The following is a 72,089-nucleotide window of genomic DNA, read 5'->3' as shown; positions in this document are numbered from 1 at the left end:
ACTACCGAGAGTTGAACAAACTTACCATCAAGAACCGCTACCCACTACCGAGAATCGACGACTTATTTGATCAACTACAAGGCTCGTCTGTTTATTCAAAGATTGACTTACGTTCCGGGTATCATCAAATGCGGGTGAAAGAAGATGATATTCCAAAGACTGCTTTCAGAACACGTTACGGTCATTACGAGTTTATGGTCATGCCGTTTGGTTTAACTAATGCACCAGCTGTGTTCATGGACCTTATGAACCGAGTGTGTGGACCATACCTTGACAATTTTGTCATTGTTTTCATTGATGACATACTTATTTACTCAAAGAATGACCAAGAACACGGTGAACATTTGAGAAAGGTGTTAGAAGTATTGAGGAAGGAAGAATTGTACGCTAAGTTTTCAAAGTGTGCATTTTGGTTGGAAGAAGTTCAATTCCTCGGTCACATAGTGAACAAAGAAGGTATTAAGGTGGATCCGGCAAAGATAGAAACTGTTGAAAAGTGGGAAACCCCAAAAACTCCGAAACACATACGCCAGTTTTTAGGACTAGCTGGTTACTACAGAAGGTTCATCCAAGACTTTTCCAGAATAGCAAAACCCTTGACTGCATTAACGCATAAAGGAAAGAAATTTGAATGGAATGATGAACAAGAGAGAGCGTTTCAGTTATTGAAGAAAAAGCTAACTACGGCACCTATATTGTCATTGCCTGAAGGGAATGATGATTTTGTGATTTATTGTGACGCATCAAAGCAAGGTCTCGGTTGTGTATTAATGCAACGAACGAAGGTGATTGCTTATGCGTCTAGACAATTGAAGATTCACGAACAAAATTATACGACGCATGATTTGGAATTAGGCGCGGTTGTTTTTGCATTAAAGACTTGGAGGCACTACTTATATGGGGTCAAAAGTATTATATATACCGACCACAAAAGTCTTCAACACATATTTAATCAGAAACAACTGAATATGAGGCAGCGTAGGTGGATTGAATTATTGAATGATTACGACTTTGAGATTCGTTACCACCCGGGGAAGGCAAATGTGGTAGCCGATGCCTTGAGCAGGAAGGACAGAGAACCCATTCGAGTAAAATCTATGAATATAATGATTCATAATAACATTACTACTCAAATAAAGGAGGCGCAACAAGGAGTTTTAAAAGAGGGAAATTTAAAGGATGAAATACCCAAAGGATCGGAGAAGCATCTTAATATTCGGGAAGACGGAACCCGGTATAGGGCTGAAAGGATTTGGGTACAAAAATTTGGAGATATGAGAGAAATGGTACTTAGAGAAGCTCATAAAACCAGATACTCAATACATCCTGGAACGGGGAAGATGTATAAGGATCTCAAGAAACATTTTTGGTGGCCGGGTATGAAAGCCGATGTTGCTAAATACGTAGGAGAATGTTTGATGTGTTCTAAGGTCAAAGCTGAGCATCAGAAACCATCAGGTCTACTTCAACAACCCGAAATCCCGGAATGGAAATGGGAAAAAATTACCATAGATTTCATCACTAAATTGCCAAGGACTGCAAGTGGTTTTGATACTATTTGGGTAATAGTTGATCGTCTCACCAAATCAGCACATTTCCTGCCAATAAGAGAAGATGACAAGATGGAGAAGTTAGCACGACTGTATTTGAAGGAAGTCGTCTCCAGACATGGAATACCAATCTCTATTATTTCTGATAGGGATGGTAGATTTATTTCAAGATTCTGGCAGACATTACAGCAAGCATTAGGAACTCGTCTAGACATGAGTACTGCCTATCATCCACAAACTGATGGGCAGAGCGAAAGGACGATACAAACGCTTGAAGACATGCTACGAGCATGTGTTATTGATTTCGGAAACAGTTGGGATCGACATCTACCATTAGCGGAATTTTCCTACAACAACAGCTACCATTCAAGCATTGAGATGGCGCCGTTTGAAGCACTTTATGGTAGAAAGTGCAGGTCTCCGATTTGTTGGAGTGAAGTGGGGGATAGACAGATTACGGGTCCGGAGATTATACAAGAAACTACCGAGAAGATCATCCAAATTCAACAACGGTTGAAAACCGCCCAAAGTCGACAAAAGAGCTACGCTGACATTAAAAGAAAAGATATAGAATTTGAAATTGGAGAGATGGTCATGCTTAAAGTTGCACCTTGGAAAGGCGTTGTTCGATTTGGTAAATGAGGGAAATTAAATCCAAGGTATATTGGACCATTCAAGATTATTGATCGTGTCGGACCAGTAGCTTACCGACTTGAGTTACCTCAACAACTCGCGGCTGTACATAACACTTTCCACGTCTCGAATTTGAAGAAATGTTTTGCTAAAGAGGATCTCACTATTCCGTTAGATGAAATCCAAATCAACGAAAAACTCCAATTCATCGAAGAACCCGTCGAAATAATGGATCGTGAGGTTAAAAGACTTAAGCAAAACAAGATACCAATTGTTAAGGTTCGATGGAATGCTCGTGGAGGACCCGAGTTCACCTGGGAGCGTGAAGATCAGATGAACAAGAAATACCCGCATCTATTTCCAGAAGATTCGTCAACACCTTCAACAGCTTAAAATTTCGGGACGAAATTTATTTAACGGGTAGGTACTGTAGTGACCCGAACTTTTCCATGTTTATATATATTAATTGAGATTGATATTTACATGATTAAATGTTTCAAACATTTTAAGCAATCAAACTTGTTAAGACTTGATTAATTGAAATATGTTTCATATAGACAATTGACCACCCAAGTTGACCGGCGATTCACGAACGTTAAAACTTGTAAAAATGACATGACGATATATATATGGATATACATATGGTTAACATGAGATTATGATAAGTAAGTATCTCCATAAGTATATTAACAATGAGTTATATACATATAAACAAGACTACTAACTTAAGGATTTCGAAACGAGACATATATGTAACGATTATCGTTGTAACGACATTTAAATGTATATATATCATATTAAGATATATTAATATATCATAATATCGTGATAATATTGATGGAATTCAACATAACAACATGTTCTTAAAGTTTGCATAATCACAAAACCAATTTTATGAATATTAAAGCAAGCGGAAGCATGATAATTAAGAAAACAAGTTTATATGTTTAACCATTTAAATTGAATTCCATGTAAATATCAAGTCATGAACATATGCTTACATATAACAACAAGGAAGTAAGAGTTATACCTCCTCAAACTTGTTTGAGGGCTGTTTTAGATGAGCAAGTAGATGATGATTAATGGAGCTCCAAAAGAATGAAACCTCAAGTAGCTATACCCCAAACTTGTGCACCAACACCCTAGCTTTGGTTAGGATTTTAATTACACTTGAAATGAACTTGAAAGAACAAAATAAGAACCTCTCCTTGTACCTCAAACCCCACGGTTCTGCAGCAGAAAATTGAGAGAGATTGTTGCTTTTCTTTGATATGTTTGAATGCATGTGTGAGTGTTGAATCCTAAGTCTTGAACTTGGTTAAGCATGGGTAGTAATTAATAAACAAATGCATGCTTATTGCAACTCCCATGCCACTCACATTACGATGTTATAATATACATTTATATAAAAAAAACTGATTTTATAAAATCAGTTTTTATAAAACTTAATTTTATAAAACACATTATATAAACATGTATATTATTTGTTATGTATATTTTATAAAACCAATTTTATAAAATGTAACATAACTTAATTAATTATTTAACCTATAAACAATTAAATCCTTGTTATATAAGTTGTTCCATAACTTATATAAACATATCAAGTAATATTATTTAAGAAACCTTTTCCTTAAAATTCAAGTGTCGCGTATTTAATCAATGATCCAATCGTTAAAATAAATACATATAAAGTGTTGGTAAGCTTGTTATTGGGTATGACCCGACTTGGATCATAACATAGTGGCCACGTTAATTTAATATGTCTCTCGGGCATACGAAATACCTTCAATCTCCCACTTGCACGAGAAACATAAGAAATTAATGCAAGTGATGGATACCACCTAACGACCGTCCATCACCCCCAATGTGTTATGACTTTGTGCCATTCAATAACATCATCCCTTTCGAGTTCTTATCTCGAATATGAATAGGTGAATCTTTTCATTATATCCTTTCGTCCTAGATGTCATGTTAAATCCAAGAGACACAGAGTGATCACTCTCTTCTAGATTTAACTTTATCAGGCCTTAAACATCTGACTCTCAACGAATAAGAGGGACAAATTCCATCTTGACTACATATGTCCTAAATACATACCTTGCATTATACCTGAGCTCTTCCTTATGAACTACCATATTTTAGAATAGCGAAAGAAAGAATCAAGGCACAATACCTGATAAATATCCGAACCCAATACGTATCTCAGGTCAGAGGATACAATGATATTCGCCTTTACTCAAGATTACATGTGATCAACCACAAAGGCTCCATTTAGTAAGTCTTGAGGGCGGGTCTTCCAATATTTGTATCCCACAAATATCTATGAACCTTGGTTGCAACCTTGCACCACATTCATCCCGTGAATGTACACCAATCCGAGTTCATAATAGTCTAAACCTCACATTTGCTCCTACAAACGTGATCGACTACGAAATTTAGAATAATTACTTATTCATGGATAAAATATGCAAAATAGGAACATAACTCAAAATAAATTAATACCATAATTATATTAATGAGTTTGAACAATTTCATTCCGTTACAATACTTAAACAGATCATGACCAATCACTAGAATATCGAAGCCTTAAAGCACAAACATGTCCTGCATGTTTTGATCCATGTAAGAGCTTCGTGAGTGGATCTGCTATGTTAAGATCTGTGTGAACTTTGCGAATACATATCTTTCCCTTTTCAACTTCATCCCTTATGTAGTTGAATCTCCGCTCAATGTGACGGGTCTTTTGGTGAGCACGAGGTTCTTTGATTTGAGCAATCGCACCCTCGTTGTCACAAAAGATCTCAAGAGGGTCCTGAATGGAAGGGACTACTCCTAAGTCGTCGATGAATTTCTTCATCCATGCAGCTTCCTGAGCTGCCAATGATGCGGCGATGTACTCCGACTCTGTAGTGGATAAAGCAACAACATCCTGTTTTGAACCCTTCCAAGAGACCGCACCTCCATTTAACGTGAAGACATAACCAGATTGTGATCGAGAATCATCTCGATCAGTTTGGAAACTCGCGTCCACGTAACCTTTTACAGCGAGTTCCTCCTCACCAGACCCATATATTAGAAACATATCCTTAGTTCTCCTAAGGTATTTCAATATACTTTTGACAGCAATCCAATGACTGTTGCCTGGGTTATTCTGGTATCTACTTGTCAGGCTTAGAGTGCATGACACATCCGGTCTAGTGCATATCATTGCATACATGATTGACCCAATGGCAGAAGCATATGGGACTTTCTTCATTCTCTCCTGTTCATCTTTCGTGGTGGGGTACTGAGATGAACTGAGAAGTGTTCCCTTTTGAATAGGTACCAAACCTTTCTTAGAGTTCTCCATCTTGAACCTTTTCAAGATCTTTTCAATGTATGCACTTTGATTTAAACCTATCAGTTTCTTGGATCTATCCCTGTAGATCCCAATCCCCAAAATGTATTGTGCTTCTCCAAGATCCTTAATGGAGAAGCATTTGCTTAACCAAGTTTTAACACCTTGCATTGTCGGAATATCATTTCCAAATAACAATTTATCATCCACATATAGTACAAGGAACATGATAGTGCTCTCACTAGCTTTCTTGTATACACAAGCTTCATCACCATTTTTAATGAAGCCAAATTTCTTGGCCTCCTCATTAAAACGATGATTCCACATTCTAGATGCTTGTTTCAATCCGTAGATTGACTTCTTTAACTTGCATACCTTTTTAGGATATTTCGGATCAACAAAACCCTCAGGCTGAACCATATAGATATCTTCCTCAAGATGTCCGTTTAGGAAAGCGGTCTTGACATCCATCTGCCATATTTCATAATCATAATGAGCAGCAATGGCAAGTAATATCCTAATAGACTTTAGCATTGCCACAGGCGAAAAAGTTTCATCATAGTCAACCCCTTGAGTTTGAGTGAAACCTTTTGCTACAAGTCTAGCTTTATATGTATCCAAGTTTCCATGTATGTCGGTTTTCATTTTGAAAAGCCATTTACAATCAACTAGCCTTGAGCCAGCAGGTTGTGTAACAAGTTCCCAAACTTGGTTGTCATACATGGATTGCATCTCAGCATTCATGGCTTCCTGCCATTTATCTTTATCAATCCTTGATAAAGCATCTTGGTAGTTTATTGGTTCATCCAAATCAACCACATAGCAACCATCCATGAGAAACCCATATCTCTCAGGAGGATTACTAATCCTACCAGATCTGCGAACGTCTTGTGTATTTTGATCATCCATTTGATCATTCTCAACATTTTCATGTTGAGTGCTAGTGTCAACCAATTGTGTATCATCTACTTGATCTTGAACCTCCTCAAGATCTATCTTCCTTTCACTATTTCCTTCCATTAGGAACTTAGTTTCAAGGAATTCCGCCTTCCGAGCAACAAATACATTCTGCTCGGATGGATCATAGAAATAATATCCCATATCATCCTTGGGATATCCTATGAAGATACACTTCGTGGATCGAGCATTCAACTTATTAGGGACGTAACGCTTAGGGTAAGCTTCACATCCCTATACCTTTAAGTATGATAGAGATGGAGGTTTTCCAAACCACATCTCATTAGGTGTTCGTTCCACTTTCTTGGTTGGGGCCATATTTAAAATACGAGCCGCGGAGCATAGACAATAACCCTAAAATGATAGAGGTAACGAGCTTCTAGCCATCATAGATCGAACCATATCCATTAGGGTTCGGTTCCTTCTTTCGGAAACTCCATTCAGTTGGGGTGTTCCAGGAGGAGTGAGTTGTGAGATAATCCCACAACTTCTAAGATGATCTTGGAAAGCATCGCTTAGGTATTCACCTCCTCTATCGGTACGAAGTACCTTGATTGTCTTATTGAGTTGATTTTGTACTTCATTTTGATACTCTTTGAATGCTTCAAAAGTTTCGTCCTTATGTTTTAACAAGTAGACATATCCGAAACGGCTGAAGTCATCAATGAAAGTAATGAAGTATCTTTCACCATTCCTAGTTATGGGCTTAAAGGGTCCACATACATCCGAATGTATTAATCCCAATAAGTCCTTAGCCCTTTCATAGGTCCCTTTGAAAGGTGATTTAGTCATTTTGCCTTGTAAACAAGACTCACATACATCAGACGAGTCTAGTTCATTTGATTTCAAAAGTCCATTCTTTTGAAGTGTATGCATTCGGTTCTTGTTTATGTGACCAAGGCGACAATGCCATAAGTAGGAATCACTCAAATCCCTTTTGAGTTTCTTGGTGCTAGTATGGTATATTGAGCTACTAGATGATGTGTCATCATGAACCAATTCATAAATTCCATTTGAAGGCGAAGCCTTAAAATAGAATACATTATCTAAATAAACGTGGATATCATCATTAACAAAATTAAGATAAAAACCACATTGTTTTAAACAGGAAACTGAAATAATGTTTCGACATAAATCCGGTGCATACAAAACATTGTTTAAAATAAGTTCCAAACCACTTGGAAGTTTCAATACAAAGTCTCCTTGAGCCTTCACTTGTACTTTGGCTCCATTACCCATAAAGAGACTTGATGTTCCCATTTGCTTGCTACTTCTTTTGAACCCCTGCAAAGAATTGCAAATGTGAGTTCCACATCCAGTGTCTAATACCCATGTATTAGAAGAAGTAATACTAAGCTCTATATATACCATATATATGTTACCTGAGGTTTGCCCCGCATCCCTCTTCTCCTTCAACTCCTTAAGGTAGACCGGGCAATTGCGTTTCCAGTGACCCATTTCACCGCAACCGAAGCACTGGTCTTCCTTGGGGTTTGCTTGTCCAGCAACCTTTTGCTTCTTGTTCTTGTTTTTGGTTGGGGTAACCATCCTCCCCTTTCCCTTGCCTTGATGGGCAGATCCTTTTCTCTTAGCCGCCTTTGGCTTAGAGGTGTTGTTACCTTTGGACCCACCATCATTGATCATTAGCACGGGTGAAGCCCTCTTACCCATGCTAGTTTCGGCCGTCCTTAACATGCCATGAAGTTCACCAATGGTCTTATCCATCCCATTCATATTATAATTAATTACAAATTGGTCAAACCTCTTTGACAGGGAGTTTAGGATAAGATCAGTGGCTAGCTCATTAGATATGTTGAGATTAAGACGGTTTGCGCGATCAATAAGGCTTTTCATTTTGAGGACATAAGAGGATACGGATTGGGTGTCATCCATACGACATGCATGTAACGCTCGAACCGTTTCGAAGCGCTTAACACGTGCTTGTTGAAGGAACATCTCCTTCAATTGCGTAATCATGTCATATGCACTATGGTGTTTGAAATCCTTTTGGAGTTCGGGTATCATAGTTCCAAGCATTAGGCAAGCGACTTGCACCGAATCGGCGCAATACTTGTCATAATAAGCCATGCCCTCTAGATCTTCCTCATCCGGTTGGTCGGGAATAGGGTCCTCCAACACATACGCTTTATCCTCAAGTTTGAGGACAATTCTAAGATTACGGAACCAATCCATAAAGTTCGTATGGTTGAGTTTGTCTTTCTCGAGGAGAGACCTTAATGATAGGTTGTTTAGGTTAAGTGGTGCATTTTGCATGTTGTTGTTATTTGCGGCCATCTACAAAATTAACAAAGTTCATTTAAGTATCGATTTTAAATTTAATAAATAATACCCTTTTATATATAATTGTTTTATTAAATATTAGAATCCAACGGTAAATCAAATTTCGGTTAGGTGACCTTTATCCCATTATTTGATTTAGCTAGGTAGTCATTTATATGACGATTGCAATCCTTTTGCAACTTCTAAATTATGGGATCATGCAATCCTTTTGCATGGCATATTTATCCCATCAACGCCTATTTGTTCCTCATGCTTCGGTGACCCTAAGTTCATGATTCCCAAATCAAGTCGTCCTACTTGTGTAAACATGTAAAATTAACATACAAGTGGTTAGGTGACCTTTATCCCACAAGCATGAGAATTTTACCTTAACCATATTAGTTAGCTCATAACGGTTAGGTGACCTTTATCCCATTATGAGTTCCCTACTATGTTTAAGTGTCCCACAAAAGGATGGCGTTAAACTTGTTTACCTTGTTGATTAAGGGATTTTAAGTTTTCGTTAATTCTAGTTTAAGAAAACATTTATGCCATACACCAACATGCATTTAGTGTATGGTTCATTTGAAATCCATTTTCAAGTCTTGTAATTTGCCAATTACTTGATATAAACCATTTTATATATATGTGATCCTTTTCTTGTTCTTAATAACCATTTATTAAGGTCTTTAGTTGCTTTTAATTTAACCAATTAAATTGTCGTCGTGCATGTTATTAATACATCTAATTTAACCAATTAAATTTTCGTTTTGCTTGTTGTTATCTTGTGATTAATTGTATCAACCAAACATACAATACAATAAACAAACAAACAACCACACATGCAAAACAAGTATGTTCACAATCTAGCCATTTTGGTGGACATTTGTTTAGCCGAAAACAAATGTCACCGGGTTAAGGGGTAAAAATACAAAGTAGGAGATTTCAAATCTCCCACTTAACCTTGCATCCATATGTTCCTTGTGTTCTTCAAGTCTTCATCATCTTGTATCTTCATTTTACAAAATATGTATCCTAATACATTTTTATCTAGAAAATGAAAATACAACCTATTCTATTTTACATACCAAATATAAAATAAATTACATAACCAAAATTAATAATATTACAAACCAAATTGAATAAATATTATTACAAACCAAATGAATGAATAATCAACCAAACAAACATGCAACCATACACAAGGTCAAGGCTATGATTGTGAACATCAATATATCAACAAATATGAACCAAATGGCAAACCCAAAACCACTTTTGGAGCCCTCCCAAATTCGGCCTATATCTCATATCCACCCAAACCCGAACATTTTTACATTCTACTTTCATGCATGTTAATAGAATGCAAAGTTGGTGGGTTTTAAAGACCATATATAAGAAGCATATTTCATAGACTTCGGATCTAGATACCATTGATGGAATTCAACATAACAACATGTTCTTAAAGTTTGCATAATCACAAAACCAATTTTATGAATATTAAAGCAAGCGGAAGCATGATAATTAAGAAAACAAGTTTATATGTTTAACCATTTAAATTGAATTCCATGTAAATATCAAGTCATGAACATATGCTTACATATAACAACAAGGAAGTAAGAGTTATACCTCCTCAAACTTGTTTGAGGGCTGTTTTAGATGAGCAAGTAGATGATGATTAATGGAGCTCCAAAAGAATGAAACCTCAAGTAGCTATACCCCAAACTTGTGCACCAACACCCTAGCTTTGGTTAGGATTTTAATTACACTTGAAATGAACTTGAAAGAACAAAATAAGAACCTCTCCTTGTACCTCAAACCCCATGGTTCTGCAGCAGAAAATTGAGAGAGATTGTTGCTTTTCTTTGATATGTTTGAATGCATGTGTGAGTGTTGAATCCTAAGTCTTGAACTTGGTTAAGCATGGGTAGTAATTAATAAACAAATGCATGCTTATTGCAACTCCCATGCCACTCACATTACCATGTTATAATATACATTTATATAAAAAAATTGATTTTATAAAATCAGTTTTTATAAAACACATTATATAAACATGTATATTATTTGTTATGTATATTTTATAAAACCAATTTTATAAAATGTAACATAACTTAATTAATTATTTAACCTATAAACAATTAAATCCTTGTTATATAAGTTGTTCCATAACTTATATAAACATATCAAGTAATATTATTTAAGAAACCTTTTCCTTAAAATTCAAGTGTCGCGTATTTAATCAATGATCCAATCGTTAAAATAAATACATATAAAGTGTTGGTAAGCTTGTTATTGGGTATGACCCGACTTGGATCATAACATAGTGGCCACGTTAATTTAATATGTCTCTCGGGCATACGAAATACCTTCAAATATAATAATTTAACATCTCATTAGATATAATAAACAATGGGTTAACAACATTAATTGAGATCGTTAACTTAAAGGTTTCAAAACAACACTTACATGTAACGACTAACGATGACTTAACGACTCAGTTAAAATGTATATACATGTAGTGTATTTAGATGTATTAAAATACTTTTGGAAGACTTCAAGACATATATCAAAACACTCATACTTAACGAAAATGGTTACAGTTACTTTTCCATTCTTTTCTTTCATCAAGAATTCTAGTCGTATTCTTACCCGTATTATACATAGCTTCAAAACGTACTTACTATGAGTATATACCAATAGGAACTAGCATGGGATTCCACTCTTGATTATGTCATGTATGACTAATCAATTTTAACTTCTACCATGAGCTAGTCAACTAACTAGAACTCGTTTTAACTCCACTCACCACTCACCAATTACCACTCATCATTCACTCCATTTCACTTCCAATTCTCTTTCTAATTCTCTATCAACACACACACACTATTATGAACGTATTTTTCCAGTAGTTAATCATCATCTTCATCAAAAATCACTTCAAGAATCAAGCTATAATCATCATAGGAAGAACACTTCAAGAACACTTCAAAAATCCCTTCAAGTTTACTAATTTACTTCCAAGCTTTCTAATCCATTCCAAGTAATCATCTAAGATCAAGAAACCTTTATTATATACAGTAGGTTATCTTTCTTATTCAAGGTAATATTCATATTCAAACTTTGATTCAATTTCTATAACTATAAACTATCTTAATTCGAGTAAAAATCTTACTTGAACTTGTTTTTGTGTCATGATCCTACTTCAAGAATTTTCAAGCCATCCAAGATCCTTTGAAGCTAGATCATTTCTTGTCACTTCCAGTAGGTTTACCTACTAAACTTGAGGTAGTAATGATGTTCATAACATCATTCGATTCATATATATAAAACTATCTTATTCGAAGGTTTAAACTCGTAATCACTAGAACATAGTTTAGTTAATTCTAAACTTGTTCGCAAACAAAAGTTAATCCTTCTAACTTGACTTTTAAAATTAACTACACACCTGTTATATATCTATATGATATGCTAACTTAATTATTTAAAACCTGGAAACACGAAAAACACCGTAAAACCGGATTTACGTCGTCGTAGTAACACCGCGGGCTGTTTTGGGTTAGTTAATTAAAAACTATGATAAACTTTGATTTAAAAGTTGTTATTCTGAGAAAATGATTTTTATTATGAACATGAAACTATATCCAAAAATTATGGTTAAACTCAAAGTGGAAGTATGTTTTCTAAAATGGTCATCTAGACGTCGTTCTTTCGACTGAAATGACTACCTTTACAAAAACGACTTGTAACTTATTTTTCCGACTATAAACCTATACTTTTTCTGTTTAGATTCATAAAATAGAGTTCAATATGAAACTATAGCAATTTGATTCACTCAAAACGGATTTAAAATGAAGAAGTTATGGGTAAAACAAGATTGGATAATTTTTCTCATTTTAGCTACGTGAAAATTGGTAACAAATCTATTCCAACCATAACTTAATCAACTTGTATTGTATATTATGTAATCTTGAGATACCATAGACACGTATACAATATTTCGACCTATCATGTCGACACATCTATATATATTTCGGAACAACCATAGACACTCTATATGTGAATGTTGGAGTTAGCTATACAGGGTTGAGGTTGATTCCAAAATATATATAGTTTCAGTTGTGATCAATACTGAGATACGTATACACTGGGTCGTGGATTGATTCAAGATAATATTTATTGATTTATTTCTATACATCTAACTGTGGACAACTAGTTGTAGGTTACTAACGAGGACAGCTGACTTAATAAACTTAAAACATCAAAATATATTAAAAGTGTTGTAAATATATTTTGAACATACTTTGATATATATGTATATATTGTTATAGGTTCGTGAATCAACCAGTGGCCAAGTCTTACTTCCCGACGAAGTAAAAATCAGTGAAAGTGAGTTATAGTCCCACTTTTAAAATCTAATATTTTTGGGATGAGAATACATGCAGGTTTTATAAATGATTTACAAAATAGACACAAGTATGTGAAACTACATTCTATGGTTGAATTATCGAAATCGAATATGCCCCTTTTTATTAAGTCTGGTAATCTAAGAATTAGGGAACAGACACCCTAATTGACGCGAATCCTAAAGATAGATCTATCGGGCCCAACAAGCCCCATCCAAAGTACCGGATGCTTTAGTACTTCGAAATTTATATCATATCCGAAGGGTGTCCCGGAATGATGGGGATATTCTTATATATGCATCTTGTTAATGTCGGTTACCAGGTGTTCACCATATGAATGATTTTTATCTCTATGTATGGGATGTGTATTGAAATATGAAATCTTGTGGTCTATTATTATGATTTGATATATATAGGTTAAACCTATAACTCACCAACATTTTTGTTGACGTTTTAAGCATGTTTATTCTCAGGTGATTATTAAGAGCTTCCGCTATCGCATACTTAAATAAGGACGAGATTTGGAGTCCATGCTTGTATGATATTGTGTAAAAACTGCATTCAAGAAACTTATTTTGTTGTAACATATTTGTATTGTAAACCATTATGTAATGGTCGTGTGTAAACAGGATATTTTAGATTATCATTATTTGATAATCTACGTAAAGCTTTTTAAACCTTTATTGATGAAATAAAGGTTATGGTTTGTTTTAAAATGAATGCAGTCTTTGAAAGACGTCTCATATAGAGGTCAAAACCTCGCAACGAAATCAATTAATATGGAACGTTTTTAATCAATAAGAACGGGACATTTCACCGTAGACTCACCTTTGAATAAAGCTCAGATTGAAAAGTGGACAATTAACTTGTACGGTTTATAACCGAGTAATACAACCTAAGTATACGTATTTAGGTTGGTCAATATATGTATCTTAAATAAGTATGGTTTCATAGTGTACGTTGTCTTATTGCTCGACTCGACGCGTTTCAAAGTAAAAGTCAACTATATCATGCAAGTCAAACAAAGTCAACCGAAGTCAAACCGAAAGTCAAACTTGGTCAATGTGGTCAACTAAAGTCAAAATCAGTAGGTTCATGTCAAATATTGGTCAACATGTCAAACCTAAGTCAAACAATACGTTTTAGGTCATGAATGATCATTTTCACAATTTCAGTTTATCGTTATGCGCAAAGTTCATGAACACGTAGCATAATTAGCACATTATCTCATAGTACAAAATTCAAGTAAACATGAAAAAATTCAGATCATAAATATACTTAAAATCAATTCCAAAAAGTCTGGCCAGGGACTCATACAACAATTAAAAGTCAGGAATCAGAAGGGATACATTTGGGGTTTGCGAAGTCAGTTTTTGACCGCGCACTGATTTCATTTTGGAAATAACCGGAGTTAGAAACATGAAATTGATACAAGACCAGTGGCCATAGTTCAAATACAAATCAAAGTAACACATATCAAAAATCCAGAAACTTTTGTTTAGCCAATTTGTACAGTTTATTCGTGGAAGTTGAACATTTAGTTTTCAGCTCAAATCAGAATTCACATAAAGTATGGCTCTATTGTGTCCAATGCATAAGGTTTCAGAGATTGACATAAACTAACAATAAGTCACATATCATGTTAAGTTTCATTTTCCAGAAGCATACATGCTTAATCAATAAACACAATCCACAGAGTATAAAACAGTGAGCAATTTGCAGATTCGATTCTCATTTAGCTAGTCACATTCGCACCCGATTATCCGAAGATCTAGATACAATTAGCCTATGATATCCACATGAAAAGTGAAGTACGTTTTGTCGAAATTTCAAATATGCAAAGCTTTAATCACATAAGTTAACACATTTTATTATACAAGGTTATTTTCATGCAAGTGCTGTATAAAACTACTTTTACACTAATTCAAGCATATCTCGGGCTATACATAAGCAAACGACATGATATCCTAGTCTAAATTGAGTGTTTTTAAATTATCATTCAAGTGGTATAAGTTTCACATTCCAATTCATTGTTTAACAATTCCAGATTTCTGATCAAGCAACAAAAACACAACGATAATTCAAATTGACATAACTTAATCATACGGAAACGAAATCAAGCGAATCCAAAGCCTAAACTCAATAGTTTTTCGCAAGGAATCTGATTATAACATAATAATTAACATTTTCAAAACTTAATTTTTCTGATCATGTAAAAACAAATTCGTTTTTAAACCCTAGCGCATCAAACAATCAAACTAACGATAACGATTAACACATACGCGTGTAGACTTGAGCAATTGACAACATAACTATGAAACTCTCATAAAAATCAGATTTTTTTAAGAATTAGGGTTCATGTAAATATACCTTAGATCACAAAATTGTTTATACCAACGGATAGAGAACGAGGAGATGAACGCGATTCGTGTAGAACACTTTTCCTAATTTTGAAAGATGAAGGTGTGGTGGTGATGGTGATGGTCGATGATGGGAGGGAGCAGAGGAGGGAAAAAGTTGCGTTTTTTGTTTCTTGGTTCCAATTAAGTTAAACGCTTCTATTTATATCAACCCTAGTTCTCCCTAATTGCACATAAGTCCTCCAAGTAGTCAAAAATTAACAAAATAAGGGTGGGGAGGGGGTGGTCGGCCGAACATGGCCCATGGGGTATTCCCGGGCTCGTGTTTTGAAATTTCGTGAAATCGTGGTCCGTTTTAAGTGTCGTTTAGTCGTACCGAAGGCTCGGAACGCTAACCCGATCGTTAAACGCAACCAATCGCTTAATTTATTAAAAAACTCAATAAATTAAATATTTTAAAAAGTTAATAATTAATAAAATTAATTATTAAAATAACCCGAGCGTTTCGTTGCTCAAAAGCTATTATCGAAATCGTATCGTTTTTATCGTATTTCATTATCCGAAATATTTATTTGAATTAATATCATCCCACATTAATTATTGTAACCCTCCGAAAATCAAGTATGCATTTATTACACATAAACACATAAAAGTTAAATAATCGCCGTTAAATAAACTAACGGAAGGTTAACGGAAGTAACGAAAAAATCATGGTTGTTACATTACCCACCTGTTATTGAAAATTTCGTCCCGAAATTTTAGTGATCGTCCGCTGAAGTAGTTTCCTCGGGAAACAATTGCGGATACTTCAGCCTCATCTGGTCTTCACGCTCCCACGTGAACTCTGGTCCTCTTCTCGCGTTCCACCGAACTTTAACGATAGAAATTCTGCTTTGCTTCAACTGTTTGACCTCACGGCCCAAGATTTCAACAGGTTCCTCAATGAAATAAAGTTTGTCGTCGATACGTAGTTCCTCTAAAGGAATAATAAAATTATCATCGGCTAGGCACTTCTTTAGATTGGATAAATGGAAAACATCATGAATACCGCTGAGTGCTTGTGGCAGTTCCAATCTGTAAGCTACCGGTCTAACTCTTTCAGTTATCTCAAACGGTCCAACATATCTAGGACTCAGTTTACCTCGTTTCCCAAATCGTACAACACCCTTCCAAGGTGATACCTTAAGCATAACCTTGTCACCAACTTGGAACTCTATGTCCTTCCGTCTAACATCGATGTAACTCTTTTGACGACTTCGAGCCGTTCTCAGTCATTCCTGAATCTGTAGGACTTTCTCAGTTGTCTCCTGAATAATCTCAGGACCTGACTATCTCCCAATTCGCTCCAACAAACGGGAGATCTATACGTCCTTCCATACAACGCTTCGAAAGGTGCAGCTTTAATGCTCGCATGGTAGCTGTTATTGTATGAGAACTCAGCCAGTGGTAAATACTTATCCCATCTGTTTCCGAAATCAATGACACACGCTCTCAACATGACCTCAAAAGTCTGAATAGTTCGTTCGCTCTAACCATCCGTCTGGGGTGATATGATGTACTCATATCTAGACGGGTCTCCATTGCTTTCTGTAATGATTGCCAAAACTTGGAAGTAAATCTGCTGTCGCGGTCGGATATAATACATATAGGAACTCCATGCCTAGAGACGACTTCCTTAATGTAGATCTGAGCCAACTTCTCCATTTTATCAGTTTCCCTTATCGGTAAGAAGTATGCGGACTTAGTGAGACGATCCACAATAACCCAAATAGTATCGTGACCTCCCGCCGTTCTTGGTAGTTTCGTAATGAAGTCCATGGAAATACCTTCCCACTTCCACTGGGGAATCTCTGGTTGAGTTAATAATCCTGATGGCTTCTGATGTTCAGCCTTGACTTTAGCGCAAGTCAAGCACTTCCCGATATAGGTAGCAATGTCAGCTTTCAAATTTGGCCACCAATAAAACGCCTTCAAATCTTGGTACATTTTATCTGATCCCGGATGAATTGAGTATCTCGACTTGTGTGCTTCCTCCAACACTAGTTCTCTCAATCCACCAAATTTTGGTACCCAAATTCGGTTAGCAAAGTACCGTGTTCCGTCCTCTTTGATGTCAAATTTCTTATCCATTCCTATGAGAAATTCAACATCGACATTTTCTTGTTTCATGGCTTCTTGTTGTGCTTCGCGGATTTGTGATGTGAGATTTGTACGGACAACTATGTTAAGTGCTTTAACCCTAAGAGGTTTCTCTCGCTCCTTTCTGCTTAAGGCATCCGCCACAACATTCGCCTTGCCCGGATGGTATTGAAGTTCGCAGTTATAATCGTTAAGTAGTTCCATCCAACGTCGTTATCTCATGTTGAGCTATTTCTGATCGAATATGTGCTGTAAACTATTATGATCAGTGAAGATAGTGAACTTGGTTCCAAACAGGTAGTGTCTTCACATTTTAAGTGCAAAGACAACAGCTCCTAACTCAAGGTCGTGCGTAGTTTAGTTCTGCTCGTAAATCTTTAATTGACGCAATCCATAAGCAATAACCTTGTTTCGTTGCATAAGCACACAACCCATTCCTTGACGTGAGGCATCACAATAAACAACAAAATCTTCACTTCCCTCGGGTAGAGACAATACTGGTGCAGTTGTTAACTTCTCCTTCAACAACTGAAATGCAGTCTCTTGCGGTTCTGACCAGTCAAACTTCTTGCCCTTATGAGTTAACGCGATTAATGGTCAGGGGATCTTAGAGAATCCTTCGATGAATCTCCTGTAGTAACCAGCTAGACCCAAAAATTGCCTGATCTGCGTTGGCATCTTTAAAGTTTCCCAATTCTTAACCGACTCAATCTTTGCTAGATCGACCTGTATTCCATTGGCCCCTACAACATGGCCAAGAAATTGTACTTCTGGTAACCAAAAGTCACACTGTAATACCCCCGTCAGAATCTACTAACAGAATATTAACTCCTGGTCCCACAGTTTAGCGGTCACGCCCTCTATATGAGACGTTTTCGAAAAGTATTCGCATTAATCATGAAAACAAGTCATTTATTTAAGAAAATGTAACTGAAAACATTTGACATCAATGACTAAAGTATATGAACCCAAAACATCAGAGAAAACTGTTTAAATGCGAATATTTGTTCTTGAAATAAAAATAGAAATCATGCTGGACGCCGTCCAGTTCTAGCAGCAAACATCACATAACTTCAAATAAAGCGAAAGCACTAGCTCTATGTACCTGAGATGAAACATGCAAAATGTCAACGAAAAACGTTGAGTGAATCTACAGGTTTAGTAAATCATTTCGTAAGTTAGGCCACAAGATTTTCTTGGAAAACATCATAGGAAAAGTATACATTATCATGAGCACTTGATTATAAAACTTTAACCTTTGCGTAGGCCAAGCCCACGTCTTTCGTTTACCCTATACTGGCGATACACCGATCAAGTGTACGTGTAACAACTATATAAGCACCTGTTTAATGTTGCGGTGAGGTTTGTCAAACCTAACGGTACCGTCCCTATAAGTCGAGCTTACAAAGTAACTAATATAATCAAGCTAAGGGATTTTGGATCTAAACTCATATGTATAATCTTAGTAAGTTACTTATGCCAAACATGTAAAACATTTGTAAAAAGCATGCATCTCATCCCTGTAAAAACGTAGTAGGGACAGTAGACTCACCTTAGCAAAAGCACTCGTAAAGATCTTAGCAAACTGTACTGTAGTCGAACACTCTCGACTGAACAACGCAACCTAAATAAGTAAATCATCTTAAGTATACACTAATAGGTCAAACTTAGTTAGCCCATAGTGTACGTAAAATCCTAGTGCTCAGACTGACTCAACAAACATGTAAAAGTCAACTAATCCAAGCAAGTCAGCCAAAGTCAAACCAAAAGTCAATTCAGTCAAATAGGTCAACTAAAGTCAAACATCTCGGTAATTCATGCAAACATAGTCAACGAATCATACTTAAGTCATATAACATGTTATCGCTCGTAATTTAGTAAATCGCATTTTCCACATCTTAAAGTAAACCTTCGAAAATCATACGTCATAAAGAAATACACTCATAGCGCATAGCACATAATTCATAAAATTATGATCAACTCCAGATCTTAACTAGACTTAAAATCGATTCCAAAAAGTCTGTTCAAGGCCTCATACGATAAATAAAAGTCCAATATCAAAAAGGCTCAAGTTCAGGTTCATTACAGAAAATTCTGCTCGCGCGTCAGTTTTTAAACATTTTTCATAAAATATAGAAAATAGATTTTATTGAACGGCCAATGGGTGTCATCTTTAGACATCTCAAAATTTAAGTGATAAAATAATCAGAAGCATTGCTTTAGCCAATTCGTACAGATTTGCAAAACATTACAGACTCATCACTTTTTGACCATCAATCGAACATATCATTTGGACGAGCATTTATCTCATGGCAAATCACGTTCTCGAAAGTTTGCATACAAATAAAACATGTCAAGGAACATCTAAAGTAACATATTCCAGAAGCTCAAAGTCTAAAACAATCCCTAGTTCAGTCTAGAAATTTTTATGTAAACTTAAAAACAGATTCAGCATTCTTTACGAACCAAAACTTCGTTTAATCATATCGGAAGCATTACATAACCTTTTAACGCAAATCTTTAGTCTAAATTGCATAACTTTTCACAAGGAATACAGTAGTACAACTTTAATAAGCTAAAACACATAGCATGCAACTCATAAAATTCGGATTTCATGCAAACCCTAACGTAAACTTCGATTACGCATATCTTGAGCATACGATAACGAAATCACGCAAAATCGGAGTCTAAAATTAATAACTTTTCGATATATTTCTAATTAAACATATTAAAAAGTCAGAGTCAAAGTCAAATTCAAAGTACAATCACGATATATTCCTAGCTTAATAGGTATCACATCTATCTTAAATGACATTCCAGCCAAAGTCAAAGTACAATCACGGTAAACCTTATCCGCGCTCATTAGATTACCATTTCCTAGTTCTATAGAATATAAATTTTCTAATGACAATACAGCATTTTTAAGATTATGGAAAAAATCTCTAGACACAAAGCTTCTATCAGCTCCGGAGTCGAAAAGTACATAAACATGTTGATTATTGAGAAGAAACGTACCCGTGACTAGCTTAGGATCATCACGAGCTTCACTGGAGTTAATGTTGAAAGCCCTTCCTCTTGCAGGTTCATTAGTCTTACTAGCAGTTGGGAAATCCTTTCGGAAATGACCTTCTTTTCCGCACCCATAACACATATTCGTACCAGTCTTACACTCAGCAGCCAAATGTCCATTCCTCTTACACTTATCACACTTTTTCAAACAATCCCCCGGATGATGCCTATTACACTTAGCACACAATGGGAACTTTCCCTTATAACCAGAATTAGAATTTGGGATTGCAGCATTACTCTTAGCAGTATCTTGTTTCTTAAAGGGCTGCTGATTGTAATTCTTCCCTGAGTTATTGTTATTATTCCATTTCCTCTTGTTATCATGAGTTTTAGTCTCATTTGAGGCAGAGTCTTTCCTTACTGTTCGGCCTGATCGATTAACTCACTAGCCATCTCAACAGCTTCTTGTATAGTTCTCGGCTTCGAAGTAGTTACACCACTTTGAATCTTCTCGGTCAAACCGTTCGCATAAAGAGTGATCTTGCGACGTTCGGGAGTAACCATATGTGGACACATAAGGGCAAGTTCAAAGAATCTCTTATTGTAACTAGTCAAATCAGTACCCACTAGCTTCAGGTTTTGGAGTTCTCGCTCCATCTTAACAGTTTCGGCGTAGGGACAATACTCTGCGATCATTCGTCATTTCAAATCCTCCCATGAGGTCTCAAATGCTTGATCCATACCTACGGAGTTTGCATAGGTATTCCACCATGTCAACGCACCATCAGATAGCTTACTAGACGCAAACTTCATTTTATCCGCCCCTCTACAACCACTGATACGGAAAACTGACTCAAGCTTCTCAAACCAACGAGTCAAACCAACTGGACCTTCGGTGCCATTAAACGAGTGTGGTTCACAACTCAAGAAAGTCTTGTATGTATACCCTACTTGTCCATTGTTTTGAGTATTAGTCGTATCTTGATTTCACTGAATTGTAGCGTTCACATTGTTACTATTAGTTCCGTTTCGGAGTTCTGCCATAGCTTCGGTTATTCCTTCAGAAATCCACCGACGAACATCAGCTTGGGAAACTGGCTTGGGCGGCATTATCTTTCTGGTCAAGATAACACATTCGGTTAGTGTCAATGAAATCGACATATAAAATATACTAGCAACGGAACGATGCATAGTAACTAATATTAAATCGTAGCGATTCTAGTAGCACTAGTGATATATAATAGCGATACATAACGTTTAGTAGTAGCAGTAGTAAGAACAATGTACACTAGTAACATTATCACTAACACAAATTGCCATTAGTAAACCAACACTTAAAGAAATAAACTTCTTGTTTCAAAATTCATGCATAACCAGTAAAAGTAACATATTCCTCATGTCATAAGTAAAACCACATAAGTAAAGCCACAACTAATAATGTATGTGTGAACATCATATAATAAACAGTAATAATCAAATAATGTTTAATTGCATGGAACAATCTAGTTGAGCGATCTCTATTTGCGTTTCTGGAGTTCCTTCAACAAGTACTCAACCATTTTCTCCAAATTTTCAACTCGCACGGTGAGATCATTTGGGTTGTTATCATTAGTAGCAGCAGTGGAGGCACTAGGCTTAGGAGTAGACGTAGAAGCATCATAGGGATGAAAACGGCGACACATCTCAAGTGACTGATTATCATAACGAAAACTCTTATAAAATGGGTTATTACGCTGAGCAGGTCCTTTCGGTATCCTACGGTGGCCTCTCGGTCCATATGGGTTAACATAATCGGGTTTAACAGAACGTGTTTGGGGTGAATCGGGTACATCAGGTTCGGATTCGGATTCGGGTTCCGATTCTTCTCCGGAATCCTCTGCAGGTTCCTTTCCTTTAGGCTCATTCTCGTGCTCGGTCTCCATCTCGGGTTCCGATTCGGTATCATCCACAAACTCGAGTATCGTGTTTCCTTGCGCTTACACGGCTTCCTCGGATTCCGTGTTGGAGTCGGTAAGAATGATAGGATTAGAAGAAGTCATCTAGCACTCAAAGAAAACACAAAGTTAGTCACTTAGTAATCATATCATATTAGATACCAAGTAATCATAGCAATTTCATCTATTAGGGTTCATGCAACTTAACGAGTCTACGGTTACAGTCTAGACGCACTAGTTGTCCTAACGTTTAACTCTCTAATGCAGCCTAGTCCTAGGTAACCATCCTGGCTCTGATACCAAATGTAATACCCTGTCAGAATCCACTAATGGAATATTAACTCCTGGTCCCACAGTTTAGCGGTCACGCCCTCTATATGAGACATTTCCGAAAAGTATTCGCATTAATCATGAAAACAAGTCATTTATTTAAGAAAATGTAACTGGAAACATTTGACATCAATGACTAAAGTATATGAACCCAAAACATCAGAGAAAACTATTTAAATACGAATATTTATTCTTGAAATAAAAATAGAAATCATGCTGGACGTCGTCCAGTTCTAGCAGCAAATAGCACATAACTTCAAATAAAGCGAAAGCACTAGCTCTATGTACCTGAGATGAAACATGCAAAACGTCAATGAAAAACATTGAGTGAATCTACAGGTTTAGTAAATCATTTCGTAAGTTAGGCCACAAGATTTTCTTGGAAAACATCATAGGAAAAGTATACATTATCATGAGCACTTGATTATAAAACTTTAACCTTTGCGTAGGCCGAGCCCACGTCTTTCCTTTACCCTATACTGGCGATACACCGATCAAGTGTACGTGTAACAACTACATAAGCACATGTTTAACATTGCGGTGAGGTTTGTCAAACCTAACGGTACCGTCCCTATAAGTCGAGCTTACAAAGTAACTAATATAATCAAGCTAAGGGATTTTTGATCTGAACTCATATGTATAATCTTAGTAATTTACTTGTGCCAAACATGTAAAACATTTGTAAAAATCATGCATCTCATCCCTGTAAAAACGTAGTAGGGACTGTAGACTCACCTTAGCAAAAGCACTCTTAAAGATCTTAGCAAACTGTACTGTATTCGAACACTCTCGACTGAACAACGCAATCTAAATAAGTAAATCATCTTAAGTATACACTAATAGGTCAAACTTAGTCAGCCCATAGTATACGTAAAGTCCTAGTGCTCAGACTGACTCAACAAACATGTAAAAGTCAACTAATCCAAGCAAGTCAACCAAAGTCAAACCAAAAGTCAACTCGGTCAAATAGGTCAACTAAAGTCAAACATCTCATTAAGTCATGCAAACATAGTCAACAAATCATACTTAAGTCATATAACATGTTATCACTCGTAATTTAGTAAATCGCATTTTCCACATCTTAAAGTAAACCTTCGAAAATCATACGTCATAAAGAAATACACTCATAGCGCATAGCACATAATTCATAAAATTATGATCAACTTCAGATCTTAACTAGACTTAAAATAGATTCTAAAAAGTCCAGTCAGGGCCTCATACGATAAATAAAAGTCTAATATCATAAAGGCTCAAGTTCAGGTTCATTACAGAAAATTCTGCTCGCGCGTCAGTTTTTAAACATTTTTCATAAAATATAGAAAATATATTTTAATGAACGTCCAATTGGTGTCATCTCAAGACATCTCAAAATTTAAGTGATAAAATATTCAGAAGCATTTCTTTAGCCAATTCGTACAGATTTACAAAACATTACAGACTCATCAGTTTTTGACCATCAATCGAACATATCATTTGGACAAGCATTTATCTCATGGAAAATCACGTTCTCGCAAGTTTTCATACAAATTAAACATGTCAAGGAACATATAAAGTAACATATTCCAGAAGATCAAAGTCTAAAACAATTCCTATTTCATTCTAGCAATTTTTATGTAAACTTAAAAACAGATTCAGCATTCTTTACGAACCAAAACTTCGTTTAATCATATCGGAAGCATTACATAACCTTTTAACGCAAATATTTAGTCTAAATTGCATAAATTTTCACAAGGAATACAGTAGCACAACTTTCATAAGCTAAAACACATAGCATGCAACTCAGTAAATTCGGATTTCATGCAAACCCTAACGTAAACTTCGATTACGCATATCTTGAGCATACGATAACGAAATCATGCAAAATCGGTGTCTAAAATTAATAAATTTTTGATATATTTCTAATTAAACATATTTAAAAGTCAGATCTCATACCAATTTAATCATATAATTAATAAACAAATTCATTTTTCAATCATACAACGTTAATTTCGCAATCAATCAACAATTAGCAATACTAGACACCATTAATTGAGCACTAGACTCTAATACACTATGTAATTGATCAAAAAACTGAATTAATGAAATTAGGGTTAACAATTATACCTCAAACAATCAAATTGCTTATACTATCGCGTAAAGAACGACGATTCGAACAACGTTCGTATGCAAGCTTTCTTCTAATTTTGAGTTTTGATGGCTATGGTGGTATGGTTGGTGATCGACGACAAAGAGAGGGGAGGGGGGAAGCAATCGGCCAAAAAAATAAGAATGAGGGTTTCCTTAAGAGCTCTAACCTTTTATACCTTGAGTTTAGGGCCTAAATTAATTAAACTAATGACCCACTTAATCAAACAAGTCCACTAAGGTGTCCATGGGGGGGGGGTCGGCCGAATAGCTCTTCTAGGGGTGTTCGGGCTCGTTTTTGCTTAACTCTTGAGACACGTGTGGTTCGTTTCGAGTGCCGTTAACCGTACCGGGTCTCCAGAACGTTAACTAGTCGTTGAAACGTAATCACCGAGTTTAATTCATTAAATAAATAATAAATTAAAAATAATTTTCTTAAAGTCAATAATTATCGAAAATAATTATTGTGTCGTTTTTCTGAGTTCTGTAAACTGAAAAGTCTTCTAGACGATAAACTTAATCGTAACGTTTTCTAGTTCTTTTGTTATCCGAAATAAATTGTAAATTAATATAACATATTAATTCAAACATTTCTCTATTAAGTATGTATTTAATTTAATTAAACATACAAGTCTAAGTAACCACCGTTAAATACTTAACGGACAACTAACGATAATAAACGGAAAAAGTTGGGTTGTTACACACACTTAGAGAACTTTGCATACAACTGATCTTCTCTAAGCATAGTCCATATCGAACGTAGATGCTGGTCGTGCTCTTCTCTGTTTTTGGAGTACACCAATATATCATCAATAAACACAGTGACGAATTTATCTAAGTATGGCTTACACACACGGTTCATGAGGTCCTTGAACACTGCTGGTGCTTTCGTCAAACCAAACGACATCACTGTAAACTCATAATGTCCATAACCTGTTCTAAACGCTGTCTTCGGGACATCAGCTTCTTTGACTCTCAATTGATGATACCCGGATCTCAAATCAATCTTCGAATAACAACTGGATCCCTGAAGTTGATCAAATAAGTCATCAATCCTCGGTAGCGGATACCGATTCTTGATTGTCAACTTGTTCAATTCTCTGTAGTCGATACACAATCTCATCGACCCATCCTTCTTCTTAAAAAATAGGACCGGAGCTCCCCAAGGCGAAGAACTCGGTCGAATAAATCCCTTGTCTAACAACTCTTGCAATTGACTAGACAACTCTTGAAGCTCTGGGGGTGCGAGTCTGTACGGTGCGCGAGCCACCGGTGTCGCTCCTGGCACTAAGTCTATCTGAAACTCAATTTCTCGGTATGGTGGGAGACCAGGTAATTCCTCCGGAAAAACTTCAAGAAATTCCTTAACTATAGGAACGTCTTCGGGTCTCCTTTCTTCTGGTACAATTTGGCTTACATGAGCCAAGAACGCGATACATCCCTTTCTCACATACTTCTGGACTTTCAAGCAGTTAATGAGATGTAATTGTGAACCATTCTTTTCACCATAAATCATCATAGGTTCACCGTCAGCCATAGGAATACGAATAGCCTTTTGGTCACAGACCACCTCAGCCTTGTTATCAGCTAACCAGTCCATTCCAACCACGAGGTCAAAACTTCCCAGTTTAATAGGTATCACACCAATGCTAAAAGGCTTACCCTGTAACATCAAGGTACAATCACGATAAATCTTATCAGCTCTCATTAAGTTACCATTTCCTAGTTCTATGGAATACACGTTATCTAAGGAAGAAACAGGATTCTTAACATGGTGATAAATATCCTTAGATATAAAACTTCCATCGGCACCAGTATCAAACAAAACATAAACAGGTTGATCATCGAGTGAAAATTTACCCGTGACTAGCTTCGGATCATCACGAGCTTCCGCAGAATTGATGTTGAATGACCTGCCTCGAGCATTCCCATTGTTGTTCTTAGGACAGTCCTTCTTGAAATGACCCACCTGTCCACAACCACAACAGTTCTTACCACTATTAGCATTGTTCGCGTTGCTTGTAGTGTTGTTGTTGTTGGTGTTGCCGTTGAGATTAACCTTGCAATCTTTTGACATGTGGTCAAGCTTCTTACAACGGTCACAAACGAGAACAGTACAGTTTCCGGTATGATGCCTGCCATACTTCTGACATTGTGGCTTTTTACCCTTGTATCCAGAGTTAACCCCTATGACTCGAGTGTCGTTACGATAAGAATCTTGCTTTTTGAATGGTTGTTGGTTAGAATCTTTATCCTGACCACCGTTCCACTTCCTCTTACCATCGTTTGACTTATTCTCATTCACTATAGTGCCCTTCCCTCTCTGGGCAATCTGATCTAATAGCAAACTAGCCATGTCAATAGCTTCCTGCACATTTGCGGGTTTTGAAGTAGTGACCCCGCCATGAATATTCTCACTCAGACCTTCAATGTACAGTTCCACCTTACGCCTTTCCGGAGTAACCATTTCAGGACACATTAACGCTAGCTCAAAGAACCTCTTCTTATAGGCGGTGAGATCATTGCCTACTAACTTCAGCTCTCGGAACTCGCGTTCCATTTTCTTAATCTCGTTCCTCGAACAATACTCCTCGATCATTCTTTGCTTCAGGGTTTCCCAAGGTAGGGCATAAGCCTGATCATGACCCAGGTTTTGAGCATAGTTGTTCCACCAGGTGAGCACACTGTCTGCCAGTATGCCCGTTGCAAAGCCTACCCTATCGTTATCATTACACCCACTAATGCGGAAAACCGACTCGAGCTTCTCAAACCACCTAGTGAGACCAATTGGTCCCTCAGTTCTGTTGAAAGGATGCGGGTTGCAACTAGTGAATGTTTTGTAAGAACATCCATTACGGCCTTGAGTGCCGTTCCCATTGGTGTTGCTCGAACCACCACGATCATTACTGTTTCGAGCGTTGTTGAATTCTCTCAGTAGTTCAGCTCTTTCAGTCGCGATTCCTTCGGCGACCATTCTCCTGATTTGAGCGGCAGTTGATTCCTTCGGAGGCATCTTCAACACAGAAAAACACTAGGTCAGTGTCAAAACAATGCTATATATATGAAAATATACTAGCAACGAGTGTTGAAGACTAGTAAATAATAGTACGAAAAGATTCGTTGTGATGACCCGGGAATTTCCGACTAATTTTAAACTTAATCTTTATATTATTTCGACACGATAAGCAAAGTCTGTAATGTTGAGTCACAAAATATTTGAACTATTCCATATATTCATTTGACCTTCGACTATTCCCAACAATTCACGAACAACTATTTATAAATAGTTACATATATATTTAAATATATATATATAATAATATATATAAAAAATATATATATATAAATATTACTTGTAAATATATAATATTATATTTAGTTGTTTAAAATAATATAATTAATATATTTATTTACTTAAACTTGTTAATTAAGATATGTTATATATATATAGAATGTGTATATTGAAAATGAATGATTTTGAGCCTAATTAGTAAACGTCAGTAACATTCAGTTGACGTTTCGTTAGTTTTAATATAAATATATTACATGTTCACGAAGGACTAAAATAAAAGTTAACTGTAAATTGATTACGAAGATGTTAGACTTGTTAAAAATATTTTTACCTTTTTAAGTTTAAATATTAGTACTCCGTACATATAAATTTGGAACAGAAAATAAATAATTTTCGAACCTTTTTGATCAGGTTTCAAACAGGTAATGAGTGAAATAATTAAATTTGTTTAATCTAAAAATTTAGGATTTTTTGAAACACTTTTATACTTTAACTGTTTAGCAATAGACACGAAATAATATCCGCTTTAGACTGTCAGTAGAAATGAGTGGCGGCTAACTGATGGATATAATTCAATTGATATTACTGTAGGTTCACATGTCTCTTAACTTTTCAATTATTGTATATTATTAAGTTATTAGTATTATTTAATCCATATTAGATTTATGAAATGAATATGTATCAGCATATAGATACATACAATGACACACATATATATATATATATATATATATATATATATATCCATCTGTTATCTCCATCCGACACCACACACTTCCACCACCATCTTTCTGTCGCCACCTCCATCCTCCATCCAACCGCCTACGGCTACCATCACCAATATACACAACCACCGGCCACTCTCCATCTCCACCATCACTATACACCATCCGGAAACCACCTCGGTCACCCCATCACCATGTTGCACCACTTCATAACACCATATACAACCGCTACTTTTACCACCTTGGTTCACACTTTCTCCTTCACCATCGACCACCATCAACCGGCCACTTTTCCTTCACCCTTTTTCTCTCTCTTCCTTCTTCGTTAAAACAACATCACAACTATTATCTAGTTACTACTACTGCTACGATTTTATTTTTTATCAAGCTCCAAAACCTGAAACTTTCGGTCACCAGATTCTCTTCGAGCAAGACCATACCACCACCATTCAAAACCTGTGTTTGTTTTCCTGTTCGAATAACCAATAATACCGTCACTGCTACTGGTACTCGCTAGTTCCTGTTGTAACGAAGGTAACGAGATGGTTATGATAATACATGAAAATGGGTGATGATGTTATGACGATGGTGGGATGATATCGATGCTGGTGTTGTGATACGAATGATGATGTGGATCGTCATTAAGAATAACAATGATGATGAGGATTAGATAAGTTGATGATCAAGATGATGGAGCAAGTATGCTCGATAACGATGATGGAAGATGATATTAATGACGATGAAAAGTTACAGCAAAATTTTAATGATGAGATGAAACCGTAATAAGTAGGATTGATGATAATAATCTTACATGGTGATGTTATGATCAAGTCATGATGATGATGATGATGATGTTACGAAGAAGATGTTGATTTCGATGATAAACGAAGACGTGGAATAAGGATGTTCATGAAATGAATTTAGTGAAGAAGAAGGATATAGAGATAAGGTTAAAGATAATTAAGTGTTAATATGTTTCAGAAAAGAGCAAGCAGATCTGTTGGTTAAAGCATTGTTGGTTTAGCCAAGAGGTCACGAGATCAATCCTGATCTGTGGCGTGTTCCTTTTTCATTTTTTTTCTTCTCTTCTAAATGGGTTATCAAATTGGGATGGTAAGCATACCATTGGGCCGTGAACATTATTATAAAACTTGGGCCGTATATTTATTAATCTGTTGGGCTAAATTTCTGATTTGGGCCGAAATACTAGATATATAAAATAATAATCGGACATAGAACAGAAAAGGATGGGTGGTGGAAGGGTTCAGAGTGTTTGAGTGTGAGCGGGAGGTCACGAGTTCGAATCCTGTCTAGAGCATTTCTTTTTGGAAAGCCTTTTGAAACCTTTAAGGTAGTATTTTATTTATTATTATCATTATTATTGTTATTATTATTAGTATTAATTATAACTTTTATTATTATTATTATTATTATTATTATTATTATTATTATTATTATTATTATTATTATTATTATTATTATTTCTAATACAAATATTATGTATCGTTAATATGATTATAGTTACAACTAGGATTTTTATATGTAGTATTAACATCATTATCATTATTATTATTGTTATTAGTGTTATTGAAACTACAAAATTTTTAATATCATTACTATTATTAACCCGTAACAATTTTATTTACTTTTATTATGATTATATATTATTATTAGTATTATTATTATTATTACTAATATCAAAACTAGTATTATTATCTTTATCATTTTTAAAACTAATCATTTTCGTTATTAAGGAATACTATTATAATAACTAATATCATTACTATTATTATATTTAAACATTATGATTATTAGTATTATCATTATCATTATTATTATCATTATTATTATTATTATCACCTATATCATAAATATACTAATATTACATAATATCATTTTTTTTACTAATATAATATAATTCCTAGTAAATAAATTATATATCATGTACAGACTATGACAAATTAAAGGTACTAATATGAAAATATATATGGACATTAGTCTTAATACAATATAAACTTAGTTGATTAATATTATATGTGTTAATATATATATATATATATATATATATATATATATATATATATATATATATATATATATACAAATGATATAGGTTCGTGAATCCGAGGCCAACCTTGCATTGTTTAGTTGTTCAATGTCGTCATATGTATTTTTACTACAAAATACATTAGGTGAGTTTCATTTGCCTTTTTACCCTTTATATTTTTGGGCTGAGAATACATGCGCAATTTTTATAAACATTTTACGAAATAGACACAAGTAATCGAAACAACATTATATGGTTGAATTATCGAAATCGAATATGCCCCTTTTTAATAAGTCTGGTAATCTAAGAATTAGGGAAGAGACACCCTAATTGACGTGAATCCTAAAGATAGTTCTATGGGCCTGACGAACCCCATCCAAAGTACCGGATGCTTTAGTACTTCGATTTTGTTTTATATCATGTCCGAAGGGTTTCCCGGAATGATAGGGGATATTCTTATATGCATCTTGTTAATGTCGGTTACCATGTGTTCAATCCATATGATTATTTTTGTCTCTATGCATGGGACGTATATTTTTGAGAAATGAAAATCTTGTGGTCTATTAAAATGATGGAAATGATTATTTATGTTAAACTAATGAACTCATCAACCTTTTGGTTGACACTTTAAAGCATGTTTATTCTCAGGTATGAAAGAAATCTTCCGCTGTGCATTAGCTCATATTAGAGACATTACTTGGAGTCATTCATGGCATATTTTAAAAGACGTTGCATTCGAGCCGTTAGGTTCATCAAGATTATTATTAAGTCAATTATAGTTAGATGTATTATGAAATGGTATGCATGCTGTCAACTTTTGATGTAATGAAAGATTGTCTTTTCAAAAACGAATGCAATGTTTTTAAATGTATCATATAGAGGTCAAGTACCTCGCGATGTAATCAACTGTTGTGAATCATTTATAATCGATATAGACTTCGTCCGGATGGATTAGGACGGGTCGCTTCAGTTGGTATCAGAGCGGTAGTCTTAGCGAACTGGGTCTGCATTAGTGTGTCTAACTGATAAGTCGTTAGGATGCATTAGTGAGTCTAGACTTTGACCGTGTCTGCATGTCAAAAGTTTTACTTATCGTTTTTGTCGAAAATCATCAGCTTATCATCCTTAGGAAATTACCTGCTTATCATTCTTAGTCTAGACACATCTTACTGCAATGATTGCATGAATAGTGTATAGATAAAATTCATATCTTAGCATATCTACTAATCCATATCTTAGCGTATCTGTCACTGTAGACTTTATCTGACACGTTTCCTTAATTTTCTCCGTAATTCACGGGATCTTTGGAAGTATGTATAGATATTCTATATATAATTAGAATATCATTCGATATTCAAAAATCATTTCATATCAAAACCCTTTAACTAATCGTGAGAGATGGATCCTACACCTAGCTTGGATTCCATTAGTTCCGGAAGCGATTTCGAGATGTATATTGAAGCGGACTCCGAAGTCAATGAACCAGAAGTGCCTCAACCATTTAGTTATTTTTCTTTCTGGAGGAGATGGGGGTGGGTCCGAGACTTACTCACTCAATGGAGAAATGAAGAAGGCGAGCCCTACCGCGAATCAAACTTACCCCCTAACATCAGAGAAAATGATGTACTCACTGGTGAACCTATGCGCAATACTGTATTCACCCTTCTTGCTAAAGTTTTCCACCTCAAAGGTCGCGTTACTGCAATCTCAGAAAATATTCAACCTCTACTTCCGAATACCAATCAAAGGGGAATATTAGAAGAAGTTAGGGAACTTCGAATTAATAATCAAGATCTATCGAATCAGATGAGTGGATGGATAGAAATGATAGAGGGTAGGATAGAAAACCTGACAAGAATGGTGTCTGAGTTACAAGCTATACTTACTACACCAACATCATCACCAACCTTAGCACCAACAACACTTCTAGCACCGACAGCAACAGTACCACCATCAGCAGCACCAGCAGCATAACCAGTACCAACAACAACAACATCACCACACGTCTCAACCTCGCAATCTATACCTCAAGCATGATCATCGTTCTACGAATAGCTCTACATAAACTATCTTCGTCCTTCATGGCGATTATGTAATCTCTAATGTTTTAGATATTATGTACTCTAATTCTAGTCATAAATCTGATGAGTTTAATATCACATTGACTCATTAAATCCATAATTACGTCTGAAGAAAATATATATGTATATATGTTTTCATAAAGATTGTAATTAAAATTTTTATTGTACAAACTGTTAATGGTGAAAATATTTTAATGGATAGATAATACCCGAGGAATATTTAGATTTCGCATTAATAAGTTACACTGTACATTCATCGAATCTGATTTAACAGTCATTTACTATCCTACTTGCAACCACAGCTATACGATTCCGTTCATCACAGAATAACTGTTTTCATTCAATTTCATATTTGGATTTTGACTTCTCAGAATCCAACAAGTGGCATAATGAAGAAAACAGTGAACAAAATAAAATTTATTAGAAACAAACGAATTAACTAATTGAAATATTTTTAAGAATCCACGCTAACTGTTCCTAGCTAACTGGTTACATTGATTACATTTTTATTTACCGCAATTTAATTATCTCAATTTATATTCTCGCAATTTTATTTATCGTCATTTAATTTCTGTTATTTACTTTACGCACTTTATTTATCGTCATTTATTTTCTGTTATTCATTTTACTCACTTTAAATATCGGGACCCGTATCGAAGGTTTTGACATATCATATCGACGCATCTATATATATTATTTGGAATCACCATAGACACTGTATATGCAGTAATGATCGAGTTCTCTATACAGGGTTGATGTTGATTCTACAATAATATATATAGTTTAAGTTGTGATCGAGTCTGAGATGAATACGGGTCACTATACGTATTAATTAATTCGAATATTACATATTAAATTATATATGAATTATTGGACTATCAACTGAGGACTACCAACATTGGACAATTAAAATGAATTAAAATATTGATTATAACATATGAAACAAAACAATTCTTCAAATTTGCCACTTGATTTCATCTTAAACTTCATTTGTATTTTGACAATTACAATCTACGTTCAAACCTTTCATGATTCTTGAAAACACCTCAATCGAGAGTATGAACCAACCTCACTTCACCTACGGAAGAAGAGATTGATACATATAGTTATGCATCTGAAAAACTCTCGGAAACTGAGTAAACGTTTAACACATAGTTGTGCTAATTCCTTTAGTGTTATTATTACCCAAAATAACTTGGTAATTCCTTTCAAAGTAGCAAATTTTGTCACAGCTCCAACAAATCAACTTCGACTTTTCGTTCGAAACAACCTTATTATCGCCTTGATTTATATGTATGCTCTTTATTTGTTACCGGGGAACCTTTTATATTCCACCATATTACCGTCAGCGTTTAATCATCTAAAAACACAATTCTCTTGAAATCACCTCAGTTCGATGACCAATGATTCAGATATGGTAGCAGTAAATGTAGAGGAATCGGTAATCAATACTATGAAAACTCACAGCATATCTACAGCAACAGTTATATGTATAACATTTATCTCTTAGAATAATGATCTTCCATTCTGAAATTCTGAAAAGCACCCAGTCTGCGAACTAATACTCTGAATTTTTAAAAGTTGAATGAAGCAACAAAAACTGTAAATGACCTTAATCATCGAAAGTTTGATGATAAAGAATAGAATGTTGGAAAAGCTCAGAAAAGTTAGAACTGGAAAACGGATTGAGCTAACCACGAAGGAGACCAAGGACAAATACAAGGACAATACTCTATATTCAAAGAATCCAGGTAATTATAGATCTGTTGAAATCTTTAGAGAATATCTTGCTCCGAAGTCATGTTAAAATCTTGCAGAAAATTTTTTCTTATCAACCATCGAACTTAGAAATTCTAAAATATCATCATCAATATCTTCGATATTTCTGAGGATATTTTCATAAATATTCTCGTCCGAAATTATATACCTCTTCGTGCTTCCTGTGTATCATTATAATGGAAACATTCAATAGAAAATTTAGTATCGAAAAGCAGATTATGCGAAACTATGAAGAAAGCCGTGGACAAATCACAAAGAATAAGTTTGACTTTAAAGAATCCAAATGATTCAATGTCTGCTAAGGTCTTTAGTGAATATCTTGCTCATTACTCTAAACCCTTGCTGACAATAGTTTCTATCATCCCCTGATCTTAGATATTCCGAGATATTATGGTATCTTTCATTATAAATATCCTCCATATTTCTGAAGATATTTTTATAAATATTCTTATCTGAAATCATTAATCTCTTCGTACTATCAGTGTTACATCATATAGAAAGTGTTAGTTTCTATATTCTGTAAACTTTCGAGCTTAACATATGAAAGCCATTGAAGTAATGTTGGGAACTGATGCATGAGTTAGTATATAATAATGACACTTGATCAACGTGATTATATTACAGTAAGTCATGCTGAGTTTCTAAATGGAACATGATGATTCAAAGATTATAACGTCATCATGTGCCATGTTACATAACTCTTTCATTTTGCTTAACTTCTGAACATATCAAGAAAATATATTCTTGATAGTTCTATTCTCAGTGATTCAGGTAATTTGACAAAACAAAATGTGCTACTACCTTTCCTTTCTACCTTGTATATTATGATAATTCGAAACTCCATACCTATGAATTCTGGACCGTTACTTGCGAAAAGTAAACAAAAGCAGGAAGCTCCGAAATAGAAAGAGGGTATAAATCGCAGCAAATAAGAGAGCGCATTAACTTTGGATGATAATAATTATAAGAGACAGAAGCAGGGACATTGAAATATAAAGGAAGATATAAAACCCAATAACAACACAGAAGTTACAAACCGTGGATATTAATACGAATAGCAATATAAAGACACGGTATAATTAAGAATAGTATCCCCCCAAGGCAATAGTAGGAGTAAACAGATTTTCTGGTGGAAGATTGAAAAGAAGGATGACAGATACATAGATAGGAAAATATCAAGAATCAGAACTAGATGGAGCATTTTCACAATATTTTAGAAGTAGGAATAGAGGAAGAATGTATAGGAATGGTGAAAGTAATGGAACGGAAGGAGTTCATTTATAGTGAAAATACCAGACAAAGAAATCAAGGCAGATTTCCGCATTATTTATAGAGATCTTAATTTCCTTACTCGCCGAAGAATCAAATCTTTTAGATTTCGAAAATTTTCTTTAAATCCCTTGAATTCCGGAATTCAACCAAGATAACGTCGAAAGTTAAGACGCACCTTATTTTCTAAATTCAACCCTGACTCTGTCAAAAGTTAAGATAAATATTTACTTTCCTCATTTCACTTTTTGTGATAGCTTCATTCGTACACTTCGAGTAATCAAATTGTTTTACCCATATTACTCAATAATGATAAAACTCTTTTGATCAGCTCATATTTGTCAGGAAAACATATTTATTGTTAGCCATGACGACCTCACTCAAATTTCGGGACGAAATTTCTTTAACGGGTAGGTACTGTGATGACCCGGGAATTTCCGACTAATTTTAAACTTAATCTTTATATTATTTCGACACGATAAGCAAAGTCTGTAATGTTGAGTCACAAAATATTTGAACTATTCCATATATTCATTTGACCTTCGACTATTCCCGACGATTCACGAACAACTATTTATAAATAGTTACATATATATTTAAATATATATATAATAATATATATAAAAATATATATATAAATATTACTTGTAAATATATAATATTATATTTAGTTGTTTAAAATAATATAATTAATATATTTATTTACTTAAACTTGTTAATTAAGATATGTTATATATATATAGAATGTGTATATTGAAAATGAATTATTTCGAGCCTAATTAGTAAACGTCAGTAACATTCGGTTGACGTTTCGTTAGTTTTAATATAAATATATTATATGTTCACGAAGGACTAAAATAAAAGTTAACTGTAAATCGATTACGAAGATGTTAGACTTGTTAAAAATATTTTTACCTTTTTAAGTTTAAATATTAGTACTCCGTACATATAAATTTGGAACAGAAAATAAATAATTTTCAAACCTTTTTGATCAGGTTTCAAACAGGTAATGAGTGAAATAATTAAATTTGTTTAATCTAAAAATTTAGGATTTTTTGGAACACTTTTATACTTTAACTGTTTAGCAATAGACACGAAATAATATCCGCTTTAGACTGTCGGTAGAAATGAGTGGCGGCTAACTGATGGATATAATTCAATTGATATTACTGTAGGTTCACATGTCTCTTAACTTTTCAATTATTGTATATTATTAAGTTATTAGTATTATTTAATCCATATTAGATTTATGAAATGAATATGTATCAGCATATAGATACATACAATGACACATATATATATCCATGTGTTATCTCCATCCGACACCACACACTTCCACCACCATCTTTCCGTCACCACCTCCATCCTCCATCCAACCGCCTACGGCTACCATCACCAATATACACAACCACCGGCCACTCTCCATCTCCGCCATCACTATACACCATCCGGCAACCACCTCGGTCACCCCATCACCATGTTGCACCACTTCATAACACCATATACAACCGCCACTTTTACCACCTTGGTTCACACTTTCTCCTTCACCATCGACCACCATCAACCGGCCACTTTTCCTTCACCCTTTTTCTCTCTCTTCCTTCTTCGTTAAAACAACATCACAACTATTATCTAGTTACTACTACTGCTACGATTTTATTTTTTATCAAGCTCCAAAACCTGAAACTTTCGGTCACCAGATTCTCTTCGAGCAAGACCATACCACCACCATTCAAAACCTGTGTTTGTTTTCCTATTCGAATAACCAATAATACCGTCACTGCTACTGGTACTCGCTAGTTCCTGTTGTAACGAAGGTAACGAGAAGGTTATGATAATACATGAAAATGGGTGATGATGTTATGACGATGGTGGGATGATATCGATGCTGGTGTTGTGATACGAATGATGATGTAGATCGTCATTAAGAATAACGATGATGATGAGGATTAGATAAGTTGATGATCAAGATGATGGAGCAAGTATGCTCGATAACGATGATGGAAGATGATATTAATGACGATGAAAAGTTACAGCAAAATTTTAATGATGAGATGAAACCGTAATAAGTAGGATTGATGATAATAATCTTACATGGTGATGTTATGATCAAGTCGTGATGATGATGATGATGTTATGAAGAAGATGTTGATTTCGATGATAAACGAAGACGTGGAATAAGGATGTTCATGAAATGAATTTAGTGAAGAAGAAGGATATAGAGATAAGGTTAAAGATAATTAAGTGTTGATATGTTTCAGAAAAGAGCAAGCAGATCTGTTGGTTAAAGCATTGTTGGTTTAGCCAAGAGGTCACGAGATCAGTCCTGATCTGTGGCGTGTTCCTTTTTCATTTTTTTTCTTCTCTTCTAAATGGGTTATCAAATTGGGATGGTAAGCATACCATTGGGCCGTGAACATTATTATAAAACTTGGGCCGTATATTTATTAATCTGTTGGGCTGAATTTCTGATTTGGGCCGAAATACTAGATATATAAAATAATAATCGGACATAGAACAAAAAAGGATGGGTGGTGGAAGGGTTCAGAGTGTTTGAGTGTGAGCGGGAGGTCACGAGTTCGAATCCTGTCTAGAGCATTTCTTTTTGGAAAGCCTTTTGAAACCTTTAAGGTAGTATTTTATTTATTATTATCATTATTATTGTTATTATTATTAGTATTAATTATAACTTTTATTATTATTATTATTATTATTATTATTATTATTATTATTATTATTATTATTATTATTATTTCTAATACAAATATTATGTATCGTTAATATGATTATAGTTACAACTAGGATTTTTATATGTAGTATTAACATCATTATCATTATTATTATTGTTATTAGTGTTATTGAAACTACAAAAATTTTAATATCATTACTATTATTAACCCATAACAATTTTATTTACTTTTATTATGATTATATATTATTATTAGTATTATTATTATTATTATTATTACTAATATCAAAACTAGTATTATTATCTTTATCATTTTTAAAACTAATCATTTTCGTTATTAAGGAATACTATAATAATAACTAATATCATTACTATTATTATATTTAAACATTATGATTATTAGTATTATCATTATCATTATTATTATCATTATTATTATTATTATCACCTATATCATAAATATACTAATATTACATAATATCATTTTTTTACTAATATAATATAATTCCTAGTAAATAAATTATATATCATGTACAGACTATGACAGATTAAAGGTACTAATATGAAAATATATATGGACATTAGTCTTAATACAATATAAACTTAGTTGATTAATATTATTTGTGTTAATATATATATACAAATGATATAGGTTCGTGAATCCGAGGCCAACCTTGCATTGTTTAGTTGTTCAATGTCTTCATATGTATTTTTACTACAAAATACATTAGGTGAGTTTCATTTGCCTTTTTACCCTTTATATTTTTGGGCTGAGAATACATGCGCAATTTTTATAAACGTTTTACGAAATAGACACAAGTAATCGAAACAACATTATATAGTTGAATTATCGAAATCGAATATGCCCCTTTTTAATAAGTCTGGTAATCTAAGAATTAGGGAACAGACACCCTAATTGACGCGAATCCTAAAGATAGTTCTATGGGCCTGACGAACCCCATCCAAAGTACCGGATGCTTTAGTACTTCGATTTTGTTTTATATCATGTCCGAAGGGTTTCCCGGAATGATAGGGGATATTCTTATATGTATCTTGTTAATGTCGGTTACCAGGTGTTCAATCCATATGATTATTTTTGTCTCTATGCATGGGACATATATTTTTGAGAAATGAAAATCTTGTGGTCTATTAAAATGATGGAAATGATTATTTATGTTAAACTAATGAACTCACCAACCTTTTGGTTGACACTTTAAAGCATGTTTATTCTCAGGTATGAAAGAAATTTTCCGCTGTGCATTAGCTCATATTAGAGACATTACTTGGAGTCATTCATGGCATATTTCAAAAGACGTTGCATTCGAGTCGTTGAGTTCATCAAGATTATTATTAAGTCAATTATAGTTAGATGTATTATGAAATGGTATGCATGCCGTCAACTTTCGATGTAATGAAAGATTGTCTATTCAAAAACGAATGCAATGTTTGTAAATGTATCATATAGAGGTCAAGTACCTCGCGATGTAATCAACTATTGTGAATCGTTTATAATCGATATGGACTTCGTCCGGATGGATTAGGACGGGTCGCTTCATTCGTTAGTAGTGAGAAGTAGTGTAAGTAGTGATAGTAGTGTTAGTAGTATCACTAGTAGTAGTAGTAGTGGTACTAGTGTTATGTAGTGATAGTAGTGGTAGTAGCACTAAGTAGTAACATTAATGGCTATAGTAGTAGTATAACATAACACAAGTATTATGGTCATACAAATTTACTAAATATTGAATATTACCACATGCAATAAAAGATAATAGTTATTAATAGCATAATCCACCATTAATATAAATAAAATCAGAAAGTGATAAACCAATATCCAAAAGTAGTAACCCAATCAATAAACATAATGTACTAGTAGCCCGGTTTATAACACCCGGTAGGTCTTATATAATCAATTAAAGAAATATATAGCGGATGAAAAAGGAAAAGAAGCTCATGGTCAACGACCCTTCACTTCCTCTTCTGTCGGGTACGGAAGGCAGGTCCATCATTCCTCGGCCTATTACGTTCCGCCTCCAACGCAGCAACCCTGGCAGTCAAGGCTGCTATCAATCCCGCCATCTCAACGAACCTCGCTTCAGCCTCGTACGTATAAGTATTTATACATGTGACCCTTTCGTCCAACCTATCAAGATCATCGGGGTGCGGATATGTCCTAGCAATATCGCTCAAAGCGTTAACACGATCAACAGTATCCCTGTTACGGTTAGTATGAACCAAATCCAATACATAAAAGTTCACGGGATGGTTAGGTGTAACAACTCAAACCAAACCACGTTCGAACCCGCTTAAAGTATCACAAAAAAAAATTTGTTTGTTCAGAAACTGGCGCGGCGCGCCAGTACCCCGCGCGGCGCGCCGATCTGGTCTGTCCAAAAAGTCTTGAAACGTGAAAATGTTTGACCACTTCCCGACGTATTTAGACAAAACACTTTTCACAACATATTCATATATGAAAAACTAACACGTTCCATTCATAAAAATAAGTTTTACGAGACCGGGCCCACATCGGCCGTTTTACGACTTTCGTACAATATTCAAGTTTTCAACCACATGATTTTTAACACAAAACAAAGCCGAGCATGGCGATTGGGGATACACTACCCATTCCTAATCAAATCCAAAAGCAAGCTTTCTAAAGCAACTACGCGAGTCCACTAGTTCCCACGCTTACCCGAGCCACCGCATCCAAGCAAATCTATAAAAATGTAAACAACGAGAGGGTAAGCTAACGCTTAGTTAGTGAGAATATACTACATACATATATATGTATAAAATGGACAAGCCACACAAATATCAAATACCGCATACCGAAGCATCCATGTATAAGGCAACTACACTAAGCATACCGTACGATCTCTAAGCAACAAGCTAAAGATATCAACAAAGTATAAGTTCACCAACGACGATGTGAACAACGCCAATAAGCTACACCCGGAGGGTTAGCTACAACACAACGATACATTAATATACATAGAACAATATATAAACGAATAAGGTTAACCCCTTAACTCATTACCGAATACCAAAACTCCACCATGAAGATTGGCCGAACTACACGAGTCTTAGTAATCTGAAATCACACGAGATTACCATCTTCAAAGACAACATCGAGGTTGGCCGAACTACATGAGCCTTAGTAATCCGAAACCACACGAGATTACTACCTCAATAAGATGACCGAACTACACGCGTCATCATGAATCCGAACTACACGCGATTCACTTCCCCAATACCAAAACCCACAGTCACGGGATTATAAAATCCACCACATCGGGGTTATCCAAAACCACATCACAATACATGTGATAACGTACACACAAGTCTACACCTCGCCAAGAGGAGGTCAACCAAAACGCACAACCGTGTCAATTGGACCTATACACAAGTCCATCAAAACCACCTATATGTGAAGTGCGCTCTATAACCGAGAACCACTTCACCCGACCCGTACCCATCCTACACATACATATGCACATAGGATATTAACACTCACCTTATCGCCTTGCTGAACGCTTCCAAAATAATCCGCAACTCGCCAAAGGAATGTACCTATTCCATTATCATAAATACCACAACACAATTAGGATGGATTTACAAACCAACCCAATTCGACACTAAGTGCAATTTCGACCCAATTGCACTTTCAAGCACAAACCGTGCCCAAACTAACTAATAATCACTAATACAAGTGATAATGGTCCTAATATGCCAATTAAACCCGAACACAAGTGTTAAACGCTTATCGTTCTCAAAATCGCCGATAAACCCTAATTTTGACCCATAAAGTCAAAATCTCACCAATTACAAGTTTTGACACCAAAACATATTTAACTCGGTTTTATACTTCAACTTAATCCATTTTAAGTTTATAAACCTCATCGAATCGACATTCGGGTCATAATCATCAACAAACCCTAACTTTGACTCTAGTCAAAATTAGTCAACCACAAGAACCCTAAAGGTCTCTAATACATCAATAATTACTAATACTAGTGATTATACACCATTCTCAAGTCTTAAACATGGTTAAATCATTAACCAACCCAAAACCCGCCTTTTAACACTTATAAACCCGAATCTTGGTGTTAATCTTCAATTAACAACTAAATGGGTTCCATTTATGAATCATAAAATCACAAGCCCCAAATTTGAATGATGAACACGAAAATGAAATTCTGAGTTAGAGCTTACCACTAGTATCACCGCGTAGCTAAGAATGAGGAGAACAAACTTGTCTACTACGCCAAAGATCAAAATCCGCTTCTTCCTTTCCAAAAATTCCTTAGAATCAAATGGGGTGTTTGAGTTTTAGAGAGAAAATGAAAAGAAAAGGAAAAAGAAATGAATAAATGAAATGGGTGGATGAGGTTAAGTCCCCAAATCTGGCTCAAATGCGAAAAGACCAAAATGCCCTTTTAAAAACTCTAAAATAGCCAAAGGGGTCTGCCAGCGACATATGGCGCGGCGCGCCATAACCCCGCGCGGCGCGCGACTGGGCAGAATTAGAATTCAGGTCTTACATTAGGTATCTGATGCGGAGCAGGTGCTGGTGTTGGGGCAGGAGCATTCACCTCAGCCACACTGGAGTCGCTGCCACTGTTTCCTGAATCCTGTGACATCTAACTCATAGTACAAGAACACATACGAAACAGATTAGTCAAGTAAATAACGTTAGTCACAAAGTACTCATGTAATGACTAAGTCCCAATCGTAGTCTAGACTCATCAAGGTGTCCTAATGACCAAATCAAAAACACTAATGCAAGTCCTAGTTTCCCTACGAACCATTAGCTCTGATACCAACTATAACACCCCGCCAAATTACCATCTGACGGCGTGTTAATCCAGGTCCCACAGTTAACAGTTACACCCTCTATATGAGACGTTTAAAGCAATCACATTTAATTTTATTAAAAATTTACTTTCAAAAGCACAAGTCAATAATCCCAAAATAGAAACACTGTTGTGATCGTAACCACAAGCCAACAGTATTTAAACAGTATAAAAGTTTTAAATGCGAAAATAAATAATGTTCTTTAAAATCAAATGTTGACTCCACGGCCAGTCATGCAGCAAACACAGCGGAAGCCTACCCCTTAATGACCTTAGAATAAAAACACGCAAAAACAGGTCAATAAATAATGTTGGTGAATCAACAGGTTTAAAAGTATAACAGTATCTGAAAAGCAGTTATCAGAAAAATAATCTAATTTCCTTGACCACGAGATTTTACAAGTACAACATAAAGTCGTAAAATGTTTGCATAATATGAGCACCTGAATACTAGCAATGACCCGAGTATAGAAGCCACTATACCCGCCTTACCTCGTAAAATGTTATACACTTGTTCAAATGTATTTAATGTTCAAAGTAAATGCACCACAGTTTTTATAGTGGGTGAGGTTGTCAACCTAAGGAATCCGTCCATCTAAATTGTGCTTACACCGATGGTATTAAAAGTATTCAAGCTAGAGGCTTTTTGAACAAACTCAATAAGCATATATAGTACTCATGTCAATACAAAAGCATTTGAAAATGTAAGTATAACAGTGTGTATTCTCATCCCTGAAAACATGTAAAAAGCGAGACTGTAGACTCACCTTTGAATAAAGCTCGGATTGAAAAGTGGACAATTAACTTGTGCGGTTTATAGCCGAGTAATGCAACCTAAGTATACGTATTTAAGTTGGTCAATATATGTATCTTAAATAAGTGTGGTTTCATAGTGTACGTTGTCTTATTGCTCGACTCGACGCGTTTCAAAGTAAAAGTCAACTATATCATGCAAGTCAAACAAAGTCAACCGAAGTTAAACCGAAAGTCAAACTTGGTCAATATGGTCAACTAAATTCAACATCAGTAGGTTCATGTCAAATATTGGTCAACATGTCAAACAATACGTTTTAGGTCATGAATGATCATTTTCACAATTTCAGTTTATCGTTATGCACAAAGTTCATGAACACGTAGCATACTTAGCACATTATCTCATAGTACAAAATTAAAGTAAACATGACAAGCTCCAGATCATAAATATACTTAAAATAGATTCCAAAAAGTCCAGCCAGGGACTCATACGACAATTAAAAGTCAGGAATCAGAAGGGTTACATTTGGGGTTTGCCAAGTCAGTTTCTGACCGCGCACTGATTTCATTTTGGCTATAACCGGAGTTAGGAACATGCAATTGATACAAGACCAGTGGTCATAGTTCAAAGACAAATCAAAGTAACACATATCAAAAATTTAGAAACTTTTGTTTAGCCAATTTGTACAGTTTATTCGTGCAATTTGAACATTCAGTTTTCAGCTCAAATCAGAATTCACATAAAGTATGGCTCTATTGTGCCCAATGCATAAGGTTTCAGAGATTGACATAAACTAAAAATAAGTGACATATCATGTTAAGTTTCATTTTCCAGAAGCATACATGCTCAATAAATAAACACAATCCACAGAGCATAAAACAGTTAGCAATTTGCAGATTCGATTCTCATTTAGCTAGTCACATTCGCACGCGATTATCCGAAGATCTAGATACAATTAGCCTATTATATCCACATGAAAAGTGAATTAATTTTTGTCTAAATTTCAAATATGTAAAGCTTTAATCACAAAAGTTAACACATTTTATCATATAAGGTTATTTTCATGCAAGTGCTGTATAAAACTACTTTTACACTAATTCAAGCATATCTCGGGATATACATAAGCAAACGACATGATATCCTAGTCTAAATTGAGTGTTTTTAAATTATTTTTCCAGTGGTATAAGTTTAACATGCCAATTCGTTGTCTAAAAATTCTAGATTTCTGATCAAGCAACAAAAACACAACGATAATTCAAATTGACATAACTTAATCATACGGAAACGAAATCAAGCGAATCCAAAGCCTAAACTCAATAGTTTTTCGCAAGGAATCTAATTATAATATAATAATTAACATTTGAAAAACTTAATTTTTCTGATCATGCAAAAACAAATTCGTTTTTAAACCCTAGCGCATCAAACAATCAAAATAACGATAACGATTAACACATACGCGTATAGACTTGAGAAATTGATAACATAACTATGAAACTCTCATAAAAATCAGATTTTTTTTAAGAATTAGGGTTCATGTAAATATACCTTAGATCACAAAATTATTTATACCAACGGATAGAGAACGAGGAGATGAACGCGATTCGTGTAGAACACTTTTGCTAATTTTGAAAGATGAAGATGTGGTGGTGATGGTGATGGTCGACGATGGGAGGGAGCAGAGGAGGGAAAAAGCTGCGTTCTTTGTTTCTTGGTTCCAATTAGGTTAAACACTTCTATTTATATCAACCCTAGTTCTCCCTAATTGCACATAAGTCCTCCAAGTAGTCAAAAATTAACAAAATAAGGGTGGGGAGGGGGGTGGTCGGCCGAACATGGCCCATGGGGTATTCTCGGGCTCGTGTTTTGCAATTTCGTGAAATCGTTGTCCATTTTAAGTGTCGTTTAGTCGTACCGAAGGCCCGGAACGCTAACCCGATCGTTAAACGCAACCAATTGCTTAATTTATTAAAAAAAACCCAATAAATTAAATATTTTAAAAAGTTAATAATTAATAAAATTAATTATTAAAATAACCCGAGCGTTTCGTTGCTCAAAAAGCTATTATCAAAATCGTATCGTTTTTATCGTATTTCATTATCCGAAATATTTATTTGAATTAATATCAACCCACATTAATTATTGTAACCCTCCGAAGATCAAGTATGCATTTATTACACATAAACACATAAAAGTTAAATAATCGCCGTTAAATAAACTAACGGAAGGTTAACGAAAGTAACGGAAAAATCATGGTTGTTACAGTATACTTGTAAATGAAAACCAGTTACTTGTTTTACTCCTTCTTTCAACAACTATTACCATCTGATCTTGCTATCATCGACAATCAAACATCCCTATCTCTCTCTCGTATGTTTTCTGTCTTCCAGTTCACATGATATATGTTGCTCGATGGAACAAACACAAACGAAAATCATTTGATCACCACTTTTCAAAACCCACTTCTATACATTCTTTTCTTTCTTTTTTTGTTTTCGTTCTAACCACAAAACAAGCATCATCACCATCATAACCACCAACACCATCATTAAAACGGCCACTGTTACCGCCCAGTTGCTGCGTACCGTTTATATTCTTGTTCGAAACAAAGAAAAAACAGAAACCCACTTAGTTTATAACACATGTTTCTACCGCGGTCTTGCTTCTGACTCTGCAGCCTAGAACCACCCAAACTCACCATCCAACCAAGCCATCATCATCTTTATGTTGTTGTTTCTTTTTATTGCAAATAACCACCCAACACCCACATCCACCTTTAACCTCTATGATCACCATGCCACCACCATTGGAAAACACTACCGTTAAAACTCATCACCACCATTGAAAACCTACAGCCGCACCTGCTATTATCCTGGTCCTGCTTCTTTTTCTTTCTGTTCAATCTGACACCAAACAGCTTCTGTTGTTGTCACTTGTTTCTGTTTACTATACATGAGATGGTGAATCACTAAATTCTTCAAGCAACAAAATCATTACCATCAAAGAGTTAGTTACACAACAGACATTTGTCAAAAACTTTAAATTGTTAACTATTTGAAACCAATTCATCTTGATCCAATCGATGCAACATATATCAGTTTTGATAATTAAAATTATAATTTAAATCGAAAAGTAAGAGACCTTAATGAAATCGATCTCCATCTAATGGTGTATAGATGAAGACTTCGACTGCCTTTAATAACCCTAGATTTTTGTTGCTGGTCGATCGATGTTGAGTGTGAACCCTAAATCTTGTTTCCTGATCGAATTCATCAATCGTTTCCTTACGGTTTCAATGAAATAATCGTTGATTGCTGTTGATTGCTTGTCGATTTCCTGATGATTTCAACGAACTAATCCAAATGAGTATATGATTTCTAAAACCATCAATTATCCTGTTGCTGCTTCGTGATATTTTTTTTTTCTAACCAGGCACGTTTATACTGGGTCATCCAAACTCAGTTGGATCAGACACATGTTGGGCAAATTAGGTTTAGATGGATTAGGAGCTTGGGCCTTTTATTGGTTGGGCCTCATCCGGTTTCTTTAGAACAAAAGAGGTATATTATTATCGGTATATTTATTATTATTATTATTAATTATTAATATTAACATTATTATTATTGTTATTGTTATTAAAATTATCATTTTTATTAACAAGTATCATTATTATTAAAACTATCATTCTAAAACTATCATTTTTTTTTATTAAAATTATCATTTTATAGAAAAATTATCATTTCTAGTATTATTATTATTAGTATTATTATTACTAAGTATTATAAATATTATTGTTATTACTAATATTATCATTATCATCATCATCATTATTACATTTAACATTAAAATTATTATTTTTAACATTATTATTACTATTATCATTATTCGTATTACTAATATTACCATTAGTATTATTATTACTATTACAACAAATATTATTTATGTAAAATATAATTATTACATATAATATAACTATATTAATATTTTTTTTAATTATCTAAATTATATAAAATAAATATTGTTAATTAAATTATTAATTAAACACATAATTAAAATAATAATCAAATCACTAATAAGATATAAATTTGTTCGATTACCATTATATGTGTTAATATATATATAAATGATATAGGTTCGTGAATCCGAGGCCAACCCTACACTTGTACAATGTCGTCATATGTATTTTTACTACAAAATACAGTATAGTGAGTTCATTTGCTCCCTTTTACTCTTTACATTTTTGGGACTGAGAATACATGCGCTGTTTTTATAACTGCTTTATTAAATGCTTTTGAAATATATTTTGAACTGCGAATACATAAAATGCTTTTATAAATGTTTGACGAGATAGACACAAGCAAAACATTCCTCGAATGAATTATTATGCAGACAGAAGTTCTGCGAATTATTATTGAATTATGTGGACATGATAATTGCCATCAATTGATGTGAATATTTTTTCCCTGATTATTATTGCTTGGTAACCTAAGAATTAGAATCGGGTATGACCCTAATTCACGCAAATCCTAAAGGTAGCTACCGGGTTTAACACCCCCACCCAGAATGTTCACTAGACGGAAGAGCTAGTGGGCGTGGTGTTTAGTACTTCGAAGTTTATATATTATACAGACGAGATATTCTGTTTTGAGGATATTATTGATGCGCATTATATGTTAAGGTCGGTTACCATGTTGAGCAATGAAATCAAAATGAATGTTATGTATCGTGAGAATGATTTTTATACACAGATTATGTGTATTAGTTTTGTGCACGAGATATGTGTACGATTATTAAAAATTGTGAGGCAACCTACGAGGGAGAAAATGATACGAACCTACTCTGCCAAGCATTATGAAAAATGGTTTTGTACACGAGATAGGTATACTGTATTTAAATCTTGTGGTCTATCAAAATGATAAATTTTATTGTTTTATGATAAACCTATGAACTCACCAACCTTTTGGTTGATACTTGAAAGCATGTTTATTATCAGGTATGAAATAAATCTTCCGCTGTGCATTTGCTCATTTTAGAGATATTACTTGGAGTCATTCATGACATATTTCAAAAGACATTGCATTCGAGTCGTTGAGTTCATCAAGATTATTATTAAGTCAATTATAGTTGGATATATTATGAAATGGTATGCATGCCGTCAACTTTCGATGTAATGAAAGTTTGTCTTTTAAAAACGAATGCAATGTTTGTAAAATGTATCATATAGAGATCAAGTACCTCGCGATGTAATCAACTATTGAGAATCGTTTATAATCGATATGAACGGGTCCTTTCATTAGCGCCTTGCTAGGGAGCGTTTTCTTTTCTTATTTATATATCGTTTATTGCCGTAAAAAAAAATAAAAAAATAAAAAAACAATGTGCAGACCTTGACTCGTTAGAATTCTAGATTTGTTATCCAGCTCTACTCATGTAATAATATAATAAAGTGAAACTTTGGGGATCAAATTGAAATTTCTCTATCGTCAATTAAATTAGGGTTTCTGTTCTATCTTTGGCCTCCATCAAAATCTCAATTTTATCATCACTCCTTCACTCTCAAACGCTAAAAATGGTAGGTTTCGAAATCGGCGATGTTCCGTTCAACCCCGACGGCTGGGGCCCACCGGAATCCACCGACTCATCAATCCCAATCCTTCCGAACCACCCAGTAAACGTTCCATTCGCGCCGTTCTCCCGTTCCGATAAACTCGGCCGTATCGCCGATTGGACCAGATCTAATTACAACAACCCAAACAACCGTAACCGAAACAACAACGCCGCTGATTCTGCTTTCGATTTCACCACCGACGATTCATTCGGCGGCGGGCTTAACGCCGATGACGACACTACTTTCCGTTTAGTTGACGGCAAACCACCACCGAGACCTAAGTTTGGCCCTAAATGGAGGTTTCAAAACAACCGTAATCAGTTACCACAACGGCGAGATGAAGAAGTGGAAGCCAAAAAACGTGAAGCTGAAAAACAACGCGCGAGGCGTGATCGATTGTATCACGCGAATCGTTCCGGAGGTAATAACCCTAGGCGCGAAGCTGCTGTTTTTAAATCGTCTGTTGATATACAACCTGAATGGAACATGTTGGACCAAATTCCGTTTTCGACGTTTACGAAACTGTCGTATACTGTCCCTGAACCTGAAGATTTATTAATTTGTGGTTCGGTTGAAAGTTATGATAAGAGTTACGATAGAACTACTCCGAAAAACGAGAGGCGGTTAGAGCGGTTTAAAAATCGGAACTTTTTTAAAGTTACTACTACTGATGATCCGATTATTCGTAGACTTGCGAATGAGGATAAAGCTACCGTGTTTGCCACTGATGCTATACTTTCGACGCTAATGTGCGCGCCTAGGTCTGTTTATTCGTGGGATATCGTGATTCAACGTGTTGGTAATAAGTTGTTTTTCGATAAACGAGATGGTTCGCAGCTTGATTTGTTGTCAGTTAACGAGACTTCGCAGGAGCCGTTACCTGAAGCGAAAGATGATATTAACTCGGCTCATTCGTTGTCAGTTGAAGCTGCTTATATTAACCAGAATTTTTCGCAGCAGGTTTTGGTTAGAGATGGTAATAAGGTTAACTTTGAGGAGCCGAATCCGTTTGCTAGTGAAGGTGAGGAAGTTGCGTCGGTTGGGTATCGTTATAGGCGATGGAAGCTTGATAACGATACGAATTTGGTTGTTAGGTGCGAGGTTCAGAGTTTTATTGATGTGAATGATAAGAAATCGTTTTTGACTTTGAATGCGTTGAATGAGTTTGACCCGAAGTTTTCTGGTGTGGATTGGAGAAGGAAGTTGGATACTCAAAGGGGTGCGGTTTTAGCTACTGAATTGAAGAATAATGCTAATAAGATAGCTAAATGGACTGCACAAGCCATTTTAGCTAATGCTGATATGATGAAATTGGGATATGTAACTAGGGTTCATCCAAGAGACCATTTTAATCATGTGATATTAGCGGTTGTTGGGTATAAACCAAAGGAGTTTGCCGGGCAGATTAATTTGAATACTTCAAATATGTGGGGAATTGTGAAATCGATTGTGGATTTGTGTATGAAGTTGAATGAAGGGAAGTATGTGTTGGTTAAGGATCCACAGAAGCCGCAAGTTAGAATTTATGAGGTTCCTGCTGATGCGTTTGAGAATGATTATGTTGAAGAACCGTTACCTGAAGATGAACAGGTGCAGCCTCCTGCTGAAAATGGTGATGCTTTGGATGAAAATGGAGTTAAGGATGAGGTGGAAGTCAAGGAAGTAATTTCTGAAGCTTAGTTAGAAGGTATTTTTTTTTTTTTCTTTTCTTTTGTGCTATATGTTTTACTTTAATTGGTTTGTTGTTTTTGTTACCATATGTAATGTTTTTGTGCTAATATGTATTTAGATTTGGATGAGTAAAGCGGATAACTTAGTAAACTCACGCTTAAACTAGAGGTTGCAATTTTGGCCATTTACTTATTAGTGGGCCCTTTTTTTTGTCTCAAAAGGGTGAAATTATAGTTTCTAGTTAACAGGGGAAGTAGTCAAATGGGTCGGAATGGTTCGAGCATGTTGATAGTCACACCACGTCTATTTAGGACACAACTTCTATAAGTGTTTAATTTAAAGGCGTTATAAGAGCAGGTCATTGTTAACTTATAAATTTTATTTTTTCTTTTATAACCCATTTGACACGGGAGTAATGGGTAACGAGTTTAAGCTGGCGAACCCACTTTATTCTTTATGACTTGCCCGTTTCGTATACATCATTTTGACATGTTATAGGAGGATTCATCTTTATCGCCACTCTTCGGTTAAACTAGTCCTTACATTTGTCGGGTTTCACCAAGATTCGTGTAAGTGCTTCAAAAAAACATAAGCCTTCATAGCACATCTTTCTGTTGGCTATGTGTCTGCATTATATTGATAGAAATTTGGATTTTTCTATTTCTGTTGGCAATGTTTATTACTTTTTTGCAAGTTTGATTATGTAACTAGAGTTTATCTAGGCCGATTATAATTTAGATCTGATGTGATGACCGATGTGACCTATTTAGCTGTACCATTAGATTATGTAAGCTGATCCAGATAGTGATAAAGGTATATTTACCCATTCAAATGGGTATAATCTTGTTATGATCATAGTCATGCAAAAGCGAATTATTGTTAAATTGTATATTAGCTCACATATGTGCCAACAATGTAGTATTACAGCATTTACAGTATAAGTTGTTATGTTAAACTGGAATGTGTTTGTATTAATTTTTAAGGTTGAAGAACAATGAGGTTGACGTAGTAATATATAAGAGGATTTGTAGCTACTAGATCTATAAGCTAACTGAGGTATGCCCTACATTGGAGGCAAAAAGATGAATGTGAAACACACTTACTTTACAGTTACAATAATATCATGATCTAATTTGGCGATATTTTTTAAGTAAAAGATGATGAACATTAGAGCGCTGTGATTGTGAAAGGGCATGGTAGCTTAGTTATTGGCATGTTGAACTCACCAAGTATACAAATACAAGGTTAAAATTGTCGGATATGCTGCTTGATTATCATCAAATTTCATCCAATCACTCTGAACTTCTATTCTGTTCTGTTTTCTTTATCTATCTGTGAATATGATAATAATAATAATAATATGCTACCGCACATGGGTTTCCTTATGAATCCAAAGTTTTCAGGATTTCATTTGAATCCAAAGTTTACAGATAATCAATATAATGACTGTTTTATATAATTTTGCTTTTACAGGTACCTCATATTTACAATGGAGCCTTGCCTTGTCTAATCTTTCTTGCGCAAAAGAAAGTCGAGTTGATGGTTTTCTCTAGTTATTTGTTTTTCTATATAAGTGAGACTAATGTATGTGTCTTATTCGGATTTTGCTCATGTTTGTTTTTGTTCTGAGGACCTCTAGTTCTATGGTGTTTTGTTTTCCAAATGGAATGCCATTTTAGCATTTTTGTTATCTGATACTAGTTACCTTACAAACAATAGCTACAACTACGTTGGTCTTGGAATTGTTTTTTTACTGAAATTTAGGTACTGTTGGTTCGTAATGAGCTGATTAGAAAAGCTATTAGCCTATTACACTACTACATGCTTGGCTGGTGCCCTAATTTCCTTGCAAGAGGTCTCAGATTCGAATCTTGTCTAGGACGAATATTTAATGGTGGCTAGGGATGGGCTGGAATAGTCGGAGGCTGTGTATATCATAGTATGTGGTTGGATTACTTGCTCTCTCGGGTAGCTCGAACATGGAAAATCTTTTACCTAATTGGAGACCGGTCGGGTACTAGTGGGATGTTGACCAACTTTGAATTTGACCGTATTTGACTTAACGAAGCTTTGATTTAATAAATTTAAAGTTAACTAAATAAATTGGAAACTTTCACAACCATGACTACATGAAGTCATGAATACCCTTCACCTTTTCAAGAATATTCACTTCACACCGTGTCACCATATCATCAACCAAACTTCTTATTCAATGATCACACTTCACACTTAAACTTATAGTATAACATAAACAAGATTTGTTTGCCCGTAGCAATTATTATTACACATCATCCGCACACTTTTTGCTAGAGAAGAAAAGCTAGAATTAACAATAACTAGCTTATTATTACATGGAAATAGGAGCAATGAATAGAAGATTAATATATTCTTCAATCGTGTTCTCTGGAAATGTGAACCTGTCATTGTATCGATATACCACATCTGTCATTCGAGCAAGATTCATGATTGGAGCAAGCAGTTGGGTTGACACTTCAGTTATCTTTAAATATTCCTCATTGATAATTCTCCATTGGTCATCAATGATTTTCTTGAGTTCGAGAACCGCTATGTTTTCAGGGACCCCAAATGTCTTCATATATGCATCTATTGATGTGACTTGCTTTTGTGCTCTTTTTCTCTCAAACTTCATTTATACAGTTCATCGTGTTAATTAAGTGATCACTTAAGGCATGCATGCGCAAATTACTACGATTAGTAAAATGCTCCCTCCGTCCCACATAAGTGTTCAAAACAGAACTTGAAGAATTTTTTCCCAGCGTGTAATTAGTTATTCGACTTTTTACCCATTCATTTAGGGATTAGCAGTTTGTGAAATATGCAGATTAAACTTGGGAGTTGTTAAATTATTAGTTTTTAAGTGGATATTAAAATAGGACAACCTAAAAATAATAGGGTAAACACTTATTTTAGCACTCAGTGATCACATGGATGTAAAAGTCCTCTGAATAGGGCGACTAGTACCCGACTGATTGAGATTTTTAAATAGGCCGACTAATCTCCAAGTTGGTCTATTTATTTGGTCAAAGTTGTCTAAATTTCAATTTAGTCGTAAGCGTTGGATTTATTAGTTTAAAGTCGGATCTATTTTGTCAAAGTAGGTCAAATAGTCAAGTCATAATCGGTCGACGTCCGGCTAGTCAACAAGTTGGGCGATTAGTAAGGTCCCGACCAACTAGCCTCCTGACTAGCGGCTTTTACAACCTTAAGTGATGCTACAAGTGATGTAATATATATATTTTTTTGGTACCGATTACTGTTACATAATATAAAACCCCGTGATTATTATTCAATATTCATACACTATTTATAATACATAGTGAAACCCCAATGACCTTAAACCCTTTAACCCTAATGGATTCAAGCCCACATATTGGACTTGGGCCTAATCTAATATCTCTAACACTCCCCCGCAGTCCGAGCGGCGAAATCGCGAAAGTTCGGGAAGAAAACGCTAACAAATAAACAAAAGTAATTTTTTTCCTTTTTTTTTTTTTGCATTAAATAAACTGATATTCGTTTATAGTCGCAGATTTCTTGACGGCTTCTCCTTTTTCGTAGCGTTTTTTTTCTTTTACGCCGTGACTTGCTGTGCCTAAGGATCAAGTACCGCTTTGATATGCTTCTTTTGTCGACGATAACAGTTCTTCAACGCTGCAAAAAAATATTTTTTTTTTCTATATTCCTCTTTTTTTTCCGGGGTTTGGAACCTAGTCAAGCTAGGCGGCTCAGCCCCACGCCGATTTTATTTTTGACATAGATATCAAAGATAATTAAGAAAAAGGATAAGAGAAAATAAAATAAAATGTGACTTTTAGAGAATTATAGATACGGAGTATATAACTTCCTTTAGAAGAATAAAAGAAAAGTGGGAAGAAAACATGGGGAAGGAAATTACAAAACAGAATTTGGTTAGGTGGGAGAGATCGGATAAAGAAAAAAGCAGGCTTATAGAAGGCGGAAAACTTCTTCCTCTTTTTTTTTTTTTTTTTTTTTGAAGACGCTGATCGCCTATTATTAATAAATGCATTAAAAAGAACGATTGCGATTAGTCGGTAATGTTTGACTAAACAATAATGACGGTAGGTATGGCTTTGTCTACGTTAGCGAATGACGGAATGACAGATGCAATTAAAACAAAAACTAATACTAATAAAATAAAGATACAAGAGAGGAGCAAGGAAAAGAGGATTAGTTGTACAATGAACGGTGATATTTTGTTTTTTTTTTTAGATTGAAGAAGGATGAAAACATATTAGAGAAACGGAAGACATGGATGTTGACAGGCGGCATATAGACGACGGCTCATGGCGGCCGATTAGGTCTCAGACCTAAGCTCTGATTACCATGTTATATAATATAAAAACCCGTGATTATTATTCAATATTCATACACTATTTATAATACATAGTGAAACCCTAATGACCTTAAACCCTTTAACCCTAATAGACTCAAGCCCACATATTGGACTTGGGCCTAATCTAATATCTCTAACAATTACATGATTCTGTATGTTATTAAAATTTTGACAAATATCAGAATTGGGTAGAATACATGATATCGATACCTGAAAAGAAGAGACGTCGTTATAAAGTCTTCCAAGCAACCCTGTAGCTTCGAAGATTTTTGGATGACTGTCGTACCACGCCAAAGCCTCTTCTGTGACAATATCAGCCATACCCATCAAACAGGATTTTCTAAAAACATTGTAGGTAGAAGTAACTATCCCATTCTTCAAATACTCCTGAAATGATGGTATGCGTCTATTATGGCTCCATTCAGCCTCTTTAAGGTAACCTGTAGCTAGTTCTTGAAACTAGTTTCCGATCGTTAAGAAAAACAACGGAAAGAAGACAATTAAATAAACAGACACAAGTAATATACACGGCGTAGTAACGTACACAACACAAATAATAGAATGCAAACATACCGCTCTTTTTGAAGCGTTAACTATATTGGCTTTTCCAATTTTAGATAATTGTATTTCAAGTTGTGTATGCTCATTCAAGATAACTTTGTAAAAAGGCTTAATATATTCAGGAAGTTCCTCCATAGCACTAAGTTCCCACCTGAGTTTGCCATGAAGGATCACTAAATTAGGCCTAATTTAAACAACTTAAAGATATATGACATATGAGAGGATAGCATCATAAGATTTATGCAAACAGAGGATAGCATAAGATCAGGAAATATTTAGATTTTAAGTTTTTTGATTGCATAGAGCGGAAATAAGCATACTAATACCTGTTTATCGCATTTGTTAGAGCTTCAATCTCCTCAAAAGTAGCGTATGCATCATACGTGTCATCTAATAGACAGATTAGTTGTGCCATTTTTGAAGTTATGATTCTTGCTTGAGAGTAATGTGGCTCATCGTACATCCCTAATCCCCATAGGTACAAGTCTGGTATTCTATCTCTTGCATAAGGAGTTATGATATGAAACTCAATGTCTTTAGACCACCTAAAACAAAATAATTAGTTAATTTTCATCATCGTCACACGCCTAAGTATAGGCCGACAATCACAATATAAAGGTTGTGTTGAAAATTTAGGTTCTGTTTTTCGCAATGGTTGATGTGAACTTTTTTATGTATGATGTGGGGAACTTTTCTTTGTATCTGGCTAATGCGTAACTTACTTTGTCATAATACGAAGTTCTTCCTTTTGCATTAGTTGCAAGTAATTGAAGTGTGCATTTGCAAGTTTTCGTAATGAGTCATATCTGGAACATTCTTCTTTATAGTTGGAGAAGTAATACCTAGCCTCTACCAGTTGCATTCCTTTATGAAAAGGACTCATCAACGCATGTTTCACCTTCGTAGCAAGATTACCTTCTAGACGATCTACAACACTCATAAGTTGAGTTTGCGTGAACACCAACGCTTCATCTAAGATGCATTCATTTGTTGTCCTTAATTGTGTAGATTCATAAAAGCTTAGCATACCCTTCACATCATCCATTATATATTCTTTGAATTTATGAGAGCTATGGTCATCCTTGAACTTGCTAAACACATCTGTGAGTACAGTTCAAGGTTGTAAGTTATATGTTATATGTTCCATGTTACATATTTTAAAGAACACATGGGATTGTATGTGTAATAACAATTAAGACATGGTTTGGATTGCATACCGCAAGATAAATTATCACCGAATTGTCTAAAAACTTGGAAGTTAACTGAAATCGTATAAAGATCAGTTACATCATAATCTTTCATGTCAAGCTCCTTGAAAAGTTTGTCAAGTTGACCTTCAATTTCTTCCCTAAAAAGATATGTCAAACCAAGACGATGAACAGAATTAATCAAACTTAATTTTTCATTTGCATCCATGGATTTGTCGATTATCAATCTCCCGAGCTCTTCTTTTGGCATCTCGATGGCTTTAGCATATGCCTTATGCTCCTAGTTTTAACAAAAAAATCACCATTAGTTGAACCTTTTTTATATACAATTAAGACTATGAATATGTTTGTTTCTAATCGATCAATAATAAAGGGAACTCTTACCAAATCGTCGATATGGAATGACAAGAAGCAATCACCCCATATTGATGGAAGGAAGTTGGCTAAAGGGCGAATCGGTTGTGTGGCCGAGTTGATGTTTACCTTAGTGGTACTATTAGATTCAAGTATGGTCATTTCTTGAAGATGAAATGTTGTAGTGAAGTCTATGGTTTTAATTGAAGTTAATGACTTAATTACACGTTTGGTCACTGTGGTTTGTCAAATATTGCAACTTTAGTCACTATAGTTTTTTTTTTTTTTGCAAGTTTAGTCACTGTGGTTTCAAAAAATTACAATTTTAATCACTGAGTCTCACAGACGTGTATTTGCTCCGTTAAAACATATCATGTGCTGATCACATGAGGGGTAATATCGTCAATTCCTTTGTAACTTCAGCTTTATATCACATAAATGAAACCAAAAACCCTGCTTCGATTCAAATCAAACACCTAATACAAACACCTCTTTGATTAACACCTGCTTTGATTTAACAAAAACTTAAATCAAACCATTTCAAACTTCATCTTCATCTTCACTAACTTCATCTTCATCTTCACTTTGATCTAAAAGAAACCCAAATCAATTATATTAAACACATCGCTACGTTCGTATGGTTGGATTCCATCTTTTTGACATTTAAGTTCTAATGCACAGTTCCTTTTTATAAGTATGATTCTTGAGTGAGAGAAATATTTATATTTATATTTAATTAGTTTTGAACCCCACTTTATAAATTATAATTCCCCAAAATGATTCGAGATGCACTTATGTATACAAACGAAAATTATAATGTGAGATGTAGATCTGCAAAATCAAATCGATGTTAAAATACCTTATAACGAACAACCGTGGTAAACGTTTGTCGAGTTCCAGATCTGAAACAAAATGAAAAATGAAGATGACGGTGTTGCTGCTGCGGCGGTGTTGCTTCTACGACGATGATGATGACCAGCGGTTTATTGCAGGTGGCGGCGGTTTTTGCAGGTGGCGACAATTGTTGGCAGTTTTATAGAAGATACGATCGATCTGTGTATCGATATGTATATCAATTTCATTGTGTCCATACTTTATTAGATTCAATTGAATGATTAAGTTGTCTTTCACTTTTATTGCAGGTGAGCTTGATTTAATTGCAATTTAATTGCAGGTGAATTGAAGAACAGCTGGAAAATTAGGGTTTTAAATGGGAAAGGGGAAAAGAAACGTAGAAGAAAAGGGGATATAAACAATTTATAAGGCAGGAAATATAGTGCAAATAGACGAAAATACCCCTCACGTGATCAGCACATGATATGTTTTAACGGAGCAAATACACGTCTGTGAGACTCAGTGATTAAAATTGTAATTTTTTGAAACTACAGTGACTAAACTTGCAAAAAAAAAACTATAGTGACTAAAATTGCAATATTTGACAAACCACAGTGACCAAACGTGTAATTAAGTCGAAGTTAATTAAGTTATATGGATCATTCATGCATTATTGTTATACATATTTATGGACAAAGCATGCAAGATTGGACCTAGGGGTGGGCCACAAGTGTGATCGCACTGAGCATCAAGATTTAAGTGGCATCAAATGGAAGGTTTTGACCAATGGATCTTCGGTCTAGCGGTACCGCGGTTACACTTGTGTACTCGCAGGGCTAGAGGTCTCGGGTTCGAACCTCGTCACCCGCTCTAGGAATTGAAATATATTCCTTGAAGGTGGCCCAAAGGGAAGGTTTTACCGACCCGCTCCGGGACTAAGGTCCGGCCCGCCTGCCCCTCGGGATGGTTTAAGGGTCGGATCCTCAGAGTGTGGTTCGGGTTTCCTGCCCGAAAGCGCGTATGTGTGTGTGCAAATGATGAGAGTCGTTAAAATAAATGATACGCTGATGCAAGCTTGCCTTTCAAAAAAAAAAAAAAAAATGGAAGGTTTTGAGTTGTATTTTTTTAGTTGCAAAAGATACATGAGGAGAAGGAAAAGGAAGAAGAAAGGGATGTAGGTAAAAAATTAGAGCGAGAAAAAAATAATTTTATGGATATTTAGTTAACTTTTGTTAGTATTATACGCGCCAGGTTCATCATTGTAAGGTTCATCATTGTAGGCTTATGTGCCTTTTCTAAATATGTTAGTTTTAACTTCAAAATATGCTACATTTTTTACAACGTATTGTACAAATCATTGATCTATAATTCGTGTAAATTTTAAAATTTTGATTAAAAAGTAGGCGGCAAAATGAAAAATATGTACCGCCTGATTTTAATAATGAAGTATTGAACTTGGTTTTAAAAAATTTCTTGACTTAATTTATTTCATCAAGGAAAAAAGTCATATTCGATTTACTCCACACTTCATTTATAATACATTAATTATTTTTGTGTAATACATTCAATTAGTATTATTTTTATTATTTTATAAACTTCATCCATTAAATGTTCTATACTGCATAATGTTACTGTTTATATACCATCTTAAGTAAATAACTATATACTCACTTCGTTCCAAAACATATATTCTATTGGGTGTAACTTTAAGTAAAGTATACAAATTTCTGTTCTAAGAGGGCAAGAGCTAATGTCATTTCTAGTATCATAAACTTTTAAGTAAAAGTATAAATAATAGTAAAAAAGTAAAGTTGATTGTCTATTTGGAAGAACACAAAATTAGAAATACGCATGTATCCGGAGATGGATGAAGTAATAATATATTCTACGAAGTATTAATTTAGCAAATTTTTACATTATGGGAGTAAAAAATTAAGGTAGTTTTTTTTTTTTTTTTTTTTTTTTTTTTTTAACGGCGAATTTACATCAGCGGATCATTTTATTTCAACGACCCTCATCATTTGCACCCACACACTAAGGATGGCAAAAATACCCGTACTCGATGGGTAAACCCGAAACCCGATATTATTGGTCCGGGTTTGGTTCGGGCATATGGGTTTAGGGTCGGGTATGGGTATAGGTTTACTTTTTTCGCGGGTTCGGGTTTGGTTTCAAATAAAAACTCATATACTCGATCCGTATGCCCGACCCATATACCCGATTAGTTTATTCAATATATTACATTGAAAGTTACAAACAAATACCAATCTGGGCTTATATCCTACTAGCCCACTCCATAAGGCCAACCAAAATGGACAAGAAAAACATGCATACATTACATCCGAGTACGGACATGTAACTGAGATTAATCCTTGGATGCTACTATGAACAAGCTGCACAACAAGATTCTTTAACATTTAATTCTTTAACATTTTAATCTCAGTTAGTAATGTAGTTTGTAAATTCTTTAACATTTAATTTAATTTGATTTGAATTAAATGGTTACCCGATTATCCGTGGGGAAATCCGTTACCCGACGGTTAATTAGTTAATGGTTACCCGCCGGATATGGTACCGGGTTTGGGAGTGAGTTTCTTAATCGGGTTTGGGTTTGGTATTGCCTATACCCGACCAAACCCGACCCGATGCCATCCCTACCACACACGCTAGAAGAAAACTCCTACCCGGGTTGCTTGGCAACTAATCGCAGGAAATTGGAGAGAAAGCCTTCCGCCCTCAGGAATTGAACCCGGGTTGCTTGGCAACTAATCGCGGGCCCTTCCACACTGAGACTAGATACCGTTACGGTAGTTTTTTAAGTTCGAAAAATAGAAAAGGGGCATTATTTGGCCGTTTTGCACCGGACATCAAAGTACTCAGGACCGGCCCTGAAAGCATGCCCCTAACAAGCGCTAGAGATTAGGATAAGCAATAGTGCATGCAGATAAATATAGGATTAATCAAAGATAAATATGATCACCATCTTCTAACTACAATAATAAAAGTAAACAATGGACAGCCTCTTTTCACTTTTCGATAGTTACGTATTTTTGTCAAATTCGTTCAATATTAACTGCCAAAGTTCTTATGACTGCTAGTATCGGCTCTGGCATTGGAAATTCGTTGCCCCCGCCGTTCAGTGGCGCTAATACTAGCAAGCTTCCTTGCATCCGCTGTTGCCAAGCGTAGTTGGATGTGTCGTTAGAAGGCATATTAAGTTGCACTATATTAAAAAAAAAAAAAAAAAAAAAAAAACTTAAAAATCTAGCTGTTAGGATTCAAACGGTTAGATTTTTTAATTTTTTTCTTTTTTACTTAATAAATCCCCTATATGTCATCTATTTATAACAAACACTTTTAACTCATTTTACATCAAACTATCTCATTCAAACGCTATCAATCTACATTTTTTCTTAACCTCAAACATGTCGAAAAAAACAACAAGCACTCAACGTCCAAGAACATTCGGTAAAGATATGTGGCAATCGTTACTCCAAAATACCACTCAACACAACATTGTTAATGTTCCAATGACGGGATCTTCGTCTATCCTGCAACAAAATTCCCCCCAACAACATATCCCGCAACAAAATTTCGGGTTCGCAGGTTATGCACATCAACAACATTTCGCAGGTTACACCCCACACCAATTGAAATGATAAAAATTATATAATATAATATTACGTACGTTATTAATGAATCACCGTGGTCATTTTAAATTTTGCTTATGTACTTTTCATTTTTGGAGATGGTCAGTATTGTTGGACGGTAATTCAAGAAATTGGCTCACATTTAATGGATAGACAATGGATACTATTGGAGAATAGTATTGGCCAACTTTATGTAGAAAATGTGAATCGTTTCACATGGATATGAAGTCAAGAAAATAACTCGTGGCTCTAAATACTTGTTTGTTTTTCACATGTCTATTCCATCAAAGGCTAAAAGGTTGACCATGCATGAGGAGCAATACATGGTTATGTAACATGCAGAAGGGTATCACAAAAGTATAGTAAACCTAGTTGATCGATAATATCAACGGAGTGTGTTTCTTTGTGAGGTCGAAGTTTTATTTTTGTAAGCAGTGTAAAAGTGTGTACGAGAAACTTAGATTTTATACTAGAATCTAAGGGGCTTGGGTTTGGGTTTAACTCATAGTGTATGTAAGTAACTAGAGGGGGGTGAATAGTTATTTGATACGTTTTTAACACTTTTTCGATTGATCACTAAATTCGAGTAACTATGATCAATCAATTCAACTCAAACTTGATGTGTGTGGTGTGTATGTTCAAAATGATGAATAAAGTAATGTAAGGAACATAGACACAAGGATTTATAGTGGTTCGGGTGGATGTTAACTAATCCATCTTAATCCACTCCCCGATTACACTAATCGGGATTTCTTGCTTCACTAAGCACTTTTCTCCAAACCCGGTGGTGATCCGATTTAAAAGTCTTCAACTTCTTTGGTAGACAACAAACCTAATCTTTCTATCCCTTTGAAAGACCAACTCCAACCTAGATCAACTTGTCTTCACCTTGGACAAGTATTAATCTCCAAATGAGATTAATCAACTTTCTAAGTCCCTTTAAGGAAGTAGATCACTAAGCTAGCCTATGAGTCTACTTTTGCAATGATGATCCTAAGACAATACTAGGACATACATTACACCAAGTAAACTCACAAGATAAATAATTTTGATTAGTAAGTTTACAACAACCCAATTCTATATCTATAAGATCATAGAATCTTCTCTTGCTTGATCATATTTGAGTAGTAATTGATGCACTTGTGATCACTGGAAATAAGCCTTTGAAATATGCAAGAGGGTCAACTTCAAATGCTCTTCAATGCTTACCTTTTATAGTGAGATTCAAAAAATAGCTGTTGTCACACGATTGCCAGCACGGTCGACCGTGGTTCGACCGCGCGTGCTCCAGTCCAAAATATGTATCCGTTGTATGAACGTTTGATCAGATTTGAACACCACATTTTGGAACTATTACTCCATCTAGCACCTGCAAAAGAAACTCAACATCCTATACAAGTACTATATGCATTAAGTGTGTGAGATTTGGTCTTATTGAGTGAAAGTGACATAACACTCCAAGAGTGGTAAACCCAACATTCTTGGAGAAGTATCTTGATTGATATTTTGGGAAATCTCAGTTAGGTCAAGACTTAGTTAGTCATATTAATGCATTTGGTTCAATCCTAAAGACTAGTCAATATGTCATTAACTTCCTAGTTTCAATTGATCACAAGTCATATTCATTTCAAGATTAAGTAGAGATTAATTGAATGATGTCTTTCTAAGATAATTACTAAGTGTATAAAAACATCAATGTTAAGTCATACATGGATAAGTAATCACAACTTGTTACTTAGACAAGACCAAATAGACAATTGACCATTATTCTTTTGTGAGCCATTTTACACTTAATTTATTGGAGTAGACTAGCTACTTGAATCCTAGTATTCTAACTAGTAAGCACATAGCAAGCATATTAATCAAGTTGGCAAATTGATGAGTATTAAACATATTAGCAAGTATCAAGTAATACTCACACATAGCAAGAGATAGTTATTCTAAAATCAATCATATAGATATTTGCACAACATTATAGTTTATACTCTTAGCAAGCTTACTTGCAATATATCATATTGCATGATTAATGTGTAAGCACACATTAATGTCCAACACATGCACAAGGCAAGAGAAATCTCTAGTTGGGACTTGGTGACCATCCTAAATGTATCTAAGTGTATTTTAGGATTGCAAGTCTTTACTAGTTACACTTGAAAGCATTGTTCTTCCTTTAGCCTTAATTAATCAATAAGTCATATTTAATTAAAATTAATATTCTAGTGACATTAGCTTAAGTGTGTTGGTACTTGATGATCATACTAAAGATATCTAGATAAGTTTTAAGATCATAAGTTATTGATTAACACTTATGTGTTATGCCTAATCATGGTTAATTTGTCATTAAGATGTAATTAAGCGTAATTAACTAAGATTAGTGTTTTTATGACCAAGACTCAATTGAGTATGGAAATGACATCTATTCTAAGCGTGTTGAACAAGGTTTCATGAATTATAGATGTCGGGAACTAGTCAAACTAAATTTGGTCAAAAATGGTGACAGAGAAAACTGCGGTCGCACTGCGGTTGACCGTGGTGGCGACCGTACAACTTGTTTTCACAAAACTGCGTTGCAATTCAGTTTGAGCTTCTACGGCTGCGTATGCGGTTGTGTAACGACCCGCCAAAATCGCAATTGACGGCGCCGTTAACTTAGGTCCCGTTACGTGGTCATAGTCCCTAAATGAGACGCGTTTGACCAAAATTATGTCGCATTCATTTGAAACGTGTATGACTCACAAAGTTTAGCTTACCAAACGGTTTGACAACAAGTTTAAGTTTACAAAAGTTGTAAAGTATAAATGAAATAACTTGCGACATAATATAAGTTGAAAATCTCGAGTGCTATCAATAGTGTATGCATGTAAACATTAAGTTTGAATCTAAAGGTGCTATCACTAGCGTATACATGTATGCTTGACCCCAAGCAAGTAATCAAAGTGCGCAGAAGCATGTAACAAGTAGCCACGTATGAACCTGAGAAACATATAGAAAACTGTCAACGAAAACGTTGGTGAAATCATAGGTGTATTTGTAAACGTTGTTTTTGAACCACAAGATTTTGTATCAGTTGATTATCCAAATCGTTTGCATTCCAAAGATATTGTACGTTTGTGGAGCACCCAATTATCAAGACTTAACTGTTTTGTACCCTGTTACGTAGTGTTAGAACATACACTATACTCGAAAATATATTTCATCCGCTAACGGTAGCGAACCGTCCGAATGAGGGCTCGTCAAGCCCATGTGATCACATAACATAAGTTCACGTTTACACCCTACAAGTGTAACTAATGATAATTGAATTGAGGCTTTTTGTTCAAACTCGCACGTGAAATGTTTGTTTTCGTACTTGTGTTCAAAGCATAAAAGTATGATACGTATACGTTTCTCATCCCATAATTTAAAGCGTAAAAGTTGTTGAAAAGGGTGGGACTATGATCTCACCGTAGTTGCATGCCAAAGTACTTGAAATTAAACGTTGTGTAAACGAAAATTGCTTATCCTTGACCTAAACAAATAAGTCGTATCAATTACGGGATAAGACACAAGGTCGGTCGAAATGTGTTCAATTAGTCCTATGGCTTGTACGACTCGATTATATAGCATGTGAATCACGTTGTCAAGTTTCATGCAAGATATAAGTGTAAAAGAAGATTAGAACGATTGCATAAGTATTTGGCTAAGTTTGACTAAAAGTCAAACTTGGTCAAAGTCAAAGTCAACGGGGTCGGGTCGGGTATCCGACTATTTTTCTGAGTTTCATAATCATATATGAGCATGTTGGCCAAGTTTCATGTTAATCGGAGGTGCGTAGCATAGTTAGAATTAAACGCGAAAACAAAATTTTGATCAGCCTTCAGACTAGGCAATTGTCGCACCACGATTAGGGAGGGCCGCGCCGCGGCATTACACTGGGGCTGATCCCTGGCCTGTTTCAAATGTTCAAGTCTCGAACCGCACTTCATTTTAGCACAACGAAAGAACCGTAAACATTCAAAACACGTATCTTATATCGTTGGAAAGGTAATTTAACGAGGAATACTAAACACATATCATCAATCAAATTCATCATTTACATTAATCAAATCCTCGTCGAATGATCATTAAAAGTTCATTATCAAAGTTTCAAGTTCATAAAATGCAAATGATGATTCGGGAACCTAATACACATAAATAATACGCCGTTTCGTAGGTAATTAAACATACAATACAACTAAACACTTACAAATAACGTCTCATAGCATTCAAAGCATCAAAAGTTCATTTTAAATGCTACCAAACCCTAACCAAGAATCACCAAATCAATAATCATGTTAATGTACGATTTTCATGTCATCCAATATACCAAATCGAAGCATATGAAGCTAGTAACACACTTAACACATGAACTTTAATATCTAACAACATTTCATTTAACCAAATCAAGGATTAAACTAACCCATTTTTCATATTCAAGCTAGTTACTCATACAAGCAAATCAAGCAACCAAAATTACATATACATCAACCTAATGAGCCGTAGACACTAACTAACACCATTTCAAGTTTATAAATCGAATTAGAGAAATCTAGAGTTTTTAGAAAGTTACCCAAAAGAGATGAAGTTAGTATCAAAACGTAGAGGATGAAGAGAGGATCCCAAAAGTACAATTTGTTTGAGTTGAGGCTTGCTAGATCTTGAGTAGATGATGAATCTTTGTTGATGATGAAAAGGATGCAAAAATGGAAGTATTACTTGAAAGAAAAGTGGAAAAGAAAAAGAAATGAAATGAATGGAGGAGGTGAGGTGGTTGACTAGTTGACCTAGTCACCACTTTGGCCACTTGACACGATTAGTCCCTCAAGTTTAAAAGCAGGTGCGTGAATTAACCAAACGAAATATTTTAAATACGCGAGAGTAAACGGAAGATGTTATAATCGAATAACGGGATTATTAAGAACGTTAGTTAATGAAAGGTACGAATTTAGATAATGAAAGATATTATATAAAAAAAGACGAGTGTTAAAATAAATTGGCGGAAAAAGGCGGGTTGTTACAGGTTGACCGTTCTTTGACCGTGTATTTTGCTAACATTTATTTTCATTCTTTAAGTATTGTTTGACTTGGTCATTTGCAAGATCAAGTATGGATTAGTGACCTTGCGTGTTTTATGTTAAGATGTCGATCATTACTTATGCGTATGTATGTGTCATCATCAAAACATATTCTTTGATTAAGCATCATACTTAACTTTGTCGGTTAGTCCATTAACCAACATTCAACCAACATTCTCCCTCTTTTTGATGATGACAAACATACAAGTGATAAGGGGCATTTTGCTATAAATACGCAAGTGTTAACAATCACTTGTATCCATCTTTGTCCCCCTTTTGTCGAAGCAAAAAAGGCTAGTTCCCCTAGAACTATGATCTCCCTTAGAGCAAAGCTCCTTCTTAAATTGTGCATGATGGAAAATATTTATTAAAACATAACAAACACACATTTTATTCATATCAAATACTAAACATAGATAATTCATGTAGTACATTTCTCAAGTGAAATTTTTTACATGAATGTCAAATAAGTTCAATCATCATGATGAGAGGAGTGACCCTTATTGTGACGACCCGAAAATTTTCGACCAAATTTAAACTTAATCTTTATAGGATTTCGACATGTTAAGCAAAGTCTATTAGATTAAATTTTAGAATTTTTGAACTATTTCATGAAAGCATTTAACCATTGATTATTCCCGACGATTCACGAACAATTGTTTGTAAATAAATATGTATATATAAATGTAAGTATAGGTATATTAACTTGAAATTATAAAATATAATTTAACCATTAGAAATAAATATGTAAAATGAAATACATGATATTATATTTCTATTAATATTTATTATATATATATATATATATATATATATATATATATATATATATATATATATATATATATATATATATATATATATATATATATATATATATATATATATATATATATATATATAAATTACTATCCAATATAAGTTATTACATAATATAAATTATAAACGATAACATGTAATATTAGTATATTAAAAATTTACACAACAATAATATTATTCTCTTTACTATAAGAAGTATTAGTGGTAATATATATAGATTGTGATAAAATTTAAATTATTATAATATTATCATTATTATTAATAATATTATTACTATAAAACTTATAGATATTATTATTATTAATAATATAATTATTATTACCATACATTATTATAAAGTGTTATTATTATTATTATTTATAATATTAAGATGTATTATTATTATAGTTATACTAAATAACTAATGAGACTAAATATATAAACATATATATATATATATAATACAGTGTATATATATAAATATATATACAAATATATATATAGAATTATAATTTATAATGTAATTGACATGTTATTATTATTACATTCATTAATATGATTTTTAGTTATTATTATGGTTATCATTATTATTATGATAGTTATCCTTATCATTATTATAAATAATACAATTTATTGTTATTTTCATTAATAATATTATTATTATCATTTTTATAGTTATTATTATTATTATTATTAATTATTATTAAACCTAGCTTTTCATTAAAGTTTCCATTATTATTTATTATTCTTATCACATCAGTATTTTTATTACTTTTTATTACCTTGATATTATTATTATTAATATTAATATTATTATTATTATTATTATTAATTATTAATATAATTATTATTTATAATATTATATATATTACGAACAAAAAACAGAATTTGCCAGGTATTTATGCATCTGTCATCTTCACTTTATTTGTTATCTGTTTAACTCGTGATTTTTGGTCGACACATACTTGCAATATGTAACAATCAATCGTCCCTAATTCTCTGCTATTATTATTCGCTTTCCACTATCAATTATTAATTATAAACTGCTTCCATTATGAAGAATCAACAACTTAAAAACTGCTTTGATGCCCTGCTCACGACAGGTCTGAATCCATAGCTCTATTTCGAATCATTTATTAAAAACTAAAATTGCTATTGTGTTAAGAATCCTTTAATTAAACTATCTGCAAATTTTGTGTCTCTAATTCCTCATATTGATCTTTAATTTTGAAGTCAAAGTTGGAACTTAGAAAGTCAACCATTTTGTTCATATCAAAATTCAAATTCGTATTGATGTTTATGGATCAATTGATGGTCCATAAAGTTTCTATAAATGATTTTCAACACAATTCATGTTGTAATTATAATCTGTAACTATCTAAATTTTAAGATTTAATTTGGAGTTTAAGTGTTCTTGAACTGTGATTAACAATAGCTCAATTATGAATAAATTTTCAAAATTTAAAAATGCAGTATTGTTATGAATTACTTACTTAAACTATCTGCAGAATTCCATATTCCAATTCATCATATCGAGTTATAATTTTGGAGTCAAAGGTTCAAGTTAAAAAGTCAACTTATTGTTCTAAATTCGAATTGAAGTTATAAAACGATGTTTCTGTTAGAATTGAGAATCCCTAAAGTTTTTAAGAATGATTTAACACCTTTTTCATGTTTTAATCTTCGTCTAAAACGTATTTAAATTTTGAAATTGAATTTGAGTCATATCGTGTTCAAAGTTTTCTGTTACAGCGATTTTGATAAATTCTTTTGTTGTTTTTAATTAATCCAGTAAATCACAAACTTGTTTCTGTGCCTTAAAACTAAATAGATAAAATGTCAGTAGTTTGATTTGTACTTGGGTCGATTTGAAATTATGGTGGAGAAGAAGATAGGACTGATACAGAGGGTTAAATGAAGTTGGATACCAGTTTAATCAGAAAGACAAGGGCAGACGAGCGGTTAGTGTGGGTGTCGGGTATTCGAGAGGTCGCGGGTTCGAGCCCGGCTTGGAGCATTTTTATTTTTAAAGGGTTTATTGAAGGTAGTTTTATTTTAACATCATTATTATGTTATTATTGTTATTAATTATTATTATAACTATTATTATTACCATGACTATTATTATAGTTTTGAGATTTTTTTTTATAAATTTTAGTATTAGTATTATCATTATTAAGATTATTATTATTATTAATTATTGTTATGTTTATTATTAGTAATTGTTATTATTACAAGTATTGTTATTATTATTATTATTATTATTATTATTATTATTATTATTATTATTATTATTATTATTATTATTATTATTATTATTATTATTATTATTATTATTATTATCGTTATTAGTATTATTACTATGATTATTGATATTGTTGTTATTATTATTATTGTTATTATAAGTATTATAAAAAAACTATTATTAGTATCATAATAAGTGTTATAACAATTATCAATATTATTACTATAAGTATTATTAATGTTATTATCATTATTAATTTATCATATTAGTACTACTATTACTATTATGATTATGATAAGGATTATTATTATTTTTATTATAAAAATAATACAAGTTATTATTATTTTTCACTAATATTAGTATTAATATCATTTTTGTGATTATTAGTATTACTATTATTATTATTATTATTATTATTATTAACATAAGTACCAATCTTAACAATATCATTATTATTATTAGTATTATCGATATAAAGAAAGTTATTATTATTAGTAAATCAATATTATCAAAAACTATCATTTTTGTTACAAATAAATATTTTGTACCTAAAATATACTTAATACATATATTATAATTATATTAACAGTTTATATAACTATATATCAAACATAATAACATTATTTATTTAAATACTTATATATAACAAACTAATGATTTTTTTTACATGATACTAACCATATATATATATATATATATATATATATATATATATATATATATATATATATATATATATATATATATATTAGCATAACTAAAAATATAGATATTAAACATTTTGAATATATACACAAACCAAATAAATATAATATATAAACTTGTTTGATTTCGATTATACATTTTCATAAATATACAATTGATATTGGTTCGTGAATCCGAGGCTAACCCTGCATTGTTCAGTGTCGTCATATGTATTTTTACTACAAAATACAGTACCGTGAGTTTCATTTGCCTTTTTACCCTTTATATTTTTGGGCTGAGAATACATGCGCAATTTTTATAAATGTTTTACGAAATAGACACAAGTAATTAAAACTACATTATATGGGTGAATGATCGAAGCCGAATATGCCCCTTTTGCTTGGTAACCTAAGAATTAGTAAACTGATCTACTAATTGACGCGAATCCTAAAGATAGATCTATTGG

At 34.2% G+C, this 72,089-nt stretch overlaps 2 protein-coding genes across 2 annotated transcripts; one reads left to right on the top strand and one right to left on the bottom strand.

The window, feature by feature from the left end:
- Window positions 1-50,051: 50,051 nt before the first annotated feature.
- On the top strand, window positions 50,052-53,537 carry LOC139843453 (eukaryotic translation initiation factor 3 subunit D-like). The gene is made up of 2 exons (XM_071833532.1): window positions 50,052-51,837; window positions 53,295-53,537. Exon 1 carries the CDS (start codon window positions 50,112-50,114, stop codon window positions 51,828-51,830), a length of 1,719 nt encoding a protein of 572 aa, XP_071689633.1. The 5' UTR covers window positions 50,052-50,111; the 3' UTR covers window positions 51,831-51,837; window positions 53,295-53,537.
- A 494-nt stretch (window positions 53,538-54,031) lies between these two features.
- Window positions 54,032-58,481, bottom strand: LOC139843452 (10-epi-juneol synthase-like). Its single transcript, XM_071833531.1, has 7 exons — window positions 58,350-58,481; window positions 57,975-58,245; window positions 57,480-57,858; window positions 57,084-57,302; window positions 56,770-56,908; window positions 56,407-56,655; window positions 54,032-54,465 (listed from the first exon to the last, which is right to left on the bottom strand). Exons 1-7 carry the CDS (start codon window positions 58,479-58,481, stop codon window positions 54,169-54,171), a joined length of 1,686 nt encoding a protein of 561 aa, XP_071689632.1. The 3' UTR covers window positions 54,032-54,168.
- Window positions 58,482-72,089: the final 13,608 nt, after the last annotated feature.

This window comes from Rutidosis leptorrhynchoides, chromosome 4 (genome assembly GCF_046630445.1).
Source record: "Rutidosis leptorrhynchoides isolate AG116_Rl617_1_P2 chromosome 4, CSIRO_AGI_Rlap_v1, whole genome shotgun sequence".
NCBI classification, from domain to species: Eukaryota; Viridiplantae; Streptophyta; class Magnoliopsida; order Asterales; family Asteraceae; genus Rutidosis; species Rutidosis leptorrhynchoides.
Note: the sequence above shows the minus strand (reverse complement) of the source record. Positions and strands in the feature narration are given on the sequence as shown.

Excerpts from the sequence above, each read along its gene's own strand:
- LOC139843453 (XM_071833532.1), top strand. The coding sequence starts at position 50,112 with ATGGTAGGTTTCGAAATCGGCGATGTTCCGTTCAACCCCGACGGCTGG.
- LOC139843452 (XM_071833531.1), bottom strand. The coding sequence starts at position 58,481 with ATGACCATACTTGAATCTAATAGTACCACTAAGGTAAACATCAACTCG. Across the intron at positions 56,909-57,083 it reads CTAACAAATGCGATAAACAG|GTGGGAACTTAGTGCTATGG; the intron begins GTATTAGTATGC and ends TGGCAAACTCAG. Across the intron at positions 56,656-56,769 it reads TTAACGCTTCAAAAAGAGCG|TTTCAAGAACTAGCTACAGG; the intron begins GTATGTTTGCAT and ends ATCGGAAACTAG.